Genomic DNA, 72089 nt, shown 5'->3' with positions numbered 1-72089 from the left:
ACACTATTCCCAGCCTAGTGCATATATTCTCCGCACTATTACCTGCCTAGTGCATATATTCTCCCAACTATTCCCTGCCTAGTGTATATATTCTCTAGACTATTCCCTGCCTAGTGCATATATTCTCCGCACTATTCCCTGCCTAGAGAATATATTCTCTGCACTATTCCGTGCCTAGTGCATATATTCTCTGCACTATTCCCTGCCAAGTTCTTATATTTTCCGCAGTATTCACTGCCTAGAGCATATATTCTCTGCACTATTCCCTGCCTAATGCATATATTCTCCGCATTATTCCCTGCCTAATGCATATATTCTCCGCACTATTCCCTGCCTAGTGCATATATTCTCCGCACTATTCCCTGCCTAGTGCATATATTCTCCGCACTATTCCCTGCCTAGAGCATAGATTCTCTGCACTATTCCGTGCCTAGTGCATATATTCTCCGCACTATTCCCTGCCTAGTGCATATATTCTCCGCACTATTCCCTGCCTAGTGCATATATTCTCCGCACTATTCCCTGCCTAGAGCATAGATTCTCTGCACTATTCCGTGCCTAGTGCATATATTCTCCGCACTATTCCCTGCCTAATGGATATATTCTCCGCACTATTCCCTGCCTAGTGCATATATTCTCCATACTATTCCCTGCCTAGAGCATATATTCTCTGCACTATTCCTTGCCTAGTGCATATATTTTCTGCACTATTGCCTGCCTTGTGCATATATTCTCCGCACTATTCCCTGCCTAGTGCATATATTCTCCGCACGATTCCCTGCCTAGTACATATATTGTCCTCACTATTCCCTGCCTAGAGCATATATTCTCCGCACTATTCCCTGCCTAGTGCATATATTCTCTGTATTATTCCCTGCCTAGTGCATATATTCTCCGCACTATTCCCTGCCTAATGCATACATTTTTTGCACTATTCCGTGCCTAGTGCATTTATTCTCTGTATTATTCCCTGCCTAGTTCATATATTCTCCGCACTATTCCCTGCCTAATGCATATATTCTCTGCACTATTACGTGCCTAGTGCATTTATTCTCTGTATTATTCCCTGCCTAGTTCATATATTCTCCGCACTATTCCCTGCCTAGTGCATATATTATCTGTATTATTCCCTGCCTAGTGCATATATTCTCCGCACTATTCCCTGCCTAGAGCATATATTCTCCGCACTATTCCCTGCCTAGTACATATATTCTCTGCACTATTCCGTGCCTAGTACATATATTTTCCGCACTATTCCCTTCCTAGTGCATATATTCTCTGCACTATTCCCTGCCTAGAGCATATATTCTCTGCACTATTCCGTGCCTAGTACATATAGTCTCCGCACTGTTCCCTGCCTAGTGCATATATTCTCTGCACTATTCCCTGCCTAGTGCATATATTCTCCGCACTATTTCCTGCCTAGTGCATATATTCTCTGTATTATTCCCTGCCTAGTGTATATATTCTCCGCACTATTCCCTGCCTAATGCATATATTCTTTGGACTATTCCGTGCCTAGTGCATATATCCTCTGTATTATTCCCTGCCTAGTGCATGTATTCTCCGCACTATTCCCTTCCTAATGCATATATTCTCTGCACTATTACGTGCCTAGTGCATATATTCTCTGTATTATTCCCTGCCTAGTGCATGTATTCTCCGCACTATTCCCTGCCTAGTGCATATATTCTCCGCACTATTCCCTGTCTAATGCATATATTCTCCGCACTATTCCCTGCCTAGTGCATATTTTCTCCGCACTATTCCCTGCCTAGTGCATATATTCTCTGCACTATTCCGTGCCTAGTGTATATATTTTCCGCACTATTCCCTGCCTAATGCATATATTCTCCGCACTATTCCGTGCCTAGTGCATATATTCTCCCCACTATTTCCTGCCTAGTGCATATATTCTCCGCACTATTCCCTGCCTAGTGCATATATTCTCCGCCTTATTCCCTGTCTAATGCATATATTCTCCGCACTATTCCCTGCCTAGTGCATATTTTCTCCGCACTATTCCCTGCCTAGTGCATATATTCTCTGCACTATTCCGTGCCTAGTGTATATATTTTCCGCACTATTCCCTGCCTAGTGCATATATTCTCCCCACTATTTCCTGCCTAGTGCATATATTCTCCGCACTATTCCCTGCCTAGTGCATATATTCTCCGCACTATTCCCTGCCTAGAGCATATATTCTCTGCACTATTCCGTGCCTAGTGCATATATTCTCCGCACTGTTCCCTACCTAGTGCATATATTCTCCGCACTATTCCCTGCCTAGAGCATATATTCTCTGCACTATTCCCTGCCTAATGCATATATTCTCCGCACTATTCCCTGCCTAGTCCATATATTCTCTGCACTATTCCCTGCCTAGTGCATATATTCTCCCCACTATTCCCTGCCTAGAGCATATATTCTCTGCACTATTCCCTGCCTAATGCATATATTCTCCGCACTATTCCCTGCCTAGTCCATATATTCTCTGCACTATTCCCTGCCTAGTGCATATATTCTCCGCACTATTCCCTGCCTAGAGCATATATTCTCTGCACTATTCCCTGCCTAATGCATATATTCTCCGCACTATTCCCTGCCTAGTCCATATATTCTCTGCACTATTCCATGCCAAGTTCTTATATTTTCCGCACTATTCACTGCCTAGAGCATATATTCTCTGCACTATTCCCTGCCTAATGCATATATTCTCCGCACTATTCCCAGCCTAGTGCATATATTCTCCGCACTATTCCCTGCCTAGTGCATATATTCTCCCCACTATTCCCTGCCTAGTGTATATATTCTCTAGACTATTCCCTGCGTAGTGCATATATTCTCCGCATTATTCCCTGCCTAATGCATATATTCTCCGCACTATTCCCTGCCTAGTGCATATATTCTCCGCACTATTCCCTGCCTAGTGCATATATTCTCCGCACTATTCCCTGCCTAGAGCATAGATTCTCTGCACTATTCCGTGCCTAGTGCATATATTCTCCGCACTATTCCCTGCCTAGTGCATATATTCTCCGCACTATTCCCTGACTAGTGCATATATTCTCCGCACTATTCCCTGCCTAGAGCATAGATTCTCTGCACTATTCCGTGCCTATTGCATATATTCTCCGCACTATTCCCTGCTTAATGCATATATTCTCCGCACTATTCCCTGCCTATTGCATATATTCTCCATACTATTCCCTGCCTAGAGCATATATTCTCTGCACTATTCCTTGCCTAGTGCATATATTCTCCCCACTATTCCCTGCCTAGTGCATATATTCTCCGCACAATTCCCTGCCTAGTGCATAAATTCTCTGCACTATTCCCTGCCTAGTGCATATATTCTCCGCACAATTCCCTGCCTAGTGCATAAATTCTCTGCACTATTCCGTGCCTAGTCCATATATTCTCTGCACTATTCCCTGCCTAGTGCATTTATTCTCCCCACTATTCTTTGCCTAGTGCATATATTGTCCCCACTATTCCCTGCCTAGTGCATTTATTCTTTGCGCTATTCCCTGCCTAGTGCATATATTCTCCGCACTATTCCTTGCCTAGTGTATATATTCTCCCCAGTATTCCCCGCCTAGTTCATATATTCTCCCCAGTATTCCCTGCCTAGTTCATATATTCTCCCCACTATTCCCTGCCCAGTGGATATATTATCCCCAGTATTCCCGGCCTAGTGTGTATATTCTCTGTATTATTCCCTGCCTAGTGCATATATTCTCTGTTTTATTCCCTGCCTAGTGCATATATTGTCCCCACTATTCCCTGCCTAGTGCATATATTTTCTGCACTATTCCCTGCCTAGTACATATATTCTCTGCACTATTCCCTGCCTAGTGCATATATTCTCCCCACTATTTCGTGCCTAGTGCATATATTCTCTGTATTATTCCCTGCCTAGTGCATGTATTCTCCGCACTATTCCCTGCCTAGTGCATATATTCTCTGCACTATTCCGTGCCTATTGCATATATTCTCCCCACTATTCCCTGCCTAGTGCATATATTCTCCGCACAATTCCCTGCCTAGTGCATAAATTCTCTGCACTATTCCGTGCCTAGTGCATATATTCTCCGCACTATTCCCTGCCTAGTGCATATATTCTCTGTATTATTCCCTGCCTAATGCATATATTCTCTGCACTATTCCCTGCCTAGTGCATATATTCTCCGCACTATTCCCTGCCTAGTGCATATATTCTCTGTATTATTCCCTGCCTAGTGTATATATTCTCCGCACTATTCCCTGCCTAATGCATATATTCTTTGGACTATTCCGTGCCTAGTGCATATATCCTCTGTATTATTCCCTGCCTAGTGCATGTATTCTCCGCACTATTCCCTTCCTAATGCATATATTCTCTGCACTATTACGTGCCTAGTGCATATATTCTCTGTATTATTCCCTGCCTAGTGCATGTATTCTCCGCACTATTCCCTGCCTAAATATATTCTCTGCACTATTCCGTGCCTAGTGCATATATTCTCCGCATTATTCCCTGCCTAATGCATATATTCTCCGCACTATTCCCTGCCTAGTGCATATTTTCTCCGCACTATTCCCTGCCTAGTGAATATATTCTCTGCACTATTCCCTGCCTAGTGTATATATTTTCCGCACTATTCCCTGCCTAATGCATATATTCTCCGTACTATTCCCTGCCAAGAGCATATCTTCTCTGCACTATTCCGTGCCTAGTGCATATATTCTCCCCACTATTTCCTGTCTAGTGCATATATTCTCCGCACTATTCCCTGCCTAGTGCATATATTCTCCGCACTATTCCCTGCCCAGAGCATATATTCTCTGCACTATTCTGTGCCTAGTGCATATATTCTCCGCACTGTTCCCTACCTAGTGCATATATTCTCCGCACTATTCCCTGCCTAGTGCATATATTCTCCGCACTATTCCCTGCCTAGAGCATAGATTCTCTGCACTATTCCGTGCCTAGTGCATATATTCTCTGCACTATTCCCTGCCAAGTTCTTATATTTTCCGCACTATTCACTGCCTAGAGCATATATTCTCTGCACTATTCCCTGCCTAATGCATATATTCTCCGCACTATTCCCAGCCTAGTGCATATATTCTCCGCACTATTCCCTGCCTAGTGCATATATTCTCCCCACTTTTCCCTGCCTAGTGTATATATTCTCTAGACTATTCCCTGCCTAGTGCATATATTCTCCGCACTATTCCCTGCCTAGAGGATATATTCTCTGCACTATTCCGTGCCTAGTGCATATATTCTCTGCACTATTCCCTGCCAAGTTCTTATATTTTCCGCAGTATTCACTGCCTAGAGCATATATTCTCTGCACTATTCCCTGCCTAATGCATATATTCTCCGCACTATTCCCTGCCTAGTGCATATATTCTCCGCACTATTCCCTGCCTAGTGCATATATTCTCCGCACTATTCCCTGCCTAGAGCATAGATTCTCTGCACTATTCCGTGCCTAGTGCATATATTCTCCGCACTATTCCCTGCCTAGTGCATATATTCTCCGCACTATTCCCTGCCTAGTGCATATATTCTCCGCACTATTCCCTGCCTAGAGCACAGATTCTCTGCACTATTCCGTGCCTAGTGCATATATTCTCCGCACTATTCCTTGCCTAATGGATATATTCTCCGCACTATTCCCTGCCTAGTGCATATATTCTCCATACTATTCCCTGCCTAGAGCATATATTCTCTGCACTATTCCTTGCCTAGTGCATATATTTTCTGCACTATTGCCTGCCTTGTGCATATATTCTCCGCACTATTCCCTGCCTAGTGCATATATTCTCCGCACGATTCCCTGCTTAGTGCATATATTGTCCTCACTATTCCCTGCCTAGAGCATATATTCTCCGGACTATTCCCTGCCTAGTGCATATATTCTCTGTATTATTCCCTGCCTAGTGCATATATTCTCCGCACTATTCCCTGCCTAATGCATACATTTTTTGCACTATTCCGTGCCTAGTGCATTTATTCTCTGTATTATTCCCTGCCTAGTTCATATATTCTCCGCACTATTCCCTGCCTAATGCATATATTCTCTGCACTATTACGTGCCTAGTGCATTTATTCTCTGTATTATTCCCTGCCTAGTTCATATATTCTCCGCACTATTCCCTGCCTAGTGCATATATTCTCTGTATTATTCCCTGCCTAGTGCATATATTCTCCGCACTATTCCCTGCCTAGTGCATATATTCTCCGCACTATTCCCTGCCCAGAGCATATATTCTCTGCACTATTCTGTGCCTAGTGCATATATTCTCCGCACTGTTCCCTACCTAGTGCATATATTCTCCGCACTATTCCCTGCCTAGTGCATATATTCTCCGCACTATTCCCTGCCTAGAGCATAGATTCTCTGCACTATTCCGTGCCTAGTGCATATATTCTCTGCACTATTCCCTGCCAAGTTCTTATATTTTCCGCACTATTCACTGCCTAGAGCATATATTCTCTGCACTATTCCCTGCCTAATGCATATATTCTCCGCACTATTCCCAGCCTAGTGCATATATTCTCCGCACTATTCCCTGCCTAGTGCATATATTCTCCCCACTTTTCCCTGCCTAGTGTATATATTCTCTAGACTATTCCCTGCCTAGTGCATATATTCTCCGCACTATTCCCTGCCTAGAGCATATATTCTCTGCACTATTCCGTGCCTAGTGCATATATTCTCTGCACTATTCCCTGCCAAGTTCTTATATTTTCCGCAGTATTCACTGCCTAGAGCATATATTCTCTGCACTATTCCCTGCCTAATGCATATATTCTCCGCACTATTCCCTGCCTAGTGCATATATTCTCCGCACTATTCCCTGCCTAGTGCATATATTCTCCGCACTATTCCCTGCCTAGAGCATAGATTCTCTGCACTATTCCGTGCCTAGTGCATATATTCTCCGCACTATTCCCTGCCTAGTGCATATATTCTCCGCACTATTCCCTGCCTAGTGCATATATTCTCCGCACTATTCCCTGCCTAGAGCACAGATTCTCTGCACTATTCCGTGCCTAGTGCATATATTCTCCGCACTATTCCTTGCCTAATGGATATATTCTCCGCACTATTCCCTGCCTAGTGCATATATTCTCCATACTATTCCCTGCCTAGAGCATATATTCTCTGCACTATTCCTTGCCTAGTGCATATATTTTCTGCACTATTGCCTGCCTTGTGCATATATTCTCCGCACTATTCCCTGCCTAGTGCATATATTCTCCGCACGATTCCCTGCTTAGTACATATATTGTCCTCACTATTCCCTGCCTAGAGCATATATTCTCCGCACTATTCCCTGCCTAGTGCATATATTCTCTGTATTATTCCCTGCCTAGTGCATATATTCTCCGCACTATTCCCTGCCTAATGCATACATTTTTTGCACTATTCCGTGCCTAGTGCATTTATTCTCTGTATTATTCCCTGCCTAGTTCATATATTCTCCGCACTATTCCCTGCCTAATGCATATATTCTCTGCACTATTACGTGCCTAGTGCATTTATTCTCTGTATTATTCCCTGCCTAGTTCATATATTCTCCGCACTATTCCCTGCCTAGTGCATATATTCTCTGTATTATTCCCTGCCTAGTGCATATATTCTCCGCACTATTCCCTGCCTAGAGCATATATTCTCTGCACTATTCCGTGCCTAGTGCATATATTCTCCGCATTATTCCCTGCCTAATGCATATATTCTCCGCACTATTCCCTGCCTAATGCATATATTCTCCGTACTATTCCCTGCCAAGAGCATATCTTCTCTGCACTATTCCGTGCCTAGTGCATATATTCTCCCCACTATTTCCTGTCTAGTGCACATATTCTCCGCACTATTCCCTGCCTAGTGCATATATTCTCCGCACTATTCCCTTCCCAGAGCTTATATTCTCTGCACTATTCCGTGCCTAGTGCATATATTCTCCGCACTGTTCCCTACCTAGTGCATATATACTCCGCACTATTCCCTGCCTAGTGCATATATTGTCCGCACTATTCCCTGCCTAGAGCATAGATTCTCTGCACTATTCTGTGCCTAGTGCATATATTCTCTGCACTATTCCCTGCCAAGTTCTTATATTTTCCGCACTATTCACTGCCTAGAGCATATATTCTCTGCACTATTCCCTGCCTAATGCATATATTCTCCACACTATTCCCAGCCTAGTGCATATATTCTCCGCACTATTACCTGCCTAGTGCATATATTCTCCCAACTATTCCCTGCCTAGTGTATATATTCTCTAGACTATTCCCTGCCTAGTGCATATATTCTCCGCACTATTCCCTGCCTAGAGAATATATTCTCTGCACTATTCCGTGCCTAGTGCATATATTCTCTGCACTATTCCCTGCCAAGTTCTTATATTTTCCGCAGTATTCACTGCCTAGAGCAAATATTCTCTGCACTATTCCCTGCCTAATGCATATATTCTCCGCATTATTCCCTGCCTAATGCATATATTCTCCGCACTATTCCCTGCCTAGTGCATATATTCTCCGCACTATTCCCTGCCTAGTGCATATATTCTCCGCACTATTCCCTGCCTAGAGCATAGATTCTCTGCACTATTCCGTGCCTTGTGCATATATTCTCCGCACTATTCCCTGCCTAGTGCATATATTCTCCGCACTATTCCCTGCCTAGTGCATATATTCTCCGCACTATTCCCTGCCTAGAGCATAGATTCTCTGCACTATTCCGTGCCTAGTGCATATATTCTCCGCACTATTCCCTGCCTAATGGATATATTCTCCGCACTATTCCCTGCCTAGTGCATATATTCTCCATACTATTCCCTGCCTAGAGCATATATTCTCTGCACTATTCCTTGCCTAGTGCATATATTTTCTGCACTATTGCCTGCCTTGTGCATATATTCTCCGCACTATTCCCTGCCTAGTGCATATATTCTCCGCACGATTCCCTGCCTAGTACATATATTGTCCTCACTATTCCCTGCCTAGAGCATATATTCTCTGCACTATTCCCTGCCTAGTGCATATATTCTCTGTATTATTCCCTGCCTAGTGCATATATTCTCCGCACTATTCCCTGCCTAATGCATACATTTTTTGCACTATTCCGTGCCTAGTGCATTTATTCTCTGTATTATTCCCTGCCTAGTTCATATATTCTCCGCACTATTCCCTGCCTAATGCATATATTCGCTGCACTATTACGTGCCTAGTGCATTTATTCTCTGTATTATTCCCTGCCTAGTTCATATATTCTCCGCACTATTCCCTGCCTAGTGCATATATTATCTGTATTATTCCCTGCCTAGTGCATATATTCTCCGCACTATTCCCTGCCTAGAGCATATATTCTCCGCACTATTCCCTGCCTAGTACATATATTCTCTGCACTATTCCGTGCCTAGTACATATATTTTCCGCACTATTCCCTTCCTAGTGCATATATTCTCTGCACTATTCCCTGCCTAGAGCATATATTCTCTGCACTATTCCGTGCCTAGTACATATAGTCTCCGCACTGTTCCCTGCCTAGTGCATATATTCTCTGCACTATTCCCTGCCTAGTGCATATATTCTCCGCACTATTTCCTGCCTAGTGCATATATTCTCTGTATTATTCCCTGCCTAGTGTATATATTCTCCGCACTATTCCCTGCCTAATGCATATATTCTTTGGACTATTCCGTGCCTAGTGCATATATCCTCTGTATTATTCCCTGCCTAGTGCATGTATTCTCCGCACTATTCCCTTCCTAATGCATATATTCTCTGCACTATTACGTGCCTAGTGCATATATTCTCTGTATTATTCCCTGCCTAGTGCATGTATTCTCCGCACTATTCCCTGCCTAGTGCATATATTCTCCGCACTATTCCCTGTCTAATGCATATATTCTCCGCACTATTCCCTGCCTAGTGCATATTTTCTCCGCACTATTCCCTGCCTAGTGCATATATTCTCTGCACTATTCCGTGCCTAGTGTATATATTTTCCGCACTATTCCCTGCCTAATGCATATATTCTCCGCACTATTCCGTGCCTAGTGCATATATTCTCCCCACTATTTCCTGCCTAGTGCATATATTCTCCGCACTATTCCCTGCCTAGTGCATATATTCTCCGCATTATTCCCTGTCTAATGCATATATTCTCCGCACTATTCCCTGCCTAGTGCATATTTTCTCCGCACTATTCCCTGCCTAGTGCATATATTCTCTGCACTATTCCGTGCCTAGTGTATATATTTTCCGCACTATTCCCTGCCTAGTGCATATATTCTCCCCACTATTTCCTGCCTAGTGCATATATTCTCCGCACTATTCCCTGCCTAGTGCATATATTCTCCGCACTATTCCCTGCCTAGAGCATATATTCTCTGCACTATTCCGTGCCTAGTGCATATATTCTCCGCACTGTTCCCTACCTAGTGCATATATTCTCCGCACTATTCCCTGCCTAGAGCATATATTCTCTGCACTATTCCCTGCCTAATGCATATATTCTCCGCACTATTCCCTGCCTAGTCCATATATTCTCTGCACTATTCCCTGCCTAGTGCATATATTCTCCCCACTATTCCCTGCCTAGAGCATATATTCTCTGCACTATTCCCTGCCTAATGCATATATTCTCCGCACTATTCCCTGCCTAGTCCATATATTCTCTGCACTATTCCCTGCCTAGTGCATATATTCTCCGCACTATTCCCTGCCTAGAGCATATATTCTCTGCACTATTCCCTGCCTAATGCATATATTCTCCGCACTATTCCCTGCCTAGTCCATATATTCTCTGCACTATTCCATGCCAAGTTCTTATATTTTCCGCACTATTCACTGCCTAGAGCATATATTCTCTGCACTATTCCCTGCCTAATGCATATATTCTCCGCACTATTCCCAGCCTAGTGCATATATTCTCCGCACTATTCCCTGCCTAGTGCATATATTCTCCCCACTATTCCCTGCCTAGTGTATATATTCTCTAGACTATTCCCTGCGTAGTGCATATATTCTCCGCATTATTCCCTGCCTAATGCATATATTCTCCGCACTATTCCCTGCCTAGTGCATATATTCTCCGCACTATTCCCTGCCTAGTGCATATATTCTCCGCACTATTCCCTGCCTAGAGCATAGATTCTCTGCACTATTCCGTGCCTAGTGCATATATTCTCCGCACTATTCCCTGCCTAGTGCATATATTCTCCGCACTATTCCCTGCCTAGTGCATATATTCTCCGCACTATTCCCTGCCTAGAGCATAGATTCTCTGCACTATTCCGTGCCTATTGCATATATTCTCCGCACTATTCCCTGCTTAATGCATATATTCTCCGCACTATTCCCTGCCTATTGCATATATTCTCCATACTATTCCCTGCCTAGAGCATATATTCTCTGCACTATTCCTTGCCTAGTGCATATATTTTCTGCACTATTGCCTGCCTAGTGCATATATTCTCCGCACTATTCCCTGCCTAGTACATATATTCTCCGCTCTATTCCCTGCCTAGAGCATATATTCTCTGCACTATTCCCTGCCTAGTGCATATATTCTCTGTATTATTCCCTGCCTAGTGCATATATTCTCCGCACTATTCCCTGCCTAATGCATACATTTTTTGCACTATTCCGTGCCTAGTGCATATATTCTCTGTATTATTTCCTGCCTAGTGCATGTATTCTCCGCACTATTCCTTGCCTAATGCATATATTCTCTGCACTATTACGTGCCTAGTGCATGTATTCTCTGTATTATTCCCTGCCTAGTTCATATATTCTCCGCACTATTCCCTGCCTAGTGCATATATTCTCTGTATTATTCCCTGCCTAGTGCATATATTCTACGCACTATTCCCTGCCTAGAGCATATATTCTCTGCACTATTCCGTGCCTAGTGCATATATTCTCCGCATTATTCCCTGCCTAATGCATATATTCTCCGCACTATTCCCTGCCTAGTGCATATATTCTCCTCACTATTCCCTGCCTAATGCATATATTCTCTGCACTATTACGTGCCTGGTGCATTTATTCTCTGTATTATTCCCTGCCTAGTTCATATATTCTCCGCACTATTCCCTGCCTAGTGCATATATTCTCCTCACTATTCCCTGCCTAATGCATATATTCTCTGCACTATTACGTGCCTGGTGCATTTATTATCTGTATTATTCCCTGCCTAGTGCATATATTCTCCGCACTATTCCCTGCCTAGAGCATATATTCTCCGCACTATTCCCTGCCTAGTGCATATATTCTCTGCACTATTCCTTGCCTAGTGCATATATTCTCCCCACTATTCCGTGCCTAGTACATATATTTTCCGCACTATTCCCTTCCTAGTGCATATATTCTCCGCACTATTCCCTGTCTAGTGCATATATTCTCTGCACTATTCCCTGCCTAGAGCATATATTCTCTGCACTATTCCGTGCCTAGTACATATATTCTCCGCACTGTTCCCTGCCTAGTGCATATATTCTCCGCACTATTCCCTGCCTAGTGCATATATTCTCTGCACTATTCCGTGCCTAGTACATATATTTTCCGCACTATTCCCTTCCTAGTGCATATATTCTCCGCACTATTCCCTGTCTAGTGCATATATTCTCTGCACTATTCCCTGCCTAGTGCATATATTCTCTGCACTATTCCGTGCCTAGTACATGTATTCTCCGCACTGTTCCCTGCCTAGTGCATATATTCCCCGCACTATTCCCTGCCTAGTGCATATTTTCTCCGCACTATTCCCTGCCTAGAGCATATATTCTCTGCACTATTCCGTGCCTAGTGCATATATTCTCTGCACTATTCCCTGCCAAGTTCTTATATTCTCTGCACTATTCACTGCCTAGTGCATATATTCTGTGCATTATTCCCTGCCTAGTGCATATATTCTCCGCACTATTCCCAGTCTAGTGCATATATCAGCAGAGCGTTGTTTAAATTTCCCGCCAAAATCGCTGATTGTTTGCGGCTGGCGGTCTCGAACAATCCGCAGAGCGTTGTTTAAATGTGGCTCCAATCTCGCTGATTGGTCGCGGCTGGCAACCGCGACCAATCAGCAGAGCGCTGTTTACATTTGGCGCCAATGTCGCTGATTGGTCGCGGCTGGAGTCCGCGACCAATCAGCAGAGCGTTGTTTAAATTTGGCGCCAATCTCGCTGATTGGTCACGGCTGCCAGCCGCGACCAATCAGCAGATTTTTGTGTCAATTTGGTGCCAATCTCGCAGATTGGTCGCGGCTGGCGTCCGCGACCAATCTGCACAGCAGTGTTTAAATGTGGCACCAAGATCGGTGATTGGTCGCAGCCGCTATTTAAATGTGCCGCCCAAATAGGTGATTGGTCGCGGCAGCGGCCGCGACCAATCAGCACAGCGGTGTTTAAATTTTGCGCCAAGATCACTGATTGGTCGGGTGCGGAGACCGCGACCAATCAGCGAATCGTATTGGTGAGGACCGGGGAGCGGAATCGTATTGGTGAGGACCGGGGAGCGCCGCTGCCTGTGCGGCTACTTCCGCTGCGAGAAGCCGGGACATGAGCGACTGCTCGCAGCAGAAGTATTCCGACCCGCAGCGCCGCTCCCCGGTCCTCCCTTCCGCATGGATGTCAGCGCCGCTGCCTGTGCGGGTACTTCCGCTGCGAGCAGCTGGGAGATGAGCGGCCGCTCGCAGCAGAAGTATCCCTACCCGCAGCGCCGCTCCCCGGTCCTCCCTTGACACCCTAGCCGCTGATCTCCCGACAGTAGTCGCATGGTGTTACTAAGGTCCGGACATTTGTGTTCAAGATTGCTGATTGATCGGCAGCGACCAATCACCGATCTTGGCGCCACATTTAAACACCGCTGTGCTGATTGGTCGCCGACGCTGCCCGCGACCAATCACCGATTTGGGCGCCACATTTAAATAGCGTCCGCGACCAATCAGCACAGGGTGTTTAAATGTGTCTGCAAGATCGGTGATTGGTCGCGTCCGCTATTTAAATGTGGCGCCCAAATCGGTGATCGGTCGCGGGCAGCGTCCGCGACCAATCAGCACAGCGGTGTTTAACTTTTGCGGCAAGATCAGTGATTGGTCGCGGCCGAAGATCGTGACCAATCACCGATTTGGGCGCCACATTTAAATAGCGTCCCCGACCAATCAGCACAGCGGTGTTTAAATGTGTCTGCAAGATCGGTGATTGGTTGCGGGCGCTATTTAAATGTGGCGCCCAAATCGGTGATTGGTCGCGGGCAGTGTCGGCGACCAATCAGCACAGCGGTGTTTAACTTTTGGGCCAAGATCAGTGATTGGTCGCGGCGAGAGATCGCGACCAATCATCGAATCGTATTGGTGAGGACCGGGGAGCGCCGCTGCCTGTGCGGCTACTTCTGCTGCGAGAACCAGAGACATGAGTGGGCGTTTGCAGCAGAAGTATCCCGACCCGCAGCGCCGCTCCCCGGTCCTCCCTTCCGCATGGATGTCAGCGCCGCTGCCTGTGCGGCTACTTCCGCTGCGAGAACCCAGGACATGAGCGGGCGTTCGCAGCAGAAGTATCCCGACCCGCAGCGCCGCTCCCCGGTCCTCCCTTCCACATGGATGTCAGCGCCGCTGCCTGTGCGGCTACTTCTGCTGCGAGAACCCGGGACATGGGCGGGCTTTCGCAGCAGAAGTATCCCGACCTGCAGCGCCGCTCCCCAGTCCTCCCTTGACATCATAGCCGCATGGATGTCAGCGCCGCTGCCTGTACGGCTACTTCCGCTGCGAGAAGCCGGGACATGAGCGGGCGCTCGCAGCAGAAGTATCCCGACCCGCAGCGCCGCTCCCCGGTCCTCCCTTGACACCCTAGCCGCATGGAGGTCAGCGGCGCCGGCGGTCGGGAGATGAACGCCTCGTGCCGGTCATCTCCCGGCTGCATCGCCGCTTAGCTTCGTCCTGCAGATGAGCCGCTAACGGCCGCCATCTTTTTTCAGAAATCCCGCGGCGCTGATTGGCCGCTGCCGGACCAATGAGCGACGCGGGATCTCCAGGACAGACAGACAGACAGAAAGACAGACAGACAGACGGGATAAGATGATTATATATATAGATTATATGTGTTAAACATATAGATAAAGTCATCTCACCACTGGCGTGTTGAAGCCTTCCAGATCAAAGTAACATCCGACAGACTTTTCAATCCAAAATTTCAGTCCAGCAAAGCAAAGATAATTCCATAAACTTAATAATTATTCCATCATGTGATCTTAAATTGGATGAGAAGAGCTAAAAAAATCAAATAAAATAGTTACAAACTTTCCTATTGGACCATTAGAAATTTAGAACAAGTTCACTGACAGATTTTCAGTTAACTCATTTTGCAGCGAGCATCAGATATTGCAACACAGAAGCTATAAAAGGCAAAGGATGCAAATGTTTTAATGAAACCCAATTACAAAAATTATTTTTAGCCCAAAAAAAATACATTCAAGTAGAACAAAAAAAATTGTCCCCAAAGGTGGACAACCCCTGTAAGGACCAGTAAAAATAGATATATCCTCAATGTTCCAGCAGTTATAACTCTCAGGGTATGTGCACACGTTCAGGAATTGAAGCAGAAATTTCCTGAGTGTTTTTGCCTCTCCCTGGCAGAAACAAACGCATGTGGATTTACATGCGTTTTTGATGCGTTTTTCACGCATTTTTACATGCGTTTTTTAAACAGTTTTTGAGCATCAATGAATAATTTTTGGAACTAAATAAAGTTATTTGGTGGGACATTGCTTAAGCCCTTGGATTACCATAAGAACTGAGGTGAGTATATTGGTTCATTTAAATGATTAAATAATCAGTCTGTTATATTTCAAATAAAGTGTTTACACTTTGTGTGTTTCTTTACTTTGTTTGGTCATGAAAAGGTCTGATTGACACCTTGACATCACCAAACAAAAGAGCTGGGTGTCAGCTAGTCCCATTCCCCCAATCTTCATTAGCATTTCTATTCAGGTAATTTATGCCACTGCTGTGAGCTACTTTTTTAGGCCTGGGAAGGTGCCATTAGGCAAACATTTCCCAGGCCATTAAATAACATCTCACAGCTGGTTCGTTAGCCACTACATCCTCCAATCAGCACTCAGCAGCGCTTTGGACACAACGTATTTATGTTGCGTCCAAAACGTGGTGTTCTAATGCCGCACTTTTGTTGTCAGTATATGTGAATCCACCGCATATAATGACACTTCAATCGGTCAAAACCTGCAGTGGAGACTAGCGTGTCCGCTACAGAAATTGACATGCTGCAGGTGAGTTTGGGTACGTGGCCACGGTCAGGAGCCACTGCAGGTTTGACGCTGCGTGTTTATACAGCGTCAAACTCGCAGCGTCCCAATGTTACAGCATAGTGGATGGGTTCTCTAGAAATGCCATGTCCGCTATACGTGCATCAGAGGCTGCGAATCACCCTTGGACACTGACATGCGGCGCGTCTTCAGGACCGCAGTATGTCAATTTCTCTTGAGGAGTCGCTAGTCTCTACAACAGAAATTTGACCACTAGAAAGTATTGAATGAGGTAAATCCGCATGGTTCAGTGAACACGTGTGGATTTACCTGCATTCAATGGAATGCAACATTTTGGACGCAGCAAAAATTTGCGTCCAAAGTGCTGCTACATCTGAATTATGGGCACAGAACCTAAAATTAAAAAAAAAAATGGTGTGGGCTCCCACGTCATTTTTTTAATCAGCAGAGGGAAAGCCTACCGCTGGGGGTTGATATTAGTAGCCTCGGAAGGGGCCATTACCCAACAATGTTCCATGGCTATTAATATTTGCCCACAGCTGTTTGTTTAGCCTTTACTGGCTAGATTACAGAGGGACCCCAGAAAAATATTGACGTGGGGTCCCCCTATAAAATCTAACCAGCAAAGGCTAAACTAGACAGCTGCGGGCTGATATTAATAGCCATGGAAGGGGCCATGGATACTAGCCCCCTCTGCAGCTATTAGTATCACCCCACAGCAGTCCCTCAGCAGACCCAGAAATGGCGCATCCATAAGATGCAGCAAATCTGGTGCTTAGCCTCCGCTCTTCCCACTGCCCTGTAGCGGTGGCGTTGGCGAGTGGGGTAATGGAGTTGGGGTTCTTGGCAGCCTTGTATTGGCGGCAGACGTGAAGCCCGTGTAGTAAAATGGTCGCCGCTTTTTCAATAAAAGACACGGCCAGAATAAAGTATTTTAATGAAGTAAAACACACACGGTTCTACAATTTTTTTTATTACATGCCTCTGCGAAGCCCTCAATCTTCTGAACAAAAAGCGTAAAAAAAAAAGCAAGCAACAATATTCCTCACCGGTCCATCTTGGAGCAGGAGGTGACGTATCAGGCTGCACTATGCACACTGTTCTATGGTGAGCTGAGATCCTCCCCCTGCTGTTAGATGGATCAGCCCAGAGCTGGGGGAGGATCTCAGACTTCCCAAGCACACTGTATATTGAGAATCCTGGCAATCATCCATGAAGAGTAGATCTAGTAGATCTAGAAATCAGAGGAATAGTGCCAGAAAGATCAAAAAAGAAGATCACCAGGTATTATAGATATGCATTATATATGTATTGTGGTTCTTTTATTGTGAGTTGGAAGGTTGCTTTAACCCGATGATGACGGCATGTGGTGGCATCAGGAGTGTGGAGCCCGCACCATACCAGGTAAATACCCGTTGTCTTACACAGCGGTCGTCTGCCTATAACAGCTGCACCAGGAGTCAGCTCCACCTGTGGCTGTTTACCTATTTAACCCCTTATCAACACCGTAAATTGAATTTTTGTTTTTTTTCTCTCCTGTTTCCAAGAGCCATCATTTTTTTTCCATCAACATAACCATATCAGGGCTTGTGTTTAGCGGAACAAATCGTATTTTTGAATAACACTATTCAAGACATCATGTGATGTACTAGAAAGTGGGAAAAAACTTCCAAGTGCGCCAAAATTGCGGAAAAAAAAGAAGGAAATTCCGCAATTCATTACAAGGTAAAAATGGCGATATGATTCTCTTCTTATGGAGACACTAAACATGCATAGCTTCTTTTTTATTTAAGTGATGAAAAAAAATTGCAATCTATCCAGATATAACATTTCTTTAACCACACTTAACACCAAAAAGAAAAGAGTCAAAATGCAAGAATACCATTGCAATAAAAATAGATTAAAACATTGTATGTTCTCCAAAATGGTATCTATAAAAATGAAAGCTCAGGTCTACAGTTAAAAGTCTCAGAAAATGATGTTACAAAACAAAATATTTTATTTACAAAGTTTAAGTATTTTTAACCACTAAATTCTAAACAAATCTTTGTAAGTTTGGTGTCACCGTACTCTAACTGACCTAAAGAATAATACTGCCAGGCCATTTTTACCAAATAGTAAATGCCATAATGAATTGGGTTTTTTTCACCATTTTACCACTTTTGGATTTTTTTCCATCTTCCAGTATATTATGCAGTGAAGTGATTGGTGTCATTTAAAATTACAACTCGATCCGCAAAAAATCAAGTCCTGAAATGTCTATGTAGACCAAAAAATTAAAGGATATGGCTCTTGGAGGAAGGGGAGTAAAAAATGAAGGCTCAAAAATGGAAAATTTCCCAGTCATTAAAGCATTTAATAAGCCTGAGATAGACGTATATCAAAAGTAAATAATATGGACAGATAGACCATTAGGTCTATTTATGCCGCCAGTCTTCTAGGTTTCTTCTGTCCCATTACAGAGCGCACCCTTTAGTGGTAAATCCATGTAGACAAAATTGTATCATTTGTGTGATGTAGATGGAAAATATTGGCAAAGTATTTGGGATGGAGGCCAAGGAGCAGAATTTGTTCACTAATGCTCTTTAAATTGCTGATATTTATACATTTACATTTGAGATGATGATAGATGTTCCATTTACAACAGGAAGCACACCAAACAAGCAATTGAAAAAAAAATAGAAGACAATGAGAAAATAATGGAAACAATGGAGGACAATTTGTAAGTGCTGTTTTCTTAGGTAGAAATAATCTAAAAACCTGTCGGCACATACTATATATCTGTCCATACTGATTGTTGTCATTCAGTCTGTGAAAGTCATTTCTCTTTTTAGCAGGTTTATTATTATTTAAAATGGCCTTCAGCTCAATCTCAAGCCATGGCAACTTGATGGATGAATGCTCCGTAGGAAGATCACTCTTGTGCAAGCCTTTATAAGTCCACCAGGGTCTTCTTCGCCGTTATCTTGAGTGAATCAAGCCATCTGGTTGCTGGTCTTCCTCTTCGCCATGTTCCTTCTATTCTTCTGACCATGATGTCCTTCTCCAGTGATTGCTATCTTCATATGATGTGTCCAAAGAAGGCAAGTCGACAGAGGTCACGAAAAGGTTGCTGCGTTGCTTCTGGTACTTTTCCTGGTGTTGACGCACCGTGAAGACCATATCTGCTGTCCCACGTTCAGCATGGAAGCCGCACTGCCTTTCGGGTAGTAGACCTTGCTCAAGGTGCTGAAGGAGGCTGTTGAGCAAGATGCAAGCCAGAATCTTCCCACCAGTGGACAGAATAAAGATGCCTCGAGGGTTGTCGCAAGATTGGCGGTTGCCTTTTCTCTTGTAGATGTGGATAATACTGACATCTTTCTGCTGCTTCAGAACCTGTTCCTTTCTCCACATGGACTGGAATAGTTTAATCATCATTTGCATAAGGACATGGCCGCGTGCTTTATATATCTCGACAGGTGTAGCATCATTTCCTGGTGCTTTGCCATAGGAGAGTAGTTTTACAGCCTTCCTGACTTCATCTTCACTGGGAAAACCATTAAAGTCCTTGTTGATTTCTACTTGGGGCAGGCGAGCAATGGCCTCGTTGTTGACAATGTTAGGGCACTGAGCACAACAGAAGTGATCATTCCACCGTTCCAGAATCTGTTTCTTTTCTGGCAGCAGTTTAGTTCTGTCCACTTTGTGGAGAGATGAGAATTTGGATGATTGAGGTCCATATACAGCCTTTAGCGGATCTTAGAAGCGCTTCAGGTTGTGGCTGTCTGCATAGCCCTGGATTTCGGCAGCCTTCTTGCTAACCCAGCTGTTCTGCATCTTGTATAGCTTTGTACCTTTCTTTTTGTGGTGATAAAGGCATCCTTCTTGGCTAGCGACGTGGGGTCGTTTTGATGGGCTTTGTACTGCTTATGCTTCTCTTCTAGCACTGCCTTTATGTCTTTGTTGTTTTCATTGAACCAATCTTGGTTGCTTCGGACTGCTGATTCGAGATGCTACAGGGCAGTATTCTAAATAGCATCTTGAAGAATCGTCCACTGTTCTTCAGCGCCCGTCTCATCTGTGTGTGGTGTGTCAGACAGTCTGCCATCAAGGTCAATGGCAAATTCCCCTGCAACTCTTCTGCTTTGCAGCTTGGAGACATTCAGCCTTTTTGTAGTCTTCTGCCCTTCGGGTCTCCTCGACGGCACAATGTGAAGCCTGCACTTAGACACAATGAGGGGGTGGTCAGTCCAGCAGTTGGCACTATACATGGCTCTCATTCTTACATTACTCTAGCATGCATCCTATCCCTCTTCCTGGCAATGACGTCAATGAGATGCCAGTGCCTTGAGTGTGCGTGCATCCATGATGTCTTTTTCGAGTGGGTAGACGTAACAGAGTGTTGGTGATGGCAAGTTCATGTGTGGCACACGTCTTGAGGAGCAGAAGTCCATTGCTGTTACACTTGCCAATGCCGTTTCTCCTAGTGACTCCTTCCCAGTTTTGAAAATCTGTTCTTATTCTGGCATTAAAGTCTCCACGTATATTGAGGTTGTCTGATTGTGGAATTACTGAGATAAGTGTGTGAAGTTCATCATACAATTTATCCTTAATGTCATTTGGATTATTCATGGTGGGAGCATAGGCACTAATCAGCGTAGCACGCTTTTTGTTTGTAAGTGGGATCTGAAGTGTCATCAGGCGGACGTTGATGCCCTCCTGAAGCGGGGCAAGTTTACGAACAAGGTGAGATTTGATAGCAGCCCCACTACTGCTTCTCCTTCTCCGGTGCTGCCTCAACCACTGTAGAAAAGTGTGTATCCACCACTACGCTCTGTCATTGGCACTTATCTGCTAAGCACATTTCGTTGAAAGCTGCCATGTCCATGAGCTAGCTTCCTAGAAAGCTACTCTCTGGTCTGTCTACCTTCATATTGTCTAGCAGAGTTCTCACATTCCATGTCCCAAGGTTGAGTACCATCATTGTCTTCTTTAAGTGTCAACTGCCATTGAAGGATACCCACCAGCTGCGGTAGCCTGGTCAGGTGAAGCAAACTATGTTTGAGGCATATTTTCTAGCCTCTGCCTCAATGGAAATGAGCAGAGTGATCCTAAAGAGGGCTGCTCATTAAACTCTATAACACTTTGTATCGCATCCATGGAAAAAGCCAGGCCTCGGTCACAAAAAGAGCTTCTCTTTGTGTCAAGTATTGAAGAAACAATTACTTTTTCTACTCCTTGGAAACATCCATTTCATCAAACATACAACAACTAACCGAGACAAATGGCAGTATTAAAATAAAAGGAACAGTAAATATTTAATCCGCCCGCTCAATATGTCTTTGGGTGCTGGATATAATGGGGTTAATTACTTATTTGCTCATTTTTGTAAACAACCTATGGAAGTATAATTATCGCTATTAATTGATCCAGGAGACCTAGGGGGCATATAAATGCAAAAAGCTCTAGTAGCTACTATGGAATAATTAAATTAACCTCCTCATTCCCCCATGGAGGGGTGGGGGGCTGCCTAGCCTTGGAAACTGCAGGCAGTGGGACACCTCATTTTCACATGTCCGATTATAAAAGTTGCATCCTTCAGAGCAGAAGGAAAGAAAGTAAATAAGGGTCCGGAAATAAAACCATTCTGCAAGCAATGACAGAGCTCATCCACTGAGAGCCCCAAGCAATATCTATGCACATTTGTGCAAAGCCCTACATAGGCTCCATTCCCCCTTATCAGAAAAGCCATTGTTTCAAATGGACTATTGATCCTATAGGTAAACTTTAGCAAAGAGTTCGTCCAAGTTGCTACAGTTGTGTTATAAGTTGTGTTTGTCCAATTTGCAGCCCCCTCTAGAATAAAGGAGGTTTATAGGACACATGAAGTAGATGAATTCTATTTATTTTAATGTTTAAATTGGGTACTAGGAAAAATAAAACATGGCTCAGCATTTATATGGCTCCATTAGAAAGACACGAGTTATAATAATAAGTGCCGCATGTATACCGTATTTTTTGGACCATAAGACGCACTTCTTTTCCCCAAAATTTGGAAGGAAAATGGGGGGTGCGTCTTATGGTCTGAACCTTAATTTACCGGTGGTGGTGGAGCGGGGATCGCAGGGTCCTCCGGCGGTGGCAGAGGTGACATGCGACTGGAGCCAGGGTCTGTACTGGGCTGTGAGCAGTGTCCGGCGGTGAAGCAGAGGAGAGTGTGCTGCTCCCGGTGGCTGCGACCATCTTCCCGAGGCCGTGATCTACAGGAAAATGGCCGCCGGAGCTGATGCATACGCCGACCTGGAGCTTCGGCGGCCTTCTTATAAAAATTATTTTTTTACTATTTTCCACTCCAAAATTTGGGGTGCGTCTTATGGTCCGGTGCGTCTTATAGTCCGAAAAATGCGATACTTTCTACAACATACCTCCTGTCTAGAATGCCTGATTTGGGAAGCTGGCTCAGTAGGTCGGCACATGTCCAATCTGTATGGATATGAATACAATAGTGGAGCAGGGAGCCATCAGCTCCCTGCACCACCACACAGCCTATGCTTTCCACGCCTTCTAAGGTCTGGTGCAGAAGGCATAATAATGTCACTAGATCATGTGTGCAGCGCCCAGCCTCATACATCATAGAATAGAGCAAGCCTGTAGATTCATACTTATCATGGAAACAACGGTTTGTGAGTTTTTTTAGCCATTGCACTATTCTGAGTGTCGTGGGGTGGGCACTGGGGAGGGCATTTGAGGCATTGTACTGAGTGTGAAGGAGCACCATGGGGCATTATGCCCCAAGTGCACCATAGCATAGTGCGAGGGGAATACTTTGGGGCAATATACTGTGTTGGGGTGCCATAGGCGGATTATAATGAGGGCAATATGGGCTACCACCCGGGGCCCTGAGGCTCCAGGGGGCCCATGAATTGCTCCCATTATAATGCGCATTTTTTTCGGTCACCGCCGCGCTGGCCGAAGGTTTAGATGATCACCGCTGCGGGTCCGCAGCTGTAGGCGGTTTGAATCATACTGTGTCACCCCGCCCTGCCAGTGCCACATGACGCTCCCATCTGGCCGCCTAGGCTGTATATTCACTAGCACGGGCGTGGTTTAAAAGCTGTTGGTACCGCCCTGCCTGACGTTATGTGGCAGGGCGGTCAAACATCATTTAAATTTCCCGCCGGTGCTAGTGCATATACAGGGCTGCATGATGCAGCCAGCGTGTCTGTGAGTGGCTGCTTTGAACTTTGGAACTGCCCTGCCACATGATGTCAAGCAGGGCGGTCCCAAAGTTCAAAGCAGCCACTCACAGACACGCTGCATCACGCAGCCGCTTCCATCCGGCCAGCTGCAGATCCACCGGGGCGGGCAGTTTGAATGATGCTGGGACCACCCTGCCACATGACGTCAGGCAGGGCCCAGCATACACAGGGGCGCGGCATACAGGCAGACAGTGGCGGGGGGGCCCCCGGACCGCTCCCCCAGCAGCGGCGCACGGCCGCTACTTCTTCTTCGGCCGGGCCAGCACTGCAGCAGTTAACTTCCTTGTGCTGGCCCGGCCGTGTCACAGCTAGGAGACACGGCCCTGTGCGCGGCCATGTCTCCTAGTTGTGACGTCACGCAGTGCGCGCCCGGCCTGCACTGCTGCAGCCTGCATTGGAGAGGAGCAGGAGGACTGGAGCGGAGAGGAGCAGGAGGACTGAAGCCGAGCCGGGGGATGGTGAGTGTGTGAGAGTGAGTGTGTATGTCTGTGATTGAGTGAGTGTGTGTGTGTGTGTGTGTGTGCAGGCAGACACAATTGTGTGATGTCTGTTTATATGTATTTTTGTGTTTCAAATGTGTTTATGCGTGTATGTGTATGTCAGTATATGTTTGTGTGTGTGCGTGACTGTGTGCAGCCTCCTGCTGAGTATAGATGGTGCCGTGCGGCCTCCTGCTGTCTCTGGGGGGGCGCCGTGCGGCCTCCCGCTGTGTATAGATGGCGCCGTGCGGCCTCCCCCTGTGTATAGATGGCGCCGTGTGGCCTCCCGCTGTGTATAGATAGCTACGTGCGGCCTCCTGCTGTGTATAGATGACGCCGTGCTTCCTCCTGCTGTGTATAGATGGCGCCGTGCGGACTCCTGCTGTGTATAGATGGCACCGTGCGGCCTCCTGCTGTGTATAGATGGCGCCGTGCGGCCTCCCGCTGTGTATAGATGACGCCGTGCGGCCTCCGGCTGTGTATAGATGGCGCTGTGCGGCCTCCCGGTGTGTATAGATAGCGCCGTGCGGCCTCCTGCTGTGTATAGATGGCGCCGTTCGGCCTCCTGCTGTGTATAGATGGCGCTGTGCGGCCTCCTGCTGTGTATAGATGGCGCCGTGCGGCCTCCTGCTGTGTATAGATGGCGCCGTGCGGCCTCCTGCTGTGTATAGATGGCGCCGTGCGGCCTCCTGCTGTGTATAGATGGCGCCGTGCGGCCTCCCGCTGTGTATAGATGGCGCCGTGCGGCCTCCCGTTGTGTATAGATGGCACCGTGCGGCCTCCTGCTGTGTATAGATGGCGCCGTGCGGCCTCCTGCTGTGTATAGATGTCGCCGTGCGGCCTCCCGCTGTGTATAGATGGCTACGTGCGGCCTCCCGCTGTGTATAGATGGCTAAATGCGGTCCCCTGCTGTGTATAGATGGCTACGTGTGCTCCATATTGAGTCATACAATTAATGTAAGGCTATGTGCCCACGATGCAGAAATGCTCCGGATTTTTTTGAAAGTTTCTGCATCTCCCTGGCAGAAAAAACGCATGCGGATTGTACATGCGGATTGTACATGCGGATTGTACATGTGTTTTTCCTGCCAGGGACAAGCGGAAGTGAAGCGTTCTTCACATGCATTTCTGCATGCGGGTTGACAAGCGCTTCCCAAGCGATTTTAGCATCACTTGGAAAGTGCTTGACAACTTGGTCACACTATATAAATCCACGCAACCAGCATGGATTTATATAGTGTGACCGTAAAAGAATGGTAAAAAATATATACTTACCTTCTGATGGCCTGCCGACGTCAGCGGTCGCGTGACCCGTCACATGACTAAATGACGTCACGGCAGGTCTTTTTCAGACCATCGCGAGCTGCCGGCAAGCCAGGACGCATCGGATAAAGACACAGGGGGCCATCAGAAGGTACGTATAATATTTATTTTTTATTTTATTCTTTTTTTACAGGTTCTATGGTACCTGGGTCTGGAGGAGAGTCTCCTCTTCTCCAAACCCGGGTACCATCCGCACATTGAAACGCATGGATTCAGCAAGTCCTATCAGTTTAATTAAACACAGATAGACTCAAATGAAGGAGTAGAATCATCTCAAGGCGATCACAAGGAAATGGACAGCATGTGACTTAAATATAAGTGTCTGAGCAAAGAGTCTGAATACTTATGACCATGTGATATTTCAGTTTTTCTTTTTTAATAAGTTTGCAAAGATTTCTACATTTCTGTTTTTTTTTCAGTCAAGATGGGGTGCAGAGAGTACTTTAATGAGAAAAAAATGAACTTTTTAGAATTTACCAAATGGCTGCAATGAAACAAAGAGTGAAAAATTTAAAGGGGTCTGAATACTTTCCATACCCACTGTATACACAATATATAGTGTTTATATTTGTGGACTATATAGTGTGTGTGTGGCGCCCCTGAGGGTTCAGTCGCCACAGGGGTACTGCACCTCCGTAGAGGTGTGGTATCTCCTTTTCCAGGTAAGGATGGAGCACTTCTCGGGACCCTACTTCACCATTCAACACTACACCACTCCTGTCCTGTAGGGGGCCTAAATTCACCAGGGTGCTGCCCTGGCCCGGGATATAGGAGATAGGGGGGAACCAAAGATAGGGGGAACCATTGTAGTGGCTGAGGGTGGAGGACACACTTTTAAGAAACACTTACTCATTCATATTTAACCAACGGCCATCTTAAGTTCAAGGTCTTTGATTGTGATCTTCATCAGTGATTGTGGTCTCTGTCTCTGATTGTGGTCACCCGCCAGAGTCCAGCAATAGGCCTCATCCGATTGAGGATACACGGTCCTCGTTCTCTGGCCTTGAGACGAGGAGCGGGTCAGAGTTAACCACTGCCTCTACCCGGTCAAGGTCCTGACTAGTGTTGAGCGATACCTTCCAATATCAGGAAATATCGTATCGGATTGGATCGGACCGATACTCAAAAAGTATCGGATATCGCCGATTCCGATACCGGAAACCAATGCAAGTCAATGGGACAGAAATATCGGAATGAAAATAAACCCTTTCTTTCCTTGTAGGTTAATTCTACATGAAGTAAAACAACTAAGAATAATGTAGAATGTATTATGCGAAAAGCCGGCAATTCATCAGCGCATACACCGGTACCCGACAATTTACAACAGAAAGAATAGAGCTTCACACATAGATTAGATAGATAGAAACATGTCAGTCACATATATATGAAGTACAGTGACAGTGTTGCTTAATGTACTTGTCATTTAGTGCAAAGGATTTATTAAAAAAAATAATAGTGTTTTCATGCACCGTCTCTTTAAGAAAAACGGCCGGCAATTCAGCAGCGGTACCCGACAATTTAGAATAGAAGGAATAGAGAATCATACATAGATTAGATAGATAGAAACATGTCAGTCACATATATATGAAGTACAGTGACAGTGTTGCTTACTGTACTTGTCATTTAGTGTTAAAATAAAGGATTTATTTAAAAAAAAATTGGCGTGGGGTTCCCCTTAATTTTAGTCTCTAGCGGAGGTTAAGCAGACGGCTGGGGCAGATGTTTGAAGCCTGGGAAAGGGGTAATACCCACGGAGCTTCCCAGGCTGCTAATATCTGCCCCCAGCGGAATACTTAGCCTTTACTAGCTATTAAAATGGGGGACCCCCCCCAAAAAATGACGTGGGGTTCCCCCTAATTTAATAGCTAGCAAAGGCTAGGCAGACAGCTGGGGGCTGATATTAATAGCCCAGGAAGGGTGCCATGAATATTGGCCCCCTCCCAGGCTAGAAACACCAGCCGTCAGCCGCCCCAGAAATGGCGCATCCATAGGATGCACCAATTCTGGCACTTAGCCTCGCTCTTCCCACTGCCCTGTAGCGGTGGCAGTGGGGTAATAAGGCTGGGGTTGATGTCAGCTGACATCAAGCCCAGGTTAGTAATGGAGAGGCGTCTATAAGACACCCCCATTACTAACCCCATAGTCAAAGTTTAAAAAAAAAACACAAACACCCAGAATAAAGTCCTTTAATTGAAATAAACACACAATTCTTTATTGTTCTAAATTAAACCATACTTACCGTCACGCCCATTCCAGCTGAAGCCAACGATCTCCTGCAATAAAAGAAAAATAATAAAGCAACCTCATCCTTACCTTTCCATGGTTCCCACGATGGCTCCAGCTCTGCTACATCGAGATGACAGGCTGGACCGCAGCAGAACGCTGCCATCCAGCCTGTCATCCCGCAGACACTGAGAAGCGCAGGCATGCTTGCGCTCCTCAGTGTCTCTCTGTGACGTCATGAGGCTGGACACAAATATAGTGCGAAGCCCCACGTAAATTTTTTTTTAATTATTTCATGAATTTCCTGAAATAATTAAAAAAAAATTGCCCTGGGGCTTCGCACTATATTTGTGTCCAGCCAGGTACAGCAGGCAGGAACGGGCTGCCCCCAACCACCAGCTTCCTATTTGTACCTGGCCGGACACAACAATATCGGGAAGCCCTTTTTTAAAAAAAATATTTCATGAAATAATTTAAAAAAAAAATACGTGGGGCTTCTCCCTATTTTTGTGTCCAGCCAGGTACAACTAGGCAGCTTGGGGATGGAATCTGCAGCGCAGGGAGACCCAAGCTTTCTGGGCCTCCCCCCCACTGCAAATTGCAGTCCGCAGCCACCCCAGAAAATGGCGCGTTCATAGAAGCTGAATGCTGTACCTGGCTGGCATACAAAAATATGGCAAAGCCCACGTCAAAATTTTTGGGAAAAATTAATTAAGAAATAAATAATAATTTAGGGACTGCATCTTTATTAACTCCTCAAATGTCATTTAGTGTTAAAATAAAGGATTTATTTAAAAAAAAAATTGGCGTGGGATCCCCCATAATTTTAGTCTCTAGCGGAGGTTAAGCAGACGGCTGGGGCAGATGTTTGAAGCCTGGGAAGGGGGTAATACCCACGGAGCTTCCCAGACTACTAATATCAGCCCCCAGCTGAATACCTAGCCTTTACTAGCTATTAAAATGGGGGACCCCCCCAAAAAAATGACGTGGGGTCCCCCCTATTTTAATAGCTAGTAAAGGCTAGGCAGACAGCTGGGGGCTGATATTAATAGCCCAGGAAGGGTGCCATGAATATTGGTCCCCTCCCAGGCTAGAAACACCAGCCGTCAGCCGCCCCAGAAATGGCGCATCCATAGGATGCGCCAATTCTGGCACTTAGCCTCGCTCTTCCACGCTGCCCTGGTGCGGTGGCAGGGGGTAATGGGGCTGGGGTTCATGTCAGCGCCAGCTGCCATGAAGCCCAGGTTAGTAATGATGGGCGTCTATAAGACACCCCCATTACTAACCTACAAAGTGTTAAAAAGAAAACACACACTACACCCAGAAAAAAATAATTTATTTGAAATAAAACACACCATTTTATTTAATTCTTAGTTTACTAAAAAAAAATAGTTACCTGTCCCCGTTCCTGCGCTGATCTCCCATGCACAGCTGTCACATCTGGAGATGGTGACAGCTGTGCATGGCTGCTGTAAGCTCACGCTGCCGGGAACACGTCCGCTCCCGGCAGCGGGAGCCACTGACTGAGGTCACCGGAGTGCATTCAGGCAGCGCAGCTCCGGAGACCTCCTTTACGGCACTGCTGTACCGTGGGAATTTCTCACGATACAGCAGGGCCGTAAAGGAGCTGACCGGAGCAGCGCTGCCTGAACTCCAGTGAACCCGCTTATGCAATGACGGGGCTGCTTTACGGCCCCAACATTCTAGCAGCGGCAGCGGTTCAGAGCGGTCACATTCTATGTGGCTGCTCTGAACTGGAGATCATCGTGGGACACTCGTGTACTACTACGGAGGGGTAAGGATAAGGTTGTGGTTTATTATTTTATATTTTATTACAGGAGATCGATGGCTTCGGGGAATTAGGTGTCTAGGTGAGTATAGGTGTAGTTTTTTATTTTTTACTTTATTTTAGGTGGTGATCGGCGGGGACAGGTAATGTATGAACTAATTTATTGTAGGTAACCACTGGCCACCAATGACATGTATTTAAAATTTATTGGGGACACAGTAGGGCAATTTAAATAGCAGGATCAGGCTGATGGGAACTACTGCTCCCATCGAGCTGATCCTGCTGGCACGAGTGGACGGGGGACAGACATAGGCCGATGGGAGTAGTAGTGTCACATCGGCCTATGTCTGCCTGCACGCACACACCCCCAGACATCGCGCAGACACCGCACAGACACCGCACAGACACCGCACACACCGCACAGACACCGCGCACACCCGCACAGACACCCACACACACCAATCATGACCGGTCTGGGAGGTGAGGCTGACCTGTGCGGCCGTGGGAAAGTTCATGTGAGTTCATGCAATGCAGTCAAGCATGAACTCACATGAACCCTCTGAGGGCACCGCGGCGACTTCAAATGAACAGCTGATCGGCATCACCTGATACCTCAGCTGTTCATTTGAAATAACCGGCGGGAAAGCGCTGCACAGAACGGGAAAGCCGGCGGTGAAGTCTTTTCACTGCCGGCTTCCCCGCCCGGGTTCTTCGCTCCCTGCTCCTTGGTGCTGCGCTCCCCGCCCGGTCCTAACTTACGATCGGGATGGGAGGAGGCGAGGGGAGCGGTGGATCGGGGTGGGAGGCTGCGGGGAAGCAGTATGGGGCTGTGTGATTGTTTAAAAACCGGCGGCTTTTTACCGCCCGTCGGCTTTTAAACAATCAGGAGAATTCTCCCACGCTGGGATGGCATTCTGATGACAGGCTGGATCTCAGCTGAGCGCTGCCATCCAGCTTGTCATCCTTCAGAGACACTGCAGAGCGCAGGCATTATGGGAACTTCCGATTCCGGTATTCGATATTGTAAAAGTATCGGAATTAAGTATCGGAATTCCGATACCGCGAATATCGGCCGATACCCGATATTTCAGTATCGGAATGCTCAACACTAGTCCTGACCTAAGAAGGCCTGGAGGGGAGCAGAGGAGACAAGCTCCACAGGCAAAAGGATCCCAGGGGGATACGGACGGAGTGGCATATGCCACCGGTATTTCTTACTCTGGCCTAGTCAGAGGGACTCCTACAGCAAGAGGGGTTACCGGCCCCCGATATCTGACTTTGTTACTTCACGTCTCAGTCAGAAAAGCCCGGAGGCTTAGTGGATCCCAGGGGGGATACGGACGGAGCGGCGTACGCCACCTGTATCTCTCTACCTGCGTTTATCCAGTGGGACCCGACCTTACACCTAGTTCTAACCACACAAACAGTCAGGTGAAGACTTAGTGGGAGAACTCACCAAGGAGTGGAACACACACCAGAGGGGTCTCGACAGGTACTATCTGGAAAGTGCTGGACCCCCTTCCTGGTGGCCGCAGTACGCCGCGAGGAGCAGAGGGAAGCTTTGCAACTAAAGTTCATCTGAATGTGTGTAAAAACCCTGGATGACTTCACACCCCGCTTCAGCCTGTTATTTCCTGCGCGGCACTGCACCCACCATTCTTCCTCACACTGCCCTGAGGCCTGCTCCGCCGGCGGGGAGCCGTCCCATCTTTGCTGCCTGTAACACCGGCCTCAGTGGACTGAAGCGGCGCTGGTGCTCATCACCGGAAACCGTAGGTGGCGTAGTCGGAAAATACCACTCAACCCTGAAAGCCCATTAAATCTTTTATGTGACCGCCCTGGGCACGGACAGGGTCCGGGCCACGACTGTAACCCCGAGACACCTACACTGACCCGGCTCCGAGTAACCCCATTTCCCAGGGAGGGCTGTGAGCGTCACAACTTGGCGTAGTCGGCAGGATCGCGTGCCCGAGGCAACGGAAGAGAATAACCCCCATTGCCCCCCCATTGCCGTCGGGTACTGTGCGCCTTTTTCACTAAAAGACTGTCGTTTTACACTTCATGTGGCGCCCGCCCAAGAAGAACGGACGCCATTATGTGCCAAAACAACAGCAACCAAAGTCCTCCCATCGTGGGCCTGGCTCCCAAATGGCGCCAAAAGTGCAGACCGCCCCCTCCAGCAGAGACAGTCCGCGTAGTGGTGTCCGTCAAAACGGATGGGACGTCCCTGGGAGTGCCCGTCAGCCAGCTGCCCTGGAGCTGCCCCAAAAGAAGGAGGAGAGAGAGTACACATCTTGCAGCCAAGATGGACGCAGCAGAAGAGAAGTCCTCCGAGGCCTCCGACGCTGTTCCATGAGCTGCCACCTTCCTCGGCATGAAGGGAATACACCTGACCCCGGAGGAGGCCGAGTTTCTCTGAGGAGAAACCCAGGACCTGACCCGGAGGGTCGAAGAGGCCCAGCGATTGGTCGCCGCGGAGTGGGGAGAGGCGATGCTACAAAGGATCCAGGCCCGCCGCCAGAGCTCATCATGTCGGTCCATGGAGGTCGCAGCCCAGGCGGAGGGAGCCCAGGAGGCCGTGCGCAACCCAGGAGCGGGTAAGGCGGAAACCCTTATCCCGGGCGCGGGACGCACTGTACCGTTCCTAAGTATCCTGCCGGCACCCCTGTCCCCGGGCGCCATCCTATGGGAGCAGCTATTGGCTCCGGAGGCTGAGGCCCAAGCCACCGCCGTCACCAGAGACCTGCTATGCCTCCCGCCTCCTGGCCCAGAAAGTCCTGCGTTTCATGGGGTATCCACTTGCCCCAACCCGGACTGGTCCGCATCAGTAGGGGGTTCGCAGCAGCTTCCGCTTTTGCCGATCCCTGCACCTCCAGTCACCTGCCCGGCGGCAGACAAGTATGTCTGGGACAACCAGGGGGGCGACCTGATGGGCTTCCCCCAGGAGACCCGGGCTGAAGCGCTGAGGAGGGAGGAGACGTGCCGTGAACAACTTCTCCAATTTGACACGGAGCGACGCCAGAGGGAGGTCCGCTGCGAGCGCCTGGAGGTGCGTACCAAGGCCGCAAAGTTGCGGGCCCGCCAGGCAGTGGCCACCCGTCCAAGCCCCCGGGAGGAAGGCCTAATTGTTCGATTCCACCAGGAGGCCGGATGGGGCTTCATTCGCAGCCCACAGTTCCACCGAGATGTTTTTGTGAATCGGCGGGACGTCGAGCCGTGGCTGGAGCATGGCCACCCAGACCGGAACCTTTACCCGGGTGACCTGGTGTCCTACACCCGTCACCACGGGGAGCTGGGGTGGTACGCCCTGGACGTCCACAGGGTGTTCAAAGGGGATGCCCCCACGCATCTGCCAACAAGGGATCGGTCAGGCTCTGTCAGAAAAAATGAGCCTTTTCCCCGGTGGGGATACCTTGACTAAGCGGCCCAGGAGGCTGAACCTCCATGAAAAAAAGTTTACTTTTATTTGTTTCTTTGTTTATACCCGGATTTGAGTTTGAAGAGACATTTGTCCCTGCGGACACTGGCAGTAGACAGACTCCCAATTGTATATAGTTTGCACCTATTTAGGTGCTCCCTATTGGTCTTATGCAAAACCGCTTCTACTTCTACCTCAGACCTCAGAAGTAAAACCTGTCTGGAGTGGCTCTAATGGAGGTCCAACTCAGGATCTCCATGCCCTGCAGCCACCCCAGTGTCACGCTGTCTCAGAATACTGGAGGTAGGGGGCCTAAGCTGACCCTAAGCTGGGGCCCTGACTAATCCCTCAACCTGGAGGTACTGTTAAAGGTACAGAGGTCCAGGCCGCCAGCGTAACCCCTACCTCCTGAGGATCCCTGCACCTAAGTAATCTAGTCCTGAGAAGGACCCCGATCACAACAAAAGGGGACAAGAAATAATATGCCCACACACAGTACTTAGACGAACGAGACAGTACAAGGGAAAAACCAAAACCACCTTGCATACAACAACTACACAACTACAACAGAGGGAACACCAACGGGAAAGGAGATAAATGATAAAGCGAGGAAGGGAAAATACACTCCAAGTACACTTATCTCAGAAACTCCAAACACCACGATCCGCTCTGTAAGTCTGAATGAAATGCTTTCACCGACACTTCCCAAACAGACCAGCAGGCATTTGAAGGAGTCTCACTACAGAAGTATTGATTGCAGCTGGGCGAGGCTGGACCTCGTCTAGCACAGAGAGAGAGAGAATTAACTCCCTCACTGCCGAAAAACACAAAGCACCAACAAGTCAGCTGCGAGAAGTCAGGCTGTGTACTCGTGACGATCTTCGTGGCGACACACCCGTGACAGTACCCCCCCTTCTACGAGGGGCCTCCGGACCCTCAGGGCCAGATTTATCCGGGTGAGTCGTGTGGAAGGCCCGAACTAATCGGTCTGCGTTAATATCCGACGCAGGAACCCACATCCTCTCCTCAGGACCATACCCTTTCCAATGAACCAGGTACTGAAGGGACCGGCGATTAAAGCGTGAATCGATGACCCTCGATACCTGGAACTCCAAGTTACCATTGACCACCACTGGAGGGGGAGGTAAAGGTGACGGTACCACCGGCGCCACATACCTCTTAAGCAATGATCTGTGGAACACGTTGTGAATTTTAAACGTAGGGGGGAGGTCAAGACGGAATGCCACCGGATTAATAATAGAACTGATTCTGTACGGCCCGATGAACCTGGGACCCAGTTTCCAGGAGGGAACCTTAAGTTTAATATTCCTGGTAGACAACCATACCCGATCGTTCACACTTAGGTCCGGACCAGACACTCTCCTCCTATCAGCCATACGTTTGTATCGGTTCCCCATAGTATTCAGATTCTTCAGCACCCCTCTCCATACTGAAGCGAGTGATGAGGAAAATCGTTCCTCCTCAGGAACCCCCGAAGAGCCCCCCCTACTGAAAGTACAAAACTGGGGGTGAAAACCATATGCCCCAAAAAACGGGGACTTACCAGTGGACTCGCTCCGCCTATTATTAAGAGCAAACTCTGCCAGAGGTAAGAAAGAAGCCCAGTCCTCCTGGTTCTCTGACACAAAACACCGGAGATATGTCTCCAAGCTCTGGTTCATACGTTCCGTCTGACCATTGGTCTGAGGATGAAAAGCCGATGAGAATGACAAATGCATCCCCCGCCGTGCACAAAACGCCTTCCAGAACTTGGACACAAACTGAGACCCCCGATCAGATACCACCTCGGAGGGTACCCCGTGAAGCCTCACAATCTCCCCAATGAACACCTGCGCAAGAGTTTTAGCATTAGGGAGAGCCGGAAGAGCGATAAAATGTGCCATCTTGCTGAACCTGTCCACTACAACGAGTATGACCGTTTTACCCGAAGACGGAGGGAGGTCCGTAATAAAGTCCATAGACAGATGAGTCCAAGGACGCTCCGGGATCTTCAAAGGTAAGAGGGCCCCAGACGGACGGGTATGTGAGGTCTTAGAGCGCGCACAAACCCCACAGGACGCGACAAAAGTTACCACCTCCTTATGTAAGTTAGGCCACCAAAACCGACGCGAGAGGAGATCCACAGTTGCTTTACTCCCCGGGTGTCCTGCAAATACTTAGTTATGGTGTGCCTCGATCACCACCACCTCCGCCGGTACAAGAAACTGAGACGAACCTAGGGACGAAATACCTACTCCCAGATTGCCGTCCACCACACAACCTGGGATCAACAGTTTTCCGATGACTCTTCACTCTGCAAGGGACGGGATGGACACCCCCCAATAAAATGTCCCTTTCTCCCGCAGAAGAAACACCTTCCTGTCTTATGGCGCACCACCGGTCCCCTCCCCCGAAATGATGTCCCTCCTAATTGCATAGGCTCCTCTGGACTGACCAGGGGAACCACCATATGAGGGGACCTTGTAGGAGGTGCAGTCATCACAGGGGGTAGAGTTATCCCGCACCTCTCCCGAAGCCGTCTGTCAACGCGAATAGCAAGGGCCATAGCGGCTTCCAGTGACGCGGGAGAGTCATACTGTGCCAACACATCCTGTAATTTGTCGGATAAACCATGACAAAACTGGCTCCTAAGAGCCGGGTCATTCCACTGGGTGTCCGTGGCCCACCTACGGAACTCCGAACAGAATTCCTCCGCCGGACGATCTCCCTGCTGGATCCTACGTAACTTAGACTCAGCAAGGGAGATCCGATCTGGGTCATCATATACGAGTCCCAGAGCAGCGAAAAACCTATCCACTGACTGGAGAGCCGGGGAGCCCGGGGGAAGAGAGAACGCCCAAGATTGTGGGTCCCCTAGTAGGAGCGAGATGACAATTCCCACCCTTTGTTCTTCACTCCCCGATGACCGAGGCCGCAGCCGAAAGTACAACTTGCATGCCTCCCGGAAAACAAAAAACTTGTCCCGCCCCCCAGTGAACCTGTCAGGGAGAGCTACTTTAGGTTCTGGTCCGGCTTGCTCCTGAGGATGCAAAACCTTGGACCTAACGTCCGCCAGCTCCATGGACAAACTCTGCAACTGCCGAGCTAGACCGGCTACTGGATCCATGGTAGCTGGAGAAAAACTAAGTGGGTCGGTGAAAATGTCACGCTGTCTCAGAATACTGGAGGTAGGGGGCCTAAGCTGACCCTAAGCTGGGGCCCTGACTAATCCCTCAACCAGGAGGTACTGTTAAAGGTACAGAGGTCCAGGCCGCCAGCGTAACCCCTACCTCCTGAGGATCCCTGCACCTAAGTAATCTAGTCCTGAGAAGGACCCCGATCACAACAAAAGGGGACAAGAAATAATATGCCCACACACAGTACTTAGACGAACGAGACAGTACAAGGGAAAAACCAAAACCACCTTGCATACAACAACTACACAACTACAACAGAGGGAACACCAACGGGAAAGGAGATAAATGATAAAGCGAGGAAGGGAAAATACACTCCAAGTACACTTATCTCAGAAACTCCAAACACCACGATCCGCTCTGTAAGTCTGAATGAAATGCTTTCACCGACACTTCCCAAACAGACCAGCAGGCATTTGAAGGAGTCTCACTACAGAAGTATTGATTGCAGCTGGGCGAGGCTGGACCTCGTCTAGCACAGAGAGAGAGAGAATTAACTCCCTCACTGCCGAAAAACACAAAGCACCAACAAGTCAGCTGCGAGAAGTCAGGCTGTGTACTCGTGACGATCTTCGTGGCGACACACCCGTGACACCCAGGGCCTACGTTGAGGGTTTGGGACAGGTCCCTCATGCTGCTGAACTGACACTTTTCTATAATGTTTTCTACTGATCTGTCTACATGCATAATGTCTCTTTACTGTTTTTCTACATTTATACTATATTATATTTATATATATATCATGCAACCTTAAAGTGTCCTTACCTCCCATAAAGGGAAGATTGTTATTGTTATACAAAAATTTGAAATGTCTGTACCACTTTTTACTCTTTTGCAGCCCGCGGACGTGCTGTGTTTCACCCGGGGGGAATGTGGCGCCCCTGAGGGTTCAGTCGCCACAGGGGTACTGCACCTCAGTAGAGGTGTGGTATCTCCTTTTCCAGGTAAGGATGGAGCACTTCTCGGGACCCTACTTCACCATTCAACACTACACCACTCCTGTCCTGTAGGGGGCCTAAATGCACCAGGGTGCTGCCCCGGCCCGGGATATAGGAGATAGGGGGGAACCAAAGGTAGGGGGAACCATTGTAGTGGCTGAGGGTGGAGGACACACTTTTAAGAAACACTTACTCATTCATATTTAACCAACGGCCATCTTAAGTTCAAGGTCTTTGATTGTGATCTTCATCAGTGATTGTGGTCTCCGTCTCTGATTGTGGTCACCCGCCAGAGTCCAGCAATAGGCCTCATCCGATTGAGGATACACGGTCCTCGTTCTCTGGCCTTGAGACGAGGAGCGGGTCAGAGTTAACCACTGCCTCTACCCGGTCAAGGTCTTGACCTAAGAAGGCCTGAAGGGGAGCAGAGGAGACAAGCTCCACAGGCAAAAGGATCCCAGGGGGATGCGGACGGAGCGGCATACGCCACCTGTATTTCTTACTCTGGCCTAGTCAGAGGGACTCCTGCTGCAAGAGGGGTGACCGGCCCCCGATATCTGACTTTGTTACTTCACGTCTCAGTCAGAAAAGCCCGGAGGCTTAGTGGATCCCAGGGGGGATACGGTCGGAGCGGCGTACGCCACCTGTATCTCTCTACCTGCGTTTATCCAGTGGGACCTGGCCTTACACCTAGTTCTAACCACACAAACAGTCAGGTGAAGACTTAGTGGGAGAACTCACCAAGGAGAGGAACACACACCAGAGGGGTCTCGACAGGTGGTCCTGATCTATCTGGAAAGTGCTGGACCCCCTTCCTGGTGGGCGCAGTACGCCGCGAGGAGCAGAGGGAAGCTTTGCGGCTAAAGTTCATCTGAATGTGAGTAAAAACCCTGGATGACTTCACACCCTGCTTCAGCCTGTTATTTCCTGCGCGGCACTGCACCCACCATCCTTCCTCACATTGCCCTGAGGCCTGCTCCGCCTGCGGGGAGCCGTCCCATCTTTGCTGCCTGTAACACTGGCCTCAGTGGACTGAAGTGGCGCTGGTGTCCATCACCGGAAACCGTAGGTGGCGTAGTCGGAAAATACCACTCAACCCTGAAAGCCCATTATATCTTTTATGTGACCGCCCTGGGCACGGACCGAGTCCGGGCCACGACTGTAACCCCGAGACACCTACACTGACGCGGCTCCGAGTAACCCCATTTCCCAGGGAGGGCTGTGAGCGTCACATGTGTAGTATATAGGGTGTGTATGTATACAGTATGTAAAGTACATATGCATACAGTATATAGAGAGTGTGTATATATGCCGTATATACTGTGTATATATGCATACAGTATATAGTGTGTGCATGTATATAGTTTGTGTATGTTACAGTATATAGATAAAATCAATCATTAGTATTACAAAAAGTCTCAGTCTAACCCTCGCCTAAAATATAAGATGATATATGCTTCATGCACTATAGTGAGGAGCAACCAGAAGAGCTCATGGAGGCGGACATGATGAATAATGACATCATACCTATGTAAGTGCAGATATTTACTGTTAATTTAAGAAAATATAGATGTGTTCCTATAAATGAAATGGAACGTAGTTGCCAACATCATTTATTCTCCTCCTTTCCATAACCCATACCCGTCACATTTATACAGTTTTCCAATATAAAAAAAATTGTGAAATGGCACAAGGACAGTGATTAGCTGCAGCGGTCACATGGGTATTCGATAACTTCATTGCTGCAGCACAGGATTTATCATGTGAGCATAGGACAAGTGTCCGGGTAACAAAATATAAAAACATGGCAATGGTCACAAATAGTATAGAACATAATTAAACTAACTGGACGGCCCCCACATGTAAAAAGTGACAAGACCTTATGATAACAGTATGACAATCAGTCAAGGTATAAAAATGCAGAATGAGCTGCATTATGTGAAATTACCAAGTGAGGATCAGACAGGGTTGAAAGTAGACAGCCATATGAATAGTAAATAATACATGCATTACCCATGTGTCCTGGCGTGGGTCTTAGGCCAAGGCCCCACTATCAGTATTCGGTCAGTATTTTTTCTCAGGAGTGGGAGCCAAAACCAGGAGTGGAACAATCAGAGAAAAGGTATAATAGAAACAAGTCACCAATTCCGCATTTATCACCTACTCCTGGTTTTATCTCCCACTCCTGGGAAAAAATACTGACCGAACACTGACCAAATACTGATAGTGGGTCCCTTAATGCCCGTTTCACATGGGCTTCCTCTGGGGGTGATGTCAGGTCCTAATTTGACCTTTATCATCTGGTATACTATTTCTAATTTTGCATGATATGTTTAACTACGTACTTTGTTCATTTGGCTTTGATGATTATTATGTTCCTTTTCAGCCATAGGTAGAACATCTTTAGTACCTTATTTATTATGACTTTTTGCAATTTTTTGTACATAGAGATATATTGCTTATTTATATGACCTATGGATACCTTGTGTGATATTCAGACTTGTTTGGCCTAATGTGGTTAAGTGTTAGGTTTATTATATTCTCTCACCTATATGTATTATTGTTTGGGCTTATAGCCTTTTTTAATGTTTTGGTTTGCTATTTATCTATACAAATAAATTGATACTTTACAAGGTGATCTTCTGACATTTTCATGCTTCTTCTCTCTTTTTAATTATGTTACATACTATTTTTGACCATTGTCATGTTTTTATATTTTTCTGCCTGGACACTTGTCCAATAATGATTTATACCCTGTAGTCCTTGTTATTGTCCTATTTTTTAGTATTCTTACCATCTACCTGTCAGTAATGTACCTACTATTTTATGTTGACCATTTTGATATTGCTGTACATTAATAAACTATATATTTATTATTAATTTGTCTCATTAAACTTTTTCTCTATTATTGTCCTTTTGGTTCCTTGTCAAATATTCTATTAAATCAATGTTATTGGGTTTTTCGCAGTACTATGGGAGTATCTTCCCGATCTACAGTGGGTACGGAAAGTATTCAGACCCCTTTAAATTTTTCACTCTTTTTTTCATTGCAGCCATTTGGTAAATTCTAAAAAGTTCATTTTTTTTCTCATTAATGTACACACTGCACCCCATCTTGACTAAAAAAAACAGAAATGTAGAATTTTTTGCAAATATGTTAAAAAAGAAAAACAGAAATATCACATGGTCATAAGTATTCAGACCCTTTGCTCAGACACTCATATTTAAGTCAAATGCTGTCCATTTTCTTGTGATCCTCCTTGAGATGGTTCTACTCCTTCATTGGAGTCCAGCTGTGTTTAATTAAACTGATAGGACTTGATTTGGAAAGGCACACACCTGTCTATATAAGACCTCACAGCTCACAGTGCATGTCAGACCAAATGAGAATCATGAGCTCAAAGGAAATGCCCAAGGAGCTCAGAGACAGAATTGTGGCAAGGCACAGATCTGGCCAAGGTTACAAAAGAATTTCTGCAGTACTCAAGGTTTCTAAGAGCACAGTGGCCTCCATAATCCTTAAATGGAAGAAGTTTGGGACCACTAGAAGTCTTCCTAGACCTGGCCATCCAGCCAAACTGAGCAATCATGGTAGAAAAGTCTTGGTGAGAGAGGTAAAAAAAGAACCCCAAAATCACTGTCGCTGAGCTCCAGAGATACAGTAGGGAGATGGGAGAAAGTTCTACAAAGTCAACTATCACTGCAGCTCTCCACCAGTCTCGCCTTTATGGCAGAGTGGCCCAACGGAAGCCTCTCCTCAGTGCAAGACATATGAAAGCCCGCATAAAGTTTGCTCAAAAACACTTGAAGGACTCCCAGACTATGAGAAATAAGATTCTCTGGTCTGATGAGACGAAGATAGAACTTTTGGTGATAATTCTAAGCGGTATGTGTGGAGAAAACCAGGCACTGCTCATCACCTGCCCAATACAATCCCAACAGTGAAACATGGTGGTGGCAGCATCATGCTATGGTGGTGTTTTTCAGCTAGTTGCAATTGAAGGAAACATGAATGCGGCCAAGTACAGAGATATCCTGGATGAAAACCTCTTCCAGAGTGCTCTGGACCTCAGACTTGGCCGAAGGTTCTTCTTCCAACAAGACAATGACCCTAAGCACACAGCTAAAATAACAAAGGAGTGGCTTCAGAACAACTCTGTGACCATTCTTGACTGGCCCAGCCAGAGCCCTGACCTAAACCCAATTGAGCATCTCTGGAGAGACCTGAAAATGGCTGCTCACCATCCAACCTGACGGAACTGGAGAAGATCTGCAAGGAAGAATGGCAGAGGATCCCCAAATCCAGGTGTGAAAAACTTGTTGCATCATTCCCAAGAAGACTCATGGCTGTACTAGCTCAAAAGGGTGCTTCTACTCAATACTGAGCAAAGGGTCTGAATACTTATGACCATGCGATATTTCAGTTTTTCTTTTTTAATAAATTTGCAAAAATTTCTACATTTCTGTTTTTTCAGTCAAGATGGGGTGCAGAGTGTACATTAATGTGAAAAAATGAACTTTTTAGAATTTACCAAATGGTTGCAATGAAATAAAGAGTGAAAAATGTAAAGGGGTCTGAATACTTTCCGTACCCACTGTATATCCATCGTTTTGGTTTCATGATATTTTATCTGTGTCATGTAGTAAATGTACAAATTTTGCTAAGAAAGTATTTGGGTTGAAGTGAGAAACTGGAGAATTTACTGTCTGTCATACTCTTGAAAACATACCTTGTACAAATCCTAATCCCCACTGATACTTGTACATTTACATGAGATGATTTATGTTTCATGTATAGTAGAGAGGAGACAACTGCAATAAAGCAAAAGATGAAGAAGAAGACAATCAGGACCAGGTAAGAGCAGAGATTACTGAGCAAATCTTCTAGATGACATCATGATAGAGATGATACCTTTCTATTATATATATCTGACTGCACATTTAGCGGCCATTTATTGGTCACCAGTCATGCATCTTATATGCCTGATTTTTAAGAGGTTTTGAAGAGTTTTGAAAGTTTTTTTTCCTGAAGCGTTCTTTACTGCTGTCTGATTGGACGGTGCCATGTTTGGAGAGGTTTCCTTTTGGATTCTATTCAGAGAAATTACATGCAATTTCTTTTTTCCAAAAGATGGATTTTCTAAAGCTCTTCAGGGAAAAAATAAAACTTAAAAAAATTCCTTTCATATAAACAAAGTGGATTTATAATAGAAATTAATTGGAATTACTTTCAAAGAGGTTTTGAAGCAATTTTTGAAGTGGATTTTGGAGAGGATTTGCTTTAAAAAAACACATCAAAAAATTCTATGTGCACTAAGTCTTCATGATGTAACTAATTTTTAGCTTTAGGGTGTGTTCACATTGAATCTTTTTACTGAGGTTTTTGAGCAGAAACTCTAAAATTATCATCAAAAATTCTCAAAAACTAGGAATTTCTGCTCGCTTTCCACTCTAAAGACTGAGGAAAAAGACTCAGTGTGAACACGCTCATAAAGAGAATCTGTCAGCAGGATCTTGCTAAGTAAAGTACACAAATTGTCATATTGGCGCTGTGATACTGATTAAAATAATACCTGCGGTGAAGAAATCCATTTTGTGGATTTTGTGTAATCGAGGTTAGAAGTTTTCTTATAACCATAGCTTTGTGCATAGGGGCGGGAGTGTGGGTAGAGTCTTCAGATCTGTCACTGCCTCTTCACTGCTCCTGTTATCTTCATCATCCTCCTGGTTTAGACTTTGTGCCAGCGCTGTCATAGCTGTGGGCAGTGCTTACGCACATTGATCCCTTGGCAGTCTTCAGATCTCTTGGCTCACCGCTCCATGCACCCGCTACTGACTTGCACCGTACATTTATAGTGGATGTCAGTAAAGAGTTATCGATGGCAGTTTTATTTACTTGAATGGTGCAAGCAGGGCTGCCACCAGAAATTTCAGGGCCCCATACTGGCAAAATTTTCACGCCCCCTTGAGACTCCGCCCAGGCTCCACCTCAGCTCCGCCTCTACCCAGCTCCGCCTCCATCCTTCGAACCTTCCACAGTCCCACCGCCCACTCTCGGAAAAACTCTACTTTCTGCACCATGTTCTCACCTACTACTCTACTCTAACCTATTAAAAATTCCTTATAATTCCCAATATTGTTTTTATGTATGTTTTTATTTATCTTTATTTAAGGGAGTGTGTCACATACATTTTTTAAAATGACCAATAATATTACATACAAGGGACAAATACCACCGCACCATGACCAGATCACATATTCCCACCACACAGTGACCAAATACTACAATACTGATCATTAATGAAAAAAAACACAATATTAATATTACCATAAGTGCCATTATATACCGGATCTCTGTACATAGTATACAGTCTATAGTGTCAGTGTACAGGTAACACATTGACTCACCGGTGACGTCTCTTGGTGAAGTCCTTCATCTTCGCTTTTCTTGTTCATCCAGCACAAACCGCCATCACTTCTTCCAGCAAGGACTCGTCTCTGCAGAAAATAACACAGTTATCTAGAGCAGCTTACAGAGTACATTCCACAATTTTTCCTCAACTTCTACACTACACCAGACGAATAAAAAAAGCGACATTGTACCGCCCTGCACAGTAACAGGACACCCCCCCACTGAAAACAGTATCTCAAAAATAACATACATCACAGCAGTAATAATATCCTTTAATTAGCCCCTACAGTAATAATGTCCCACATCCTGCCCCCATTTCTCCGTCCTGCCCCCATTGTCTCCATAATTAGCCCATACAGTAATAATGTCCCACATCCTGGCCAAATGTCTAGCTCGTGCCCTCCATGTCTCTCCACCCTGCCCCCCATGTCTCCATCCTGCACCCAATGTCTCTCCATCCTACTCCCAATGTCTCTCCATCCTGACCCCATTGTCTCATCCTGACCCCACCTCTCCATTTGTCTCCATTCTGCCCCCATGTTTCCATTCTGCCCCAATGTATCCATCCTGCCCCAATGTCTCTCCATTTCGCACCCAATGCCTCTCCATCCTGCCCCCATGTCTCTCCTTCCTTCCCTCAATGTCTCTCCTTCTAGCCTCCATGTCTCCATCCTGCCCCCATGTCTCCATCCTGCCCCAATGTCTCTCCATCCTGTCCATTCTGCCCCGATTGTCTCCATCCTGCCCTCAATGTCTCCATCCTGCCTCCATGTCTCAATTTGTCTACATTCTGCCCCCAATATCTCTTCACCCTGCCCCCAATGTCTCTCCATCCTGCCCCCAATGTTTCCATTCTACCCCCATGTCTCCATCCTGCCATCATAATGCGGCTTTACAAAAAAAAAAGAACAAAAAAAAAGTTTCTCCTTACCTTGCTGTGCTCTAGCAGTGGCCGACTCTCCCATCACCAGAAGCACGGTCGCTGATTCATGACAATGACATCATACGCCAGCGACGTGCGCACTGACGTCAGCTGCCAGCCTGTGATTGGCTGGCGGCTGTAACTATTGCTGTGCGAGAAGCTTCCCACAATGCAATAGATTTCAAGTGAACGTGCATCGGGGACGCACGTTCACTGAACCGGCAGAATCCTGCTGCTGGGGCCCTGTGAGCAGAAGAACGGAGGCCCATCCAGGCCCCCCTCTGCCAGTAAGGGCAGTAATGCCCTGATGGCGGCCCTGGGTGCGAGCTGCAGTACCCGGCACTTCCATTCATTCGGACAGTTACCAGTGACAGGACAGACTATAAATTGTCCTACTTGCCTACTGTACCAGGAGTTCAGGAAATCCCCTCATATTTCATGAGTCGTTTGGACATATTTGTAGAGTAAGGGAGTGTACTCAATACCATGAGATCTGGAAATGGAGGATGTTTTACTTAACACTCATGTTACTTTGTTTCTACCTATTTTTTTAGACTGCAGTCCTTCTTCTTTTCTATCTTTTGCTGCAGAAGACACTAAAAAAGTGAGTATACAAGATCCTTTCTGTACATGTCACCCCCCAGGTCTTACCATCATTCTTGAATATGCTTTAAGATTGCTTAGTATACATCATCAATATCAGATTAGTGGGTGGTCCAACATCCAGCACCCCCACTGATCAGCTATTATAAGTTCCGGCTTAATGTAAACATACTGAATAGAGTTCCAATGTTTAGTCCCAGTCAATGTATAGGTATAATCACCAGACAATGCAGATCAGGTCCTAGAATAGCTTATAGTAGTTGATCTTTGGGGATACATTATATCACATAAGTACATCCCTCACATTTTTGTAAATATTTTATTATATCTTTTCATGGGACAACATTGAAGATATGACACTTTGGTACATTGTAAACTAGTCAGTGTACAGCTTGTATAACAGTGTAAATTTGGTGTGCCCTCTAAATAACTCAACGCACAGCCATTAATGTCTAAACCACTGGCAACAAAAGTGAGTACACCCCTAAGTGAAAATGGCCAAAATGTGTCCAAATATTTTGTGTGGCCACTATTATTTTCAAGCACTGCCTTAAAGAAGTTGTCCATTACTTTTACATTGATGCCCTATCCGTAGGATAAGGCATCAATGTATGATCAATGTATGATCAATGTATGATCGGCCGGGGTCCCGCACGCGGCACACACGCTGATCAGCTCTCATCGGTGCCGGTGGCATCCGCCGGCCGGAAGTGCTCACCTGCGGGGCTCCGCCATCAAGTGGTACTGGCCGCTGCAATGTTCTGCACATCTGCCTCCCATTCATTTGAATAGGATGCGGATGTGCAGTACACCTCGGCGGCCACTACCACTTGACGCGGGACCCCGGCCGATCATACATTGATGCCCTATGGATAGGGCATCGATGTAAAGGTGGTGGACAACCCCTTTAACTCTCTTGGGTATGGAGGTCACTAGAGCTTCACAGTTTGCCACAGGAATCATCTTCCACTCCTCCATGACAACATCACAGAGATGGATGTTAGAGACCTTGCGCTCCTCCACCTTCTGTTTGAGGATGCCCCACAGATGCTCAAAAGGGATTAGGTCTGGAGACATGCTCGACCACTCTAGCACCTCTACCCTCAGTTTCTTTAGCAAGGCAGTGGTCGTCTTGGAGATGTGTTTTGGGTCATTATCATGTGGGAATACTTCACTGCAGCCCAGCTTCCGAAGTGAGGGGATCATCCTCTGCTTCAGTATGTCACAGTACATTTTGGCATTTATGGTTCCCTGAATGAACTGTAGCTCCCCACAGCCGGCAGCATTCATGCAGCCCCAACCATGACACTCCCACCAGCATGCTTGACTGTAGGGAAGACACACTTGTCTTTGTACTCCTCACCTGCTTGCTGCCACACACGCTTTACACCATATGAACCAAATGAGTTTATTTTGGTTTCATCAGACCACAGGACATGGTTCCAGTAATCCAAGTCCTTAGTTTGCTTGTCTTCAGCAAAGTGTTTGTAAGCTTTCTTGTGTATCATCTTTAGAAGAGGCTTCCTTCTGGGATGACAGCCATGCAATAAAAATTTGATGCAGAGTATGGTTTTAGTACTGACAGGCTAACCCCCACCCCTCTGAAACAATACTAGCAGCACTAGTACACCTCTTTTGAAAAAGCAACCTCTGGATATGACGCTAAGCACGTGCATTCAACTTCTTTGGTCCACCATGGCAAGGCCAGTTCTGAATTGAACCTGTCTTGTTAAACCGCTGTATGGTCTTGGCCACCGTACTGCAGCTCAGTTTCACAGCGTTGGCAATCTTCTTATAGCCTAGGCCATCTTTATGTAGATAAACAATTCTTTTTTCAGATCCTCAGAGAGTTCTTTGCCATGAGGTGCCATGTTGAACTGCTAGTGACTAGTGTTGAGTGAGCACTAAAATGCTCGGGTGCTCGAAGCTCGGGCCGAGCTCACTGTGATACTCGGGTGCTCGACCCGAGCAACGAGCCCAATGTTAGTCTATGGGAGACCCGAGCATTTTTGCGGCGGCACCCCCGGCAGTCTGTAGAAAGCCTAAAAAGTGCCCAAAACGATAGTGACAGTGCTCAAATGACATGGGGGCCGCATGGGGATCGCCCCAGGAAGCATTTCTGACCCCCAGGTCACTGCTGTCAACAACGTGGTCAGAGGTATTAAGCCACTTTTACGGGCTCACAATAAAACGTTCAAAAACTAAACTGAAACTGCTTTCCTGTGAAATTTGTTAAGGAACATCCTTTCCATGGTAAAGACTTGTGTATAAGGTAAAATAAATAACCAAAAACAAAAATACTCCTCCACACCTTGGGCTATGTTCACAAGTAGCATTATTTATGCGTTTTTGCACGTTTGTATTGCTTTCAACCGTGACAAATGCATTCACTGGGAAATGTCATTTTAACATTTTACAACCTTATCTGGCCATGTGCTGTGTGACACATGCATACAGTGCTGAAAAGACATGGGAACAGCATGGGGAAGACCCCTGGAAGCATCTCTGACACCCAGATCACTGCCTAAACGTGTGCCCATCAGAAGTGATCCTTGCCGCATCAGAAGATGCAGACTTGCAACTATCCCCGTGCAAGTCCTTGTCCCAGGGCAGTGTTCAATTGTTCAATTGTACCTCCCCCATTCCTTGCAATGCAAGCGCAAGTATGCAGCCTGCCACCCACCCACCCCCAGGCTGCAATACCATACTGCTAGCTTGCTTGCACTTGAAATTGGGCCTTTTAGGCATGTGGAGGCGGAATCTGGCCACCACATCATGGCTGCGTCGGTGGCCTGGTATCCATACTCAGTCCCCAGCCGCCAGGCGGCCGGGTGTCCACGCTTGATCCCCAGCCGCCAGGGGGTGGCCGGGTGCCCACACACAGTCCCCAGCCGCCTGGGGGCGGCCGGGTGTCCATAAATGGTCCCCAGCCGCCCCCATTTATCCCGGTGCGCCTTATACATAAGCGCGCATACCAAAACATTACCTGTGCCCTCCCCAGTGCATTTAGTGGGAAGGACAGGCTAACCACAAACACATGGACAAGTGAATGTGGCCAGGGATGGTCCATCTCACTGACGCCTTCACACTGGGTTAATATTGTGGAAGCCGGGACACAGTTGGACACTGGGATGCAACACGTCCTCCAGACATAGAGGATTGCGGGTCCTGGGTCAATCAGGCTTCAACACAAAGTTGAGATGGTAGACAGCAGCAGTGGTCGGCCTCCTACACAACGAGTAAATTATTCATGATCATGAGGCCATCCATCTCCTTAGCTTTCTGTTCCTTGGAATGCAAGCGCATGTATGTAGTAGCGGCTAGGCCTGAGGTGGTCAGCGTTTTGGCGCATATCCTACCTCCTCCGAGGATTACTGGATGTTTTCTTGCTACTATACCAGTTCTATGACTTCCGTTAAAACAAAGCTTCAGGTGATGAATGATGGATGAGGTGGTGGCAAAGGAGAAAGAGCAGGAGGAACAGGGACCATTCACATCAATATCAGGCCAGTCAACCACACATGTCTTGTAGGATATGTTTCTGTACCAAAAGGAGCGGTTCGGCTACACAGTTATAGGGCATACAGTGAGTGCAATGCCTACCAAAAATTTCACATGCTCCTGGACAAACGGTGGATACCGCGTCCTGCGTCCTTTCAAATTCAGCATACAACACCTACCGGGCTACTGCCTCTGGTTATCTACTTTCATCTACGGCTTGCGGCTCCGACCAGGCCATTGCCTTTAAGTACCTACCGCAAGCGACGGTACACCGATGAAGGTCTATTGTGACCGAATCGTCTGTTTGTTGTTTACTACATTACTTTATTAAAAATTACTTAAAGAACCCATGAGTCTTTTGAGTGCCAGGTTGTTTTTCTATATCTATATGGGCTTGTAACCCTACCTGGGCACCACCACCACTCCAGGAGTGCGGTAGTTTTTATTTTATATACCAAAAATTTTGAGGCACTCCAATGCCCCTTGGAAGTGACATGGAGGTCAGAGGGCCTTAACTAAACCGTTTTTTCCATTTATAGCAACTGGGTCTCCTGTACACTGTTGGCCTTAGCAGTGAATGGAAGGCTTTCCAAAAATTATGAGGAACTGCAATGCCCCTTGAAACAGACGTGGATTACAGCGTACTAAAAACCTTCTACCCATTACTGGCCTATGCATTGAAAAGCAAAAGCTGACTAAAATTAGGAGGAAATGCAATGCCCGTTGGAAGAATCATGGAGGTTAGAGGTAATTAAAAACAACATTTCAATGCCCCTTGGAAGAGCTGTGGAGTTCAGAGTGGTTTAACAAGACGGTTTTAATGCCCCTTGGAAGAGACGTGGAGGTCACAGTAGCTTAACAAGATGATTTTAATGCCCCTTGGAAGAGAGGTGGAGTTCCGAGTGGTTTAACAAGACGGTTTTAATGCCCCATGGAAGAGTGGTGGAGGTCGCAGTGGAATAAAAAGACAATATCAATGCCCACTGGAAGAGTGGTGGAGGTTACCGTTGAATAAAAAGACAATATCAATGCCCCTTGGAAGAGTGGTGGAGGTCGCAGTGGAATAAAATACAATATCAATGCCCCTTGGAAGAGAAGTGGAGGTCACAGTAGCTTAACAAGACGGTTTTAATGCACCTTGGAAGAGACGTGGAGGTCACAGTAGCTTAATAAGACAGTTTTAATACCCCTTGGAAGAGACGTGGAGTTCAGAGTGGTTTAACAAGACGGTTTTAATGCCCCTTGGAAGAGACGTCGAGGTCACAGTAGCTTAACAAGACGGTTTTAATGCCCCTTGGAAGAGACGTGGAGTTCAGAGTGGTTTAACAAGATGGTTTTAATGCCCCTTGGAAGAGACAAGGAGTTCAGAGTGGTTTAACAAGACGGTTTTAATGCCCCTTGGAAGAGAAGTGGAGTTCAGAGTGGTTTAACAAGACGGTTTTAATGCCCCTTGGAAGGGTGGTGGAGGTCGCAGTGGACTAAAAAGACAATATAAATGCCCCTTGGAAGAGACATGGAGGTCACAGTAGCCTAACAAGACGGTTTTAATGCCCCATGGAAGAGACGTGGAGGTCACAGTAGCTTAACATGACGGTTTTAATGCCCCTTGGAAGAGACGTGGAGTTCAGTGTGGTTTAACAAGATGGTTTTCATGCCCCTTGGAAGAGACGTGGAGGTCACAGTAGCTTAACAATATGGTTTTATTGCCCCTTGTAAGAGACGTGGAGGTCACAGTAGCTTAACAAGACGGTTTTAATGCCCCTTGGAAGAGACGTGGAGTTCAGATTGGTTTAACAACATGGTTTTAATGCCCCTTAGAAGAGACGTGGAGGTCACAGTAGCTTAACAAGATGGTTTTATTGCCCCTTGGAAGATACGTGGAGTTCAGAGTGGTTTTATAAGACGATTTTAATGCCCCTTGGAAGAGTGGTGGAGGTCACAGTAGCTTAACAAGATGGTTTTAATGCCCCTTGGAAGAGACGTGGAGTTCAGAGTGGTTTAACAACACGGTTATAATGCCCCTTGGAAGAGTTGTGGAGGTCGCAGTGGAATAAAAAGACAATATCAATGCTCCTTGGAAGAGACGTGGAGCTCACAGTAGCTTAACAAGATGGTTTTAATGCCCCTGATAAGAGACGTGGAGGTCACAGTAGCTTAACAAGATGGTGTTAATGCCCCTTGGAAGAGACGTGGAGTTCAGAGTGGTTTAACAAGACGGTTTTAATGCCCCTTGGAAGAGACGTGAAGGTCCCAGTGGAATAAAAATACAATATCAATGCCCCTTGGAAGAGTGGTGGAGGTCGCAGTGGAATAAAAAGACAATATCAATGCCCCTTGGAAGAGTGGTGGAGGTCGCAGTGGAATAAAAATACAATATCTATGACCCTTGGAAGAGACATGGAGGTCATAGTAGCTTAAGAAAATGATTTTAATGCCCCTTGGAAGAGACGTGGAGTTCAGAGTGGTTTAACAAGACGGTTTTAATGCCCCTTGGAAGAGACGTTGAGTTCCGAGTGGTTTAACAAGACGGTTTTAAAGCCACTTGAAGAGTGGTGGAGGTCGCAGTGGAATAAAAAGACAATATCAATGCCCCTTGGAAGAGATGTGGAGGTCACAGTAGCTTATCAAGACGGTTTTAATGCCCCTTGGAAGAAACGTGGAGGTCACAGTAGCTTAACAAGATGGTTTTAATGCCCCTTGGAAGACACGTGGAGTTCAGAGTGGTTTAACAAGACGGTTTTAATGCCCCTTGGAAGAGACGTGGAGGTCACAGTAGCTTAATAAGACGGTTTTAATGCCCCTTGGAACAGACCTGGGGTTCAGAGTGGTTTAACAAGACGGTTTTAATGCCCCTTGGAAGAGACGTGGAGGTCACAGTAGCTTAACCAGACGGTTTTAATGCCCCTTGGAAGAGACGTGGAGTTCAGAGTGGTTTAACAAGACGGTTTTAATGCCCCTTGGAAGAGTGGTGGAGGTCACAGTGGAATAAAAAGACAATATCAATGCCCCTTGAAAGAGACGTGGAGGTCACAGTAGCTTAGCAAGATGGTTTTAATGCCCCTTGGAAGAGACGTGGAGGTCACAGTAGCTTAACAATACGGTTTTAATGCCCCTTGGAAGAGACGTGGAGTTCAGAGTGGTTTAACAAGATGGTTTTAATGCCCCTTGGAAGAGACGTGGAGGTCACAGTAGCTTAACAAGCCGGTTTTAATGCCCCTTGGAAGAGACGTGGAGTTCAGAGTGGTTTAACAAGACGGTTTTAATGCCCCTTGGAAGAGTGGTGGAGGTCACAGTGGAATAAAAAGACAATATCAATGCCCCTTGGAAGAGACGTGGAGGTCACAGTAGCTTAACAAGATGGTTTTAATGCCCCTTGGAAGAGACGTGGAGGTCACAGTAGCTTAAACAAGATGGTTTTAATGCCCCTTGGAAGAGCTGTGGAGTTCAGAGTGGTTTAACAAGACGTTTTTAATGCCCCTAGGAAGAGACGTGGAGGTCACAGTAGCTTAACAAGACGGTTTTAATGCCCCTTGGAAGAGACGTGGAGGTCACAGTAGCTTAACATGACGGTTTTAATGCCCCTTGGAAGAGACGTGGAGTTCAGTGTGGTTTAACAAGATGGTTTTAATGCCCCTTGGAAGAGACGTGGAGGTCACAGTAGCTTAACAATATGGTTTTATTGCCCCTTGTAAGAGACGTGGAGGTCACAGTAGCTTAACAAGACGGTTTTAATGCCCCTTGGAAGAGACGTGGAGTTCAGATTGGTTTAACAACATGGTTTTAATGCCCCTTAGAAGAGACGTGGAGGTCACAGTAGCTTAACAAGATGGTTTTATTGCCCCTTGGAAGATACGTGGAGTTCAGAGTGGTTTTATAAGACGATTTTAATGCCCCTTGGAAGAGTGGTGGAGGTCACAGTAGCTTAACAAGATGGTTTTAATGCCCCTTGGAAGAGACGTGGAGTTCAGAGTGGTTTAACAACACGGTTATAATGCCCCTTGGAAGGGTTGTGGAGGTCGCAGTGGAATAAAAAGACAATATCAATGCTCCTTGGAAGAGACGTGGAGGTCACAGTAGCTTAACAAGATGGTTTTAATGCCCCTGATAAGAGACGTGGAGGTCACAGTAGCTTAACAAGATGGTGTTAATGCCCCTTGGAAGAGACGTGGAGTTCAGAGTGGTTTAACAAGACGGTTTTAATGCCCCTTGGAAGAGACGTGAAGGTCCCAGTGGAATAAAAATACAATATCAATGCCCCTTGGAAGAGTGGTGGAGGTCGCAGTGGAATTAAAAGACAATATCAATGCCCCTTGGAAGAGTGGTGGAGGTCGCAGTGGAATAAAAATACAATATCTATGACCCTTGGAAGAGACATGGAGGTCATAGTAGCTTAACAAAATGATTTTAATGCCCCTTGGAAGAGACGTGGAGTTCAGAGTGGTTTAACAAGACGGTTTTAATGCCCCTTGGAAGAGACGTTGAGTTCCGAGTGGTTTAACAAGACGGTTTTAAAGCCACTTGAAGAGTGGTGGAGGTCGCAGTGGAATAAAAAGACAATATCAATGCCCCTTGGAAGAGACGTGGAGGTCACAGTAGCTTATCAAGACGGTTTTAATGCCCCTTGGAAGAGACGTGGAGGTCATAGTAGCTTAACAAGATGGTTTTAATGCCCCTTGGAAGACACGTGGAGTTCAGAGTGGTTTAACAAGACGGTTTTAATGCCCCTTGGAAGAGACGTGGAGGTCACAGTAGCTTAATAAGACGGTTTTAATGCCCCTTGGAACAGACCTGGGGTTCAGAGTGGTTTAACAAGACGGTTTTAATGCCCCTTGGAAGAGACGTGGAGGTCACAGTAGCTTAACCAGACGGTTTTAATGCCCCTTGGAAGAGACGTGGAGTTCAGAGTGGTTTAACAAGACGGTTTTAATGCCCCTTGGAAGAGTGGTGGAGGTCACAGTGGAATAAAAAGACAATATCAATGCCCCTTGAAAGAGACGTGGAGGTCACAGTAGCTTAGCAAGATGGTTTTAATGCCCCTTGGAAGAGACGTGGAGGTCACAGTAGCTTAACAAGACGGTTTTAATGCCCCTTGGTAGAGACGTGGAGTTCAGAGTGGTTTAACAAGATGGTTTTAATGCCCCTTGGAAGAGACGTGGAGGTCACAGTAGCTTAACAAGCCGGTTTTAATGCCCCTTGGAAGAGACGTGGAGTTCAGAGTGGTTTAACAAGACGGTTTTAATGCCCCTTGGAAGAGTGGTGGAGGTCACAGTGGAATTAAAAGACAATATCAATGCCCCTTGGAAGAGACGTGGAGGTCACAGTAGCTTAACAAGATGGTTTTAATGCCCCTTGGAGGAGACGTGGAGGTCACAGTAGCTTAACAAGACGGTTTTAATGCCCCTTGGAAGAGACGTGGAGTTCAGAGTGGTTTAGCAAAACGGTTTTAATGCCCCTTGGAAGAGACGTGGAGGTCCCAGTGGAATAAAAAGACAATATCAATGCCCCCTGGAAGAGTGGTGGAGGTCCCAGTGGAATAAAAAGACAATATCAATGCCCCTTGGAAGAGTTGTGGGGGTTACAGTGGAATAAAAAGACAATATCAATGCCCCTTGGAAGAGTGGTGGAGGTCGCAGTGGAATAAAAAGACAATATCAATGCCCCTTGGAAGAGTGGTGGAGGTCGCAGTGGAATAAAAAGACAATATCAATGCCCCTTGGAAGAGTGGTGGAGGTCCCAGTGGAATAAAAAGACAATATCAATTACCCTTGGAAGAGACGTGAAGGTCACAGTAGCTTAACAAGACGATATTAATACCCCTTGGAAGAGACGTTGAGTTCAGAGTGGTTTAACAAGACGGTTTTAAAGCCCCTTGGAAGAGACGTGGAGGTCACAGTAGCTTAACAAGATGGTTTTAATGCCCCTTGGAGGAGACGTGGAGTTCAGAGTGGTTTAACAAGACGGTTTTAATGCCCCTTGGAAGAGACGTGGAGGTCCCAGTGGAATAAAAAGACAATATCAATGCCTCTTGGAAGAGTGGTGGAGGTCCAAGTGGAATAAAAAGACAATATCAATGCCCCTTGGAAAGTGGTGGAGGTTACAGTGGAATAAAAAGACAATATCAATGCCCCTTGGAAGAGTGGTGGAGGTCGCAGTGGAATAAAAAGACAATATCAATGCCCCTTGGAAGAGTGGTGGAGGTCTCAGTGGAATAAAAAGACGATATCAATGCCCCTTGGAAGAGTGGTGGAGGTCCCAGTGGAATAAAAAGACAATATCAATGACCCTTGGAAGAGACGTGAAGGTCACAGTAGCTTAACAAGACGATTTTAATACCCCTTGGAAGAGACGTGGAGTTTAGAGTGGTTTAACAAGATGGTTTTAAAGCCCCTTGGAAGAGACGTGGAGGTCACAGTAGTTTAACAAGATGGTTTTAATGCCCCTTGGAAGAGACGTGGAGTTCAGAGTGATTTAACAAGACAATTTTAATGCCCCTTACAAGAGCCATGCAGTACAGCATATTAAAAACATTATTCCCATTATTGGGGAGTGGGTCTCCCATAGTCTTTGCCTATGCCTTCCAAGCAAAAGCTGCCAAAAATTTGGACGGAGGAACTTGCAATGCTGGCAAACACGGACCACAGTCACCCTGATGGTATAGTGATGGTGGAGGCTGAGGATAAGGAAAAGAGCAAAAAACAGCCGAAATGAGGAAGCATATACCCATATGTGGGTGTGAAGCGGTGCATGTGAATACACCTCCCGAAATAACACAGTGGATTTGACTTTATGTTACTCTGCTGTCATTTGGTGGTGATGAGAAGTCTGGCCCAATCCAGCCCTTGTTCATTTTGATAAGTTTCAGCTTGTCAGCATTGACAGTTGACAGACGAGTGCGCTTATCAGTTATAATTCCCCCAGTGGCACTAAAAACACGCTCCGATAACACGCTAGCGGCAGGGCAGGCCAGGACCTCCAAGGCGTACAGAGCGAGTTCATTCCAAGTGTCCAGCTTGGATACCCAATAATTAAAAGGCACAGAGGAATCACGGAGGACGCTGGTACGGTTGGCAAGGTACTCCCTCACCATCTTTTGAAACTTTCCACTCCTTGTGAGAGTACCCCGCGCCTCAGGGCCTGTAAGCTGGGCGGGTCTCAGAAAACTGTCCCAGAATGTTGACAGTGTTCCCCTGCCTCTGCTGGATTGGAGTTGTGTCTCTCTTGCCTGTACGCCTTGGTTGGGCAACGAACTGTGACCTCTGCCGCTAGCGTGTTCAGATGGGAATTTTTTTAACAGTTCTGCAGCAAGGGCCTTCTAGAACTGCCCCATTTTTGTAGACCTCTCCACCTCAGGAATAAGAGAGTGAAAGTTCTCCTTGTAGCGGGGGTCTAAAAGTGTCACCAACCAGTAATGACTATCACCCAACATTTTGACTACGCGAGGGTCACGGTTAAGGCAGCGTAACATAAAGTCAGCCATGCGTGCCAGACTGGTAACGGGCAAGACTTCCGTGTCCTCACCAAGATGACGACTGACCATGCTATCCTCCTCCCCCTCCCCCCTGTCCTCAGGCCACCCACGCTGAACCGACGGTATGACAGTTGTACAGGTACTATCGTCTACAGCGCATGATACCAGATCCTGTTCTTCCTCCTCGTCTTCCTCCTCTCCTCATTGTCCCCCAATGCACATTGGGCTGTGTGTAATCGACCGCTATGGCTTCTTGATCCATCTCATCATACTCTGGCTGCAATGCCTCCTCTTTAATTCTCTGCAGAGAGCGTTGCAAAAGACAGACAAGTGGGATGCTGACGCTAATGATGGAGTCATCGCCACTCACCATCTTGATGGACTCCTCAAAGTTTGTCAGGTTGGTACATATGTCAGACATCCAGGTCCACTCCTGAGGTCTTATGTGTGGAGTCTGGTACTGCACAACTGCTCTCTTCTGCTCACAAATCCTTTGCAACATGTGGAGGGTAGCGTTCCAACGTGTGGGGACATCACACACCAGTCGGTGTGCCGGAAGCTGCAAACGCTGCTGCAACACAGCAAGGGCGGCGGAAGCTGTAGCCGACTTCCGAAAATGAGCTGACAGGCGGCGTACTTTGACGAGCAGATGTGGCAACTCGGGGTACGATTTAAGAAACCGCTGAACCACGAGGTTAAGCACATGAGCGAGGCATGGTAAATGTGTGATCTCGCCTCGCCTCAGAGCCGCCACCAGGTTACGGCCCTTGTCACACACGGCCATGCCTAGATGTAGGTTCAGCGGTCTCAGCCACAGATCTGCCTGCTCTTTCACAGCTGTCCACAACTCACAAGCATTGTGAGGTTTATCACCTAAGCTTATGAGTTTCAGCACAGCATGTTGCCGCTTGGCTGAGGCAGTACAGCAGTGCTTCCAGCTTGTAACTGATGTGGTGATATCTCAGATGGAGGCTGAACATGAGGAGGAGGAGGAGGATGATGCGCAGGAGCTGTACACTGTAGGGGCAACTCTGGCTGACATAGGGCCCGCAATCCTCGATGTGGGGAGGATGTGTTCCGTCCCAAGGTCCAACTGGGTTCCGGCTTCCACTATGTTTACCCAGTGTGCCGTCAGGGAGACGTACCGTCCCCGGCCACAAGCACTTGTCCACGTGTCCGTTGTCAGGTGGACTCTCCCAGTAACCGCGTTGTTGAGGGCACAGCAGATGTTTTGGGACACATGCTTGTGTAGTGCAGGGATAGCACACCGGGCAAAATAGTGTTGGCTGGGGACCGAGTACCGAGGGACGGCCACTGCCATAAGGTTGCGGAAGGATTCCGTCTCCACCAGCCTAAAAGGCAGCATTTCCAATGCAAGCAGTCGTGAAATGTGCGAATTTAGGACTGTGGCCTGTGGGGCGTTGGCTGCGAATTTGCGCTTTCGTTCAAAGGTCTGGGATATGGACAATTGAACTCTGTATTGGGACGTGGACGTTGATGCTGTTTCTTGAGGAACTGCCATAACAAGTGAAGACTGAAAGGAGAGGGCATCTTTGCATGCAGTATGGACAGGGGATTGCCTTGCACGCACAACAGGGGGTTCTCTTACATGCACAACAGCGGAATAAGTAGTGGTGACACCCGGTCGTGGACCCTGGGGTTCGCCCCACAAAGTTGGGTGCTTTGCTGACATGTGCCTGATCATGCTGGTCGTGGTCAGGCTGGTAGTTTTGTCACCCCTGCTGATGCTGGCCTGGCAGGCGGTTCAAATGGCCTTTTTGGGGTTATCAGCAGAGTCTTTAAAAAAATTCCAGACTCTGGAAGACCTACCGGTTGTACTGGCAACGTCCCTCGTGTTGGTGTTACGGGTAACGGTTGACCGCCTTCTGTCTGCGGCCACCACACTGCTTCTTCCTGCCTGTTGGGGTACTCTGCCTCCCTCCCCCTGTGTGCTGCTGGCCTCGCTCTGCGTGTCCTTCTGCCACGTTGGGTCAGTTACTAGATCATCCACCACCTCCTCCTCTTCCACTTCTGCACCACGGTCCTCCTCCTCACTTCGTGGCAATTGTGTCTCGTCATCGTCCACCTCTTGTGACAAATTTCCAGCGTCGCCTTCCTGTGGCCGTGGCTGTTCAAATATTTGGCCATCGCTACATGGGATCTCCTCTTCCACCACTTCAATTGGAGCAGGCGAGGGGCCCAAATATGGAAATGGACCAGTGAACAGCTCTTCAGAGTGTTCAAATGTGGGATCAGTTGCTGTCTGACGACACTCGGCATGGTAGGAGGAAGGAGCATCAGGGTGAGGAGGAGTATGCAGTCGAGACGCACGGCTACTAACACTTGACCGTGTGGAAGACAGACCAGAGGTGGTGGTGCCCAGGTGACTGGAAGTATTATCTGCTATCCAATTAATAACCTGTTCACACTGATCAGTTTGCAATAGTGGTGCTGTTGTGTGCTTCCCTAGTAATTCGGTCAAGAACTGGGAGCGAGAAGATGTGGCTGTTGGCTGTGGCACATTTTCACCTTGGCCACGGCCCCGTCCTCTGCATGCACCATCACCAGAATGTCCAGTTCCATGTCCCTTGCCACGCGCCTTGCCCATTGTAAATGAAGTAAAATAGCTTACACTCGCACTATCAATGGCAAAAGGGTAATAAAAAGGAGATTTTAACAGTGGAAGAGGAAAACCACAGTTCTAGTTATCTGGCCTACACCAGAATCTTTTAAACAGATATATTTGTGTCTGAACAGTCAGCGAGACACTGAAACTGTTTTTTTATGCAAAAAGGTGGATTACACCCAGATTTGAACCGTGGAAGAGGAAAACCACAGCTCTATTTCTCTGGCCTACACCAGAATCTTTTAAACAGATATATTTGTGTCTGAACAGTCAGCGAGACACTCAAAATGTTTTTTTTTATAGAAAAAAGGCAAAAAAGTGGATAATACAGAGATTTGAACCCTGGAACTGCAAAACCACAGTTCTAGTTATCTGGCGTACACCAGACTCTTTTAAACAAATATATTTGTGTCTGAACACTCACAGACACACTCAATTTTTTTTTTTGGGGGGGAAGGAAATACCAAAAGGTTAATAAGGTGGGTATTTGTACAGTCTGACTGAGGGAAAAAAAAAGAGGATTTAGATGAAAAAAAAGGACTTTTCCTGGCCCCTGAGACCTGGGGCTAAGTCTAGCAATTTGAAAAGCAGCACACAGGACAGTAATGCAGTGTTTGTTGGTATAACCACTGCGTCTCCTATACAGCCTGCCTGCCTGCCTGCCTGATATCTGGGATGGATATTAGTCCCGAGAAGGACTGTTTGTTTGATTTTGCAGGCTTTAGAGACCCTACACTACCTATAAACACTAAACTATGGAGGGCACCATCCAAATCAAAAAGGGGATCAACATGCTGCACACCACATAAATACACGTGAAAAAAGGGAAAAAAGGTGTGCTATGAAGCAGTGATCACCCAGCAATACTTCAATAAATTATCAAACGTTATAATAAGTGATAATAAATTTTATTCATTACAAATATAAATACATACAAACAACGTCAAAAAACCCAAATAACTAAAACACAAGTAAAATCAATATAGTGGGGTTACCCACTAATTTGAAGCACACCTGCTCCAAAAAAACATCCCTAGTTACAACAGAACAAGCAGTACCATAATACAACAAGTGCCAGTATTATCCCTGGTGATCAATATCGTACACATGCAAATTAGTTATGACTGCCTGACATTAGCATTCAAGGAGGTGTACTATAGTCCAGAAAGATGAAGAGGGAAATATGTGCCTACTACAGCAGAGTATATATTGAAAAATACAAAGAGTCCCAAACATAAATGAAGCCCATATAGAATATCTGAGCTGACAAATACTATATACTCACATACCACAAAAAGTACTATTCAGGGTATAAATAAATACAAAACCCTTTCATGCTGTAAGTATCCCTCCTGCACATAATAGCGCTACGATCAATCACCTCCCTGAGCACAAAATCCTATGCTGGGATGAAGCAGGCGGGCATTCAGTGCCCAACGCGTGTCGCCACTACACGTTGCCCCTGATGAAGCCACGTGTAGTGGCGACACGAGTTGGGCACTGAATGCCCGCCTGCTTCATCCCAGCATAGGATTTTGTGCTCAGGGAGGTGATTGATCGTAGCGCTATTATGTGCAGGAGGGATACTTACAGCATGAAAGGGTTTTGTATTTATTTATACCCTGAATAGTACTTTTTGTGGTATGTGAGTATATAGTATTTGTCAGCTCAGATATTCTATATGGGCTTCATTTATGTTTGGGACTCTTTGTATTTTTCAATATATACTCTGCTGTAGTAGGCACATATTTCCCTCTTCATCTTTCTGGACTATAGTACACCTCCTTGAATGCTAATGTCAGGCAGTCATAACTAATTTGCATGTGTACGATATTGATCACCAGGGATAATACTGGCACTTGTTGTATTATGGTACTGCTTGTTCTGTTGTAACTAGGGATGTTTTTTTGGAGCAGGTGGGCTTCAAATTAGTGGGTAACCCCACTATATTGATTTTACTTGTGTTTTAGCTATTTGGGTTTTTTGACGTTGTTTGTATGTATTTATATTTGTAATGAATAAAATTTATTGTCACTTATTATAACGTTTGATAATTTATTGAAGTATTGCTGGGTGATCACTGCTTCATAGCACACAGACCCTACACTACCTATTTCGCAGTATAAATCTCTCCCTAGCTCAGCAGCACTCTCCCTTCACCGTCTGATCCGGAGCGACTGTGTACAAGATGGCGGCGCCCGGTTTTAAATACATGAGGTGACGCTGTGCGGCCAGCCAATCACTGTAATGCCCACAACCAACATGGCTGCGGCATTACAGTGACTGACTGGCAATCCCTGCATGTTCACTGGCTCTGTAAAGAGCGCCAAACGTGCAGGGCGGAGACCCAAGCTCCCGCCCGAGTAAACCGGAAATGCTCAGTGCTCGCCGAACATCCCGAGTAGTGAGATGCTTGGGCGAGTACCAAACAGTGTCGAGCATGCTCGCTCAACACTACTAGTGACCAATGTGAGAGCAATAACACCAAATGTAATGCTCCTGCTCCCCATCCACATCTGAGACCTTGTAACATTAATGAGCCACATGATACCGGGGAGGGAAAATACCTAATTGAGCACAATTTGGCCATTTTCACTTAGAGGGTGTACTCACTTTTGTTGCCAGCGGTTTAGACATTAATGGCTGAATGTTGAGTTACTTAGAGGGCACATCAAATTTACACAGTTATACAAGCTATACACTAACGACTTTACATTATATCAAAGTTTCATATCTTCCGTGTTGTCCCACGAAAAAATATAAAATGGGGTGTACTCACTTTTGTGATATACTGTAGGTCCTGAAGATAGCTCATCAATATTTTATGACTTTAATGTGCTTTAACATTATTATTTCTCCACTGTAAGAGCGACACCACCACCACCCCCAGAGCGATACCACCAGAACGATACCACCACCAAAGCGATACCACCAGAGCAATACCACCACCACCAGAGCGATACCACCAGAGCGATACCACCACTAGAGAGATACCACCACCAGAGAGATACCACCACCAGAGCGATACCACCACTACCAGAGCCATACCGCCTCCATCACCACCACCACGAACAATACCACCAGACCGATACCACCACCACCAGAACGATACCACCACCAGAGCGATACCACCACCAGAGAGATACCACCACCACCAGAGCGATACCACCACCAGAGCGATACCACCACCACCAGAGCGATACCGCCACCACCAGAGCGATGCCACCAGAGCGATACCACCACCACCAGAGCGATAACACCAGAGCGATACCACCACCACCAGAGCGATACCACCAGAGCGATACCACCACCACCAGAGCGAAACCATCACCACCAGAGCAATACCACCACCACCAGAGCAATACCACCAGAGCTATACCACCAGAGCAATACCACCACCAACAGAGCGATACCACCAGAGTGATACCACCAGAGCAATACCACCACCTCGCCCAGAGCAATACCACCAGAGCGATACCTCCACCAAAGCGATACCACCAGAGCAATACCACCACCAGAGTGATACCACCACAGCGATACCACCACAGCGAAACCACCACCACCACAGCGATACCACCACCAACAGATCGATACCGCCTCCACCACCACCACCAGAGCGATGCCAACACCAGAGCGATGCCACCACCAGAGCGATACCACCACCAGTGCGATGCAACCAGAGCGATACCACCACCACCAGAGCGATACCACCACTACCAGAGCCATACCGCCTCCATCACCACCACCACGAACAATACCACCAGACCGATACCACCACCACCAGAACGATACCACCACCAGAGCGATACCACCACCAGAGAGATACCACCGCCAGAGAGATACCACCGCCAGAGAGATACCACCACCACCAGAGCGATACCACCACCACCAGAGCGATACCGCCACCACCAGAGCGATGCCACCAGAGCGATACCACCACCACCAGAGCGATAACACCAGAGCGATACCACCACCACCAGAGCGATACCACCAGAGCGATACCACCACCACCAGAGCGAAACCATCACCACCAGAGCAATACCACCACCACCAGAGCAATACCACCAGAGCTATACCACCAGAGCAATACCACCACCAACAGAGCGATACCACCAGAGTGATACCACCAGAGCAATACCACCACCTCCCCCAGAGCAATACCACCAGAGCGATACCTCCACCAAAGCGATACCACCAGAGCAATACCACCACCAGAGTGATACCACCACAGCGATACCACCACAGCGAAACCACCACCACCACAGCGATACCACCACCACCAGATCGATACCGCCTCCACCACCACCACCAGAGCGATGCCAACACCAGAGCGATGCCACCACCAGAGCGATACCACCACCAGTGCGATGCAACCAGAGCGATACCACCACCACCAGAGCGATACCACCACTACCAGAGCCATACCGCCTCCATCACCACCACCACGAACAATACCACCAGACCGATACCACCACCACCAGAACGATACCACCACCAGAGCGATACCACCACCAGAGAGATACCACCGCCAGAGAGATACCACCGCCAGAGAGATACCACCACCACCAGAGCGATACCACCACCAGAGCGATACCACCACCACCAGAGCGATACCGCCACCACCAGAGCGATGCCACCAGAGCGATACCACCACCACCAGAGCGATAACACCAGAGCGATACCACCACCACCAGAGCGATACCACCAGAGCGATACCACCACCACCAGAGCGAAACCATCACCACCAGAGCAATACCACCACCACCAGAGCAATACCACCAGAGCTATACCACCAGAGCAATACCACCACCAACAGAGCGATACCACCAGAGTGATACCACCAGAGCAATACCACCACCTTCCCCAGAGCAATACCACCAGAGCGATACCTCCACCAAAGCGATACCACCAGAGCAATACCACCACCAGAGTGATACCACCACAGCGATACCACCACAACGAAACCACCACCACCACAGCGATACCACCACCACCAGATCGATACCGCCTCCACCACCACCACCAGAGCGATGCCAACACCAGAGCGATGCCACCACCAGAGCGATACCACCACCAGTGCGATGCAACCAGAGCGATACCACCACCACCAGAGCGATACCACCACCATCAGAGCAATACTACCACCACCAGAGCAATACCACCACCACCAGAGCGATACCATCACCGCTAGAGCGATACCATCACCGCTAGAGCGATACAACCACCACCACCAGAGCGATACCATCACCGCTAGAGCAATACAACCACCACCACCAGAGCGATACCATCACCACTAGAGCGATACCATCACACCAGAGTGATACCACCAGAACGATACCACCACCACCAGAGCGATAACACCAGAGCGATACCACCACCACCAGAGCGATACCACCACCAGAGCGATACCACCACCACCAGAGCGATACCGCCACCACCAGAGCGATAACACCAGAGCGATACCACCACCACCAGAGCGATAACACCAGAGCGATACCACCACCACCAGAACGATACCACCAGAGCGATACCACCACCACCAGAGCGAAACCATCACCACCAGAGCAATACCACCACCACCAGAGCAATACCACCAGAGCTATACCACCAGAGCAATACCACCACCAACAGAGCGATACCACCAGAGTGATACCACCAGAGCAATACCACCACCTCCCCCAGAGCAATACCACCAGAGCGATACCTCCACCAAAGCGATACCACCAGAGCAATACCACCACCAGAGTGATACCACCACAGCGATACCACCACAGCGAAACCACCACCACCACAGCGATACCACCACCACCAGATCGATACCGCCTCCACCACCACCACCAGAGCGATGCCAACACCAGAGCGATGCCACCACCAGAGCGATACCACCACCAGTGCGATGCAACCAGAGCGATACCACCACCACCAGAGCGATACCACCACCATCAGAGCGATACCACCACCACCAGAGCAATACTACCACCACCAGAGCAATACCACCACCACCAGAGCGATACCATCACCGCTAGAGCGATACCATCACCGCTAGAGCGATACAACCACCACCACCAGAGCAATACCATCACCACCAGAGCGATACCATCACACCAGAGTGATACCACCAGAACGATACCACCACCACCAGAACGATACCACCAGAGCGATACCACTACCAGCAGAGCGATACCACCAGCAGAGCAATACAATCACCAGAGCGATACCACCAGAGCGAAAACCACCACCATCAGAGCGATACCACCAGAGCGACACCACCACCGCGAGAACGATACCACCAGAGCGATACCACCACCAGAGCGATACCACCCCACCACCAGAGTGATGCCCCCAGAGCGATACCACCAGAGCGATACCACCATCACCACCACCAGAGCGATACCACCACCACCAGAGCCCAATCAACTTTTTAATGTCAATTTTGGATTGCAGCCCAATAAACTTGGTTTCTACCTTTCATTACTCCTGAATTTCTCTTCATTTACATGCTGCTCTCCAGATTAGGTTGTGCTCCCTGTGCTTTCTTGTCTAAACTCACAATCAGATCCCTCACCCCGCCCAATTCACACTCAATGGCTGTTAGTAATCCACCCAGGCCAGCACTGCCTTCATTCATTCCAGCATTGGAGCTGACTGAGCAGTGATCCTGTGCTTTTATCTGTGGCAGCGCAGCACTGATCACTGCACGTCATACCTCATCCACAATGGTGATAGAGTCATCACATGTCCCCTACATTAACCAGGGGCGTAACAATTGCGGTCGCATAAAGTGAGACTGGGTCCATATGACAATTGGATGTGCACCTCAGGACGCACAATCAGCAGAAGTGTGTTGCGGTGCAGAGACACGCTGGGTCCCTGCACTTCAATACACGCCGCCGGCCAATCAGAGGCCAGCAGCTGATGTTGGCGTGCCAGGCATAGACATGTATCTAGGGGTAATATTTCTCCTTGCGAAGAGTGACGTGTTAAGTAAGTCAGGTGAGGAGTCTTTTAAAGCTGCAGTGCTCCTCTGGGAAATATGCAAATTGTCTCTTCAGAGAGGAAGAGGAATAGAACTCACACTTTGCACTGACGAGGGACAGTACCCCGAAACACAGTGTCTGCAAATTGAGTTTCTGGTCTTGGCTTTTTATCCTAAGTCATGTGATAAGGCTCGTTAAAGGATCACTATTGACTTTTAGGATTGCTACTTCCTGTAGGTGGCACTACAGTTCTAGTCCTCTTCCTCTCTGAAGAGATAATAGGCATAGACATCGCATGGCACTGACGTTAGCCCACACACACAGTCTAGCCTATGCTGGGGCTACAAGAAGTGTGGTCACAACATAGGTCAAGCCGCCAAACTTCGCTCTGTGCCGCTGCTGCTGCATGGTAGCGTGATGCAGGTGAGTAGGGTCACATTGCGACCCCTGCTGTGACAAGTTCCAATTTCTTTTTAATCTGCTTGTTGCTGTACATAATGTGACCCTATTCACTGAATTTCTTCTGCTATATAATGTAGAAGCAGATTACAATGATTTTAACTGTGTAACCACCATCAATATATAATAGTGTAATGTAGAGCTGAAGAAAAAGATTCACAGGACTCCATGGGAACTAGATCAGGGTCAAGTTATTCAGTCGATCAAGAACTAGTACGCACTTGCATTAAATGCCACATACAGTGGGTACGGAAAGTATTCAGGCCCCTTTAAATTTTTCATTCTTTGTTTCATTGCAGCCATTTGGTAAATTCTAAAAAGTTCATTTTTTTTCTTATTGATGTACACTCTCCACCCCATCTTGACTGAAAAAAACAGAAATGTAGAAATTTTTGCAAATTTATTGAATTGTATTGTGTAGAAGCACCCTTTTGAGCTAGTACAAGTCTTCTTGGGAATGATGCAACAAGTTTTTCACACCTGGATTTGGGGATCCTCTGCCATTCTTCCTTGCAGATCCTCTCCAGTTCCGTCAGGTTGGATGGTGAACGTTGGTGGACAGCCATTTTCAGGTCTCTCCAGAGATGCTCAATTGGGTTTAGGTCAGGGCTCTGGCTGGGCCAGTCAAGAATGGTCACAGAGTTGTTCTGAAGCCACTCCTTTGTTATTTTGGCTGTGTGCTTAGGGTCATTGTCTTGTTGGAAGGTGAACCTTCGGCCAAGTCTGAGGTCCAGAGCACTCTGGAAGAGGTTTGCATCCAGGATATCTCTGTACTTGGCCGTATTCATGTTTCCTTCAATTGCAACTAGTTGTTCTGTCCCTGCAGCTGAAAAACACCCCCATAGCATGATGCTGCCATGTTTCACTGTTGGGATAGTATTGGGCAGGTGATGAGCAGTGCCTGGTTTTCTCCACACACACCGCTTAGAATTATAACCAAAAAGTTCTATCTTCGTCTCATCAGACCAGAGAATCTTATTTCTCATAGTCTGGGAGTCCTTCATGTGTTTTTGAGCAAACTTTATGCAGGCTTTCATATGTCTTGCATTGAGGAGAGGCTTCCGTCGGGCCACTCTGCCATAAAGGCCTAATTGGTGGTGGGCTGCAGTGATAGTTGACTTTGTGGGACTTTCTCCCATCTCCCTACTGCATCTCTGGAGCTCAGCCACAGTGATCTTGGGGTTTTTATTTACCTCTCTCACCAAGGCTCTTCTCGCACGCTTGCTCAGTTTGGCTGGATGGCGAGGTCTAGGAAGACTTCTGGTGGTCCCAAACTTCTTCCATTTAAGGATTATGGAGGCCATTGTGCTCCCCCAACCTGGTATTTATGTTTCCCCCATCCTGATATATATGGCCCTCCCATCCTGGTATATATGGCCCTCCTGTGGCGCCCTGCCGCGCACGGGGGCCACAGAACCCAGTAGGGTGCATGGATGGACTTCTCCACAAGAGGCCCTCACACATTCACACACCTCCACCTTACCACCTCAGACCACCAGAGGGAGCCCCATTAGGGATATATAAACTGGAGGGTGGAGTCAGGCAGGGAAGTCTAGTGTGCTCAGAGAGAGAGCAGCACACAGGCTGCTGTGTGAGGCAAGTTCAGGCCTACAGCGCGCACTAAAGCCTAGTGAGGGCCCTGAGAGTGGCCAAAGGCGAGAGGGGAGAAGAAGCAACGAGGGGGCAGAGGAGCGTACCAGGCTCACCCCGAACTATACACCGGACACCGGGTCCGCGCCTACAGGGCCCCTTTATACCCAGTAGGGACCACCGGATACCTGGAGGACTACAAGTCCCAGGCTGACCAACACTGACTACCGTACCAGGGCTAGGAGTCACGGAGGCCCCAGCGTCCAGGGAGAGTGATCTCCAAGAGAAGGCCCTACCACCAGGTCAGCATGTGCAAGTGAGAGAGAGACAGTAATTAAGCCAGGCCTAGCTCCAGGCAGGTCAGAAGCTTAGCAAGTGAAAGCAACGGATCAGGAGGCCCTATACCCGCTCACTGGGGAGAGTCCAGAAGTGCACCCTTCGTACTGAGTACCCTGGACCATACCTGCATCTACACCAGTAAAGGTACCGAAGCGAACCCCCGTGTGAGTGTCTGTCATTTCTCCCTGAACCATCCTGGCCGTCTCTCACCTGTACCACCATCCCTTTCCACACGCTGCCCTGAGGCCCGCTCCACCTGTGGGGAGCTCTTCCATCATAAGCTGCCCTAACATCTGCCTCAGAGGACTGTCGCAGCGCTGGTAGACCTTACCAGGCACCACAGGTGGCGTCACGAACTATTCCAAAAACCCCATAGAAACCCAAAACCCCCTTTTCTTTTGGTTGACCGCCCTCGGCCACGGACCAGGCCAGCCACCGTGATATTCCCCACCGGCATCCATAAGCCCGGCTACCGAGTACCCCACTGCCCCGGGGTCGCATCACTCCCATCATGGTGTCTATGGCCCTCCCACTCTGGTGGATATGGCCCTCCCATCCTGATGGATATGGCCCTCCTATCCTTGTGTATATGGCCCTACCGTCCTGGTGTATATGGCCCTACCATCCTGGTATATATGATCTCCATCCTTGTATATGTGGACCTGAACTCCATTGAAACTCCCCTGTCCCTTCCCCTTTGCATTTAGGCCGACTGTCAGTCAGTGCCGGGGGTGCGGTTACAGCTGCCGCTCTGTATGGTTAGAGCGATGATTGAACCAGCGCCAACACCGCCCCCATGACTGAAATCAAATGCTGCCGGGGAGAATAAAGTTAATTTTCTCCTTTCAGCGCGCTCTGGGCAGGTTAGTAACGCTATTATCCTGTAGATTAACCCCATATCTGCTGGTTAATAGTGTTTTTCTAGTGACAGGTTCCCTTTAAAGTTCATTTTCTCCCAAGTGTTTTCTGTAAATCAGCCGGGCACTTTCATAACACTATTATCCTGCAGATTAACCATCTATCTGCTCAACCTCTCAGGTCTCCTTTAAGAGCTTCCCTGCCGCCTGCTCTCTCACTAGATAGAACTGTTACCTCTGCAAACAATCTGACTGATCCACATGGCTTGGTCTTTCTTTGACTCACTCAGAAACCTTCACTGAACTTGCATTTGCACATTTTGGGCCTTTTAGGCTCCAGAGCTCGGGTGCGATTGCAACCCTGGCACCCATTGTAGTTACGCCCCTGCCTATAACTGCTGAACCCTTCTCCAATAAGCCCCCCTCCTGACAGCGCTCGTCTTTGGCAGAAATCACATAGGCCCTGATTCATTATTGCTGTTTCTCCATTTTTCTGGAGTAATTTGCTCCTTATTAGTGGCTTTAGTATTTGCGCCTTATTTGCTTTATGTTTTGTGCCACTTTTTAAGTTGTCTTTCTTTTTCAAGTCTTTTTTCATTTTCTTGACAACTTTGCTTATCCAGATGTTTTAGATTCATGAATTGCGACATTTACCAAATATCACATTCTTTTGGGCATTTCTCTCCAGTTCTGGAGGAATTTTCAATGTCGCACATTTCGGTGACTTTTTTAAAAAATTGCGAGTTTTGGTGCTGAAAAAGAGAAAAAACAATTAAAAACAATAAAAAGCATTTTTGCTTTTCCCAAAATTAATGGACCGTGTAAATCCATATCATGAATGCCGATACATTTGAAAGCAATGATGGGAAAGGGAGCCGTCAGGTATTGTTCCCTCTTCCATCATTCCCCCTCTGAGTCTGAGCTCTGTGACGTCTCAGCATAGAAGGCATGATGACATTACTACAGCGCACCCTCTGTGCTCAGCAGTGCAGGGGCTGGAGATGCGAAGGATTAGGGAGGGGTGAGTGTTTGTTTATTAATTTTATATGTATGGAGGACTATATGGGGCCCATAATACTATATGGAGCACTATATGGTGCCCATAATACTGTATGGAGGACTAGATGGGGCCCATATCTGTATGAAGCACTATATGGGGCCCATTATACAGTACTAAGGACTATGTGGTGCCCATAATACTGTACGGAGGACTATGTGTTGCCCATAATACTGTATGGAGCACTATATGGGGAACATTACATTGTATGCAGGACTATGTGGGGCCCATAATATTGTATGGAGGACTATGTGGTGCCGATAATACTGCAGGGAGAACTATATGAGGAACATTATACTGTATGGAGCACCATGTGGTGCCCATAATACTGTGTGGAGCACTATATGGGGAACATTATACTGCATGGAGCACTATGTAGTGCCCATAATACTGTATGGAGCACTATGTGGTGCCCATAATACTGTATGGAACACTATATGGGGAACATTATATTGTATGGAGGACTATGTGGTGCCCATAATACTGTATGGAGGACTATGTGGTGCCCATAATACTGTATGGAGCACTATATGGGGAACATTATAATTGTATGGAGGACTATGTGGTACCCATAAAACTGAATGTCCCAAAAAAGACTCAGGAGCTCATGCATACAAAAGTAAAAGACAGTGTCCATGCCAGGGTGTTCAATTGCAAAAGAGGTGTTTATTCCGCCATCCCAAAACACACAATGTTTCGACCCTGTGTGGGTCTTTGTCAAGGAGCTCATGCAGTTTGAGTGTTTAGAAAATAAATCTCAGACTAAGGGCCCAGAAAGCAGCATATTCCGACATGAGAACGGCCGGTCTTGATGAATCGGAGCTAAATCTTTATTTGTCCATTTCAAATGTAATAGGAATGTGCTGGCTGCAGTGAGGAGGTCATGTGACTGCAGGTGATTGGCAGTTACTGGTCGCTCCTGGCATCTGTAATGTTATCATTTGTATCTCAGGTGACAGTTGGGAGAGAGCGACGCAGCGACTTGTCTACAAGGAGCATCCGCAGAGTTTTTAGCTTCAAAGGCACTGTGTTTTGGCATTTTTTCCTTCCCTTCCCATTTGTACCGTCCCCCATTTCCCCTTTTTTCATTTTTGCAGGATTTACCGGATTCCATCATCCTTTACTGGTCATCGTGTGGCAAGTATCATTCTCTGTGCCCCATATACAGTTCACAGAGCACAATACATTCACATTACACAATGTATACACAGAGGGAGGAGCGCAGCTGTTCGCATTATTTGGTTGGGAAGGAGCTGTATAACAGATTTATAGCTTTAGAGTTGTAAAATAAACATTAAAAGTGTGCATCATCCATCAGAGGTATCTGTTAGCTTATATGTCCCAGCGTATACATTAAATGGATGCCTAAATGTGATGTAAAAATAGTCTAACACTGGCCAAAGAAGGAAAGGGGACAAGGGAGCAGGAGAACTCTATATGTGTATACACACAGCAAGCTTTATAGGAAAGTAATGTGGAGAACTGAAATTACCTGTATAATAAGTGTGTGTTCTTATATCTCAGACATTAGCGCCAACAGACTAATTGGTAACAAAACTGGTATAAGGGTCAAGAAAATAATAATTAAGTCAATATAGCAAGTCATAAATAAATGTCATAAAAGATGAACTTTATTGATGAAGTAAAAAGGTGCAGTGGATATACAAAAAATAGGAAGACAGCGCAGATCACACATATAAATAGCAAAATGTAAAGGAGGCTGACTGCTTAGTATAAAATCACAAATATAGTATATTAGATGTAACCCTCATCAGAAATATATATAAGCAAATATGTGTAAAAATACATATCTAATATTGATGATGCAATCAGAAGATACGGTGTGTATGGTGACTAAATAATGGTCAAGTATACAAGATTGGGGTAAAAGGTAAATATATTCCCATACATGGCACGGTCAAATAGTTGGCATACACTCAGGATGGATGGGAAAAAATGACTTTAGTACATACTTGGTTCACAGCAGGAGCTGCCTTACGATGTGCCCACCCCGACACATCACAGGAAGAGGGAGAATAAAAATGCAGCACTAGCCAATTGGAGAGGGACGCAGAGTGTAGTGACGCATGCGTGCACTGGTGAAGTCCGGGAGCTTGCCTCGACCCACGTCACATGACCGACCATGACACAAACTGGGTTGCGGCGCCGAAGGGCTCGAAAGATACAGGAAGAGGAGAGCCGGCCGGGCACCAGACGAGCCAATGTGCAAAAGAAGTCTAGCATTCATAGTTGAGAAATCAACAACGTGATTAGTTGGAGAGTAATACTCACAAAAGGCCACAAGATGGTGCAAAAGAGTGTGGTATTAACTGTATACAGCACAATGGAGAGACAACATTATGTGATATTATGACAAAAGGATATTAATATTGC

The 72089-nt window shown here is 46.9% G+C and overlaps 1 long non-coding RNA gene across 1 annotated transcript; it reads left to right on the top strand.

Annotated features, from left to right (window-relative positions):
• The first annotated feature begins 41684 nt into the window (after positions 1–41684).
• On the top strand, positions 41685–61662 carry LOC141271300 (uncharacterized). The gene is made up of 3 exons (XR_012321885.1): positions 41685–41739; positions 44773–44822; positions 61284–61662. It is a non-coding gene; the product is annotated as an uncharacterized lncRNA (long non-coding RNA).
• Positions 61663–72089: the final 10427 nt, after the last annotated feature.

Source organism: Phyllobates terribilis, unplaced genomic scaffold (genome assembly GCF_046119375.1).
Source record: "Phyllobates terribilis strain yellow unplaced genomic scaffold, ASM4611937v1 Scaffold_5__5_contigs__length_657084704, whole genome shotgun sequence".
NCBI classification, from domain to species: Eukaryota; Metazoa; Chordata; class Amphibia; order Anura; family Dendrobatidae; genus Phyllobates; species Phyllobates terribilis.
Note: the sequence above shows the minus strand (reverse complement) of the source record. Positions and strands in the feature narration are given on the sequence as shown.